The sequence below is a fragment of the Hemiscyllium ocellatum genome, chromosome 3 (assembly GCF_020745735.1).
Source record: "Hemiscyllium ocellatum isolate sHemOce1 chromosome 3, sHemOce1.pat.X.cur, whole genome shotgun sequence".
Taxonomy (NCBI): domain Eukaryota; kingdom Metazoa; phylum Chordata; class Chondrichthyes; order Orectolobiformes; family Hemiscylliidae; genus Hemiscyllium; species Hemiscyllium ocellatum.
Genome location: NC_083403.1, coordinates 71,506,084 through 71,578,172, shown reverse-complemented (window position 1 = coordinate 71,578,172; position 72,089 = coordinate 71,506,084). Strand labels below are relative to the sequence as shown.

The following is a 72,089-nucleotide window of genomic DNA, read 5'->3' as shown; positions in this document are numbered from 1 at the left end:
TTCTCCATATCTACTCTGCTCAGTCTACTCATGAGTTTGAAAACCTCTATCAAATCTCTTCTTAACCTCTTCTCTCAAAGGAGAGCATTCCCACATTCCCTGATCTATCCCAGCATCTGAACCATCCTTTTCTGTAATCTCTCCAATTCATTCACATACTTTCTGTAATGAGGCACCAACAACTGTACACAATATTCCAGCCAGAGTCTAACAGGAACCCTATACAAATTCAACAAAACAGATTTTATTTCTGTCTTGGTCTGCCAACCATAATGTCCTACTTTACCTACCCTTCCACATCTTACACACCCCCCCCCCCCCCCCCACCCCCCACCTTTCTGTCTGGGCTCTGTCTCCAACTACTCACTCACCTCTCCCCTTACCCTCTACATCCCCACTTCAGCTTTGGCATAAATACCACTTCTTCCTTGCTACCAACAGCTGTGATGAAGAGTCACCAGGCACAAAACATTAACTCTGTTTTCTTTCAACAGATGCTGCCAGATCTGCAAAGTTTCTCCAGTAATTTTTGTATTTTTTTTCAACAACACAGCCTTGCTCTCGTACTCTATGCATCTATTAATAAAAGCAAGGGCAATATTTGCTTAATTAATGAGTATCTCCATCTGTCCTGCCAATGATCTGTGCACATATGCACCTAGGTTGTTGCTCCTGCACCCCTTTTAGAATCATACCTGCAGTCTTTCAATGTTCTTCCAATGAAAGTGCATCAACTCAAAATTCTCTGCATGGAACCTGATCTGCCACATATCTGTCTATTCCACAAACTTGTCAATGAACTCTTGGAACTCTTCACATTGTCCTCCTCAAAGTTTACAATTCTTCCAAGTTTAATGCTATCTGCAAATTTTAAAATTTTCCCCTATACACCAAGATCCAGATCATTAATATATTTAAGGGAAAGCAAGAGTTTCAATACTGTCCTTGGGAAAGTCCACATCAAACCTTTTTCCAGCCCTGACAATATCCATTGACCACTACTCTCTATTTTCCATCATTCAGTCAATTGTGTATCCATGTTGTTATTGCCCTTTTTTATTGCAGAGGCTACAGATTTCTCCGTAAGTCTGTGGTATTGAATGATGTCATGAGAATGGGTGAAACGTTGGAGGTGATAGAACAATGGACCTGGATATCAAGGAGAGAATAGCTCCCATGGAATTCTGTTGGGGAAGGGGAGTGGAAATAAATTTGGTGGATTATCTCCCTTGGGTAAAAATCCCATGTAGACCACAATGGAATCTGTATGAAACCAGCTTGTGGTCTACTGGTGTATACTGGCATATGGTGGTTTTGAACTTGTCAGATCTGAATTCATACTGTAGTTAACCACAATACCGATCATTGTGTTTGTGAGAAATCTAGCACCATCAGGTTTCATAACATCTCAATGGAAAGCAGAGACCTTCCGCACTATATCCCAAACTGTCATTCCCCGTGATTGTGATTGCAGGATGATTTCAATGATCTCAGCTGCTATTATTTCATTCTGAAACTTTGATGCTCTTATTATGATGACCCCATGCTATGCAGTGATTTTCAGAATTCTCTACCTGCTGCCTGTTACATCGTTTCTGCCAAAACTCAATCCAAACTCAGGCGAGCATTTCCATCCTCACCGACTATCAAAGATCCTGAACCCGCTGACTCCTCAACCTGATCCTGCACCCCCAACCATTTCCCCACCTTCACAGATCCTGTCCCCTGCTATTTCCCCAGTCAAAAAGTGTGATGTTGGGAAAGCACAGCTGGTCAGGTAGCATCCAAGGAGAAGGCGAGTCGACGTTTCGAGCATAAACCCTTTACCTGGAAAGTGAAGGGGGGGGAGGGTGCGTGGGGGCCCAAGGGGGGGTGAGAGATGAATAGGAGGAGATCCATTTGGGGGGAAGGTAGTTAGGAAAGTGATAGGTAGATGATTGTGGTGGTTAATGGTGATAGATTGAAGTGGAACAGATAGATGGGAAGGAAGATGGACGGGTAGGACAGTTCAAAAGGGCAGTGCCAAGTTCGAAGGTAGGATCTGGTATAAGGTGGGGAGAGGGGAAAAGATGAAACTGGTGAAATCGACATTGATTCCATGTGTTTGGAAGACCTCAAGGCAGAAGATGATGTCTTCTTCCTCCAGTCATCGGGTGGTTAGGATTTGGTGGTGTAGGAGGCCCAGGACTTGTATGTCCGTGGTGGAGTGGGAGAGGGAGTTGAAGTAGTTGGTGCAGTGGGGTTGATTGATGCGTGTGTCCTGGAGGTGTTCTCTGAAATGTTCCACAAGCTGGCATTCTATTTCCCCAGTGTAGAGGAGACCACATCGAGACCAACAGACACAGTAGATGAGGTGTTTGGATGTGCTGGAAAATCTCTGCTGGATGTGAAAGAATCCTTTGGGGTCTTGGATGGACGTGAGGGGGAAGGTGTGGGCGCAGGTTTACACCTCCTGCAGTGGCAGGAAAAGTATCAGGAGTGGAGGGTGGGTGGGAGGGAGTCACAGAGGGAATGGTCACTGCAGAATGCAAATAGAGGTGGGGTGGCAAATATACCCCTGGTGGCGGGGCTGTTTGTAGGTGACGGAAATGGCGGAGGATGATGCATTGTATGCAGAGGTTGGTGGGGTGGAAGCTGAGGACCATGAGGTTCTGTCCTCATTGCAGTTGGAGGGATGGGCTTCAAGGGCAGAGGTTCTGCAAGTGGAGGAGATGAGCTATTTCCCAACCATCTTACATCCTGCCCCTCATTTCCCTACCCTTACACATCCTGCCCCCCACTCCCTACCCTCACATCCTGCACCCCACTCCCTACCCTCACACATCCTGCCCCCATTCCCCTACCCTCACATATCCTGCCCCCCCCCCCCCCCATTTCCCTACCCTCACACATTCCGGCCCCCCACTCCCTACCCTCACACATCCCGCCCCCATTTCCCTACCCTCACACATCCTGCCCCCCACTCCCTACCCTCACATATCTTGCCCCCCATTTCCCCACTATCACATATCCTGCACCCCATTTCCCTACCCTCACACATCCTGCCCCCCCACTCCCTACTGTCACACATCCTGCCCCCCCACTCCCTACTGTCACACATCCTGCCTCCCCCATTTCCCGACCCTCACACATTGTGCTCCCAACTCCTTACCCTCGCATTTTCTGCCCCCCATTTCCCCACCCTCACACATTCTGGCCCCCCCCAGTCCCTACCCTCATACATCCTGCCCCCTATTTCCCTACCATCACACAACCTGCACCCATTTACCCACTCTCACACAACCTGCACCCAATTTCCCCACCGTCACACATCCTGCACCCCCACTCCCTACCCTCACACATCCTGCCCCCCCACTCCTTACCCTCACACATCCTGCCCCCCATTTCCCTACCCTCACATATCCTGCCCCCCCATTTCCCAACCCTCACATCCTGCTCCCCACTCCTTACCCTCACATTTTCTATCCCCCATTTCCCCACCCTCACACATCCTGTCCCCCCACTCCCTACTGTCACACAACCTGCCCCCCCATTTCCCGACCTTCACACATTCTGCCCCCACTCCCTACCCTCACACATCCTGTCCCCCCACTCCCTACCCTCACACATCCTGCATCCCACTCCCTACCCTCACATCCTGCCCCCATTTCCCACCCTCACACATCCTTCTCCCCCACTCCCTACCCTCACACATCCTGCCCCCCACTCCCTACCCTCACAGGTCCTGTCCCCTTTGAATCCCCACCCTCACAGATCATATCCCATCATGTGCCCACCCTCACAAACCCTGCCTCCCCCCCCCGCCCGATTTCCCCATTCTCACACATCCTGCATGCACACCCTTTACAGTGACAGCCCTTTACTGTAAGTAAGAGAGTGGCGAGGTGCTTTCATGCTGTGCTTATGTATCTGCAGGATTATGCACATGAGCAAGCAATTGGTATTCATGTATGATGGACTGATAGTCCCTTGGCCAAGCTCAATGATAGAACAATAAAATCTCTTCTATTCATGACTTTGATCTCACCTGACCTCCCTATCTTGGGAGCTTGCATTTGCCCTGATTCCCACAATAGGATGAGACGGCTCTGAGTGGTGTGGAGGATCTGAATTATACACACTGGCAAATCATTCTAAACAATTCATTTTCACATTTACAAATGTAGATTGATGGCACTTGCAGCAGTATTTACTGTGGAAAAGGATATGGAAGATATAGACTGTAAGGAAATAGATGGTGACATCTTGCAAAATGTCCAGATTACAGAGGAGGAAGTGCTGAATGTATTGAAACAGGTAACGGTGGATAAATCCCCAGGACCAGATCAGGTGTACCCGAGAACTCTGTGGGAAGCTAGAGAAGTGGTTGTTGGGCCTCTTGCTGAGAAATTTGTGTCATCGATAATCACAGGTGAGTTGCCGGAAGACTGGAGGTTGGCAAATGTGGTGCCACTGTTTAAGAAGTGCGGTAAAGACAAGCCAGGGAACTATAGAATGGTGAGCCTGACCTCGGTGGTGGGTAAGTTGTTGGAGGAAATCCTGAGGGACAGAATGTACATGTTTTTGGAAAGGCAAGGATTGATTCAGGATAGTCAACATGGCTTTGTGCATAGGAAATCATGTCTCACAAACTTGATTGAGTTTTTTGAAGAAGTAACAAAGAAGATTGATGAGGGCAGAGCAGTAGATGTGATCTATATGGACTTCAGTAAGGCATTCGACAAGGTTCCCCATGGGAGACTGATTAGCAAGGTTAGATCTCATGGAATACAGGGAGAACTAGCCATTTGGATACAGAACTGGCTCAAAGGTAGAAGACAGAGGATGGTGGTGGAGGTTGTTTTTCACATTGGAGGCCTGTGACCAGTGGAGTGCTACAAGGATCGGTGCTGGGCCCTCCACTTTTTGTCATTTACGTAAATGATTTGGATGCGAGCATAAGAGGTACAGTTAGTAAGTTTGCAGATGAGATCAAAATTGGAGTTGTAGTGGATAGTGAAGAAGGTTACCTTAGATTACAACAGCATCTGGACCAGATGGGCCAATGGGCTGAGAAGTGGCAGATGGAGTTGAATTCAGATAAATGTGAGGTGCTGCATTTTGGGAAAGCAAATCTTAGCAGGACTTATACACTTAATGGTAAGGTCCTAGGGAGTGTTTCTGAACAAAAAGACCTCAGAGTGCAGGTTCATAGCTCCTTGAAAGTGGAGTCGCAGGTAGATAGGAGAGTGAAGAAGGCATTTGGTATGCTTTCCTTTATTGGTCAGAGTATTGAGTACAGGAGTTGGGAGGTCATGTTGCGGCTGTACAGGATAGTGGTTAGGCCACTGTTGGAATATTGCGTGCAATTCTGGTCTCCTTCTGATCAGAAAGATGTTGTGAAACTTGAAAGGGTTCAGAAAAGATTTACAAGGATGTTGCCAGGGTTGGAGGATCTGAGCTACAGGGAGAGCTGAACAGGCTGGGGCTGTTTTCCCTGGAGCATCGGAGGGTGAGAGGTGACCTTATAGAGGTTTACAAAATTATGAGGGGCATGGATAGGATAAATAGACAAAGTCTTTTCCCTGGGGTCAGGGAGTCCAGAACTAGAGGGCATAGGTTTAGGGTGAGAGGGGAAAGATAGAAAAGAGACCTAAAGGGCAACTTTTTCACTCAGAGGGTGGTACATGTATGGAATGAGCTGCCAGAGGATATGGTGGAAGCTGGTACAATTGCAACATTTAAGAGGCATTTAGATGGGTATATGAATAGGAAGGGTTTGGAGGGATATGGGCCGGGTGCTGGCAGGTGGGACTAAATTGGGTTGGGATATCTGGTCGGCGTGGAGCAAAGGGACTGTTTCCATGCTGTACGTCTTTATGACTCGATGACTCTATGACATGCAATGTACAGAAATTGGGTCTGAAGGAAAGAAAATCTCCAAGCTCCACGTATTTTGGAGTCACTTAAGTAGGGAAATGCACAATGTAGTGTACACTGTGAAGTCCATCTTTATGTTACTGGCTACTGTTCTTCAGGAGGCACTTCCTGTATATCAGAAGATGGTCCCATACAGACTCTTAAGGTGCCACAATACTTCCCAATTCTAGATCTTTAAATGGGTAAGTCTCCTCCCTCAGTATTTCCCTGACAATGAGCTTACAGTTACTCGGAAAAGACACGATGCTGTTTCGTGGGGAAATTATATTCCTGTCAAATAGAAATAAAGAATTTTCTCTTAGCATTGCCCTGGTCCTGTCCCATAGTGGACAGAAGAGCACCCTTGTACATTCTTTGATATTCATGAGCCAAACCCCCATCAATGTGGATGTAGCCCCAACAATATATAACTTTCATTTCCTGAGGATTTAGCACATGCCTGCCATCTCCACCCAAAACATTATCCTCCCCAGGAATCTCATGGGATTTCTCCTTTTCCTTCTCTGGGCTTAACATTATGCAGCAGAAATGTCTAACTGCCTCTGAGCTGACAAACCTACCCATCAAAGATGGCAGATCCTTCACCAAGAGGAACTTATGCACCACTTGAGGAACTACCTCAATCCCATACGCTTTCAGATGCTGCTTCAAATACCAATTGCTTGCCTCAGAAGGGTTATATGAATATGCCCACAAGTGGAAAGATGTGTTAGCAAATGCATATATACGTTACAGTGGCATTAAGAATGGTGTCCTTCCAACAAAGGAACACATCAATCTGTAGTATTCATGCACTTTAAAAGGGGTTATTGATATCTGCAATGAACAAAAGCCTGGAAAAGAGTACCTAATCTTTCAAATATCCCTGTGGGATATCCCACTTAGATTTGGTAGATAATAAAACATCAATCACATGTTTCACTCTGAGGCCTTCCAGTATCCATGTCAGGCAATGACCTTGGAATTTCACTACAAAACATGTTGGTTTTATGAAAGGCCGCCAGTCATCTGGCACAGCTACATTTCAGGGGAACTGAATCTAAACTTTTTCAGTGGCTGACAAGGAGTGCTACAGTTTAGTTAATGCCTGACCACACTCCAGAGAAGGCAGAGCATGAAGCCTGCAGGGAAACCTCAATCGAGAGGAAAATTGGCAACTTAATAAAGGTACTGGGTCCCTCGACACTTCCAACTGGCCTGACCTCGTCCAGTGCCCTTGCAACGTCATGAAGTTTCACGTTATCCTTCCTGTCCATGGACCTAATGACACTAATTAAGTAAATCACAACCCAGTCTACTATCATTCCTGGAGGGTGACAAAGACCACATGTATTTGACCTTATGTCTGACTGCATTCTGCATTGGGATATGCACTGCAGCAATATGGAAAAAGTTGGATGAAAACCAATAATTCACATGCTTTCTTCAAACACATTGCACCCCCTCATCACACAGTTTTCTCACTTCTTCCCCAATCTTATTCAGGGATATTTCTAATTTTGGCTCCCATTTCCCAAACTATGAGACTTGTATTTCTCATTTTTAGGGGGAGATCTTTGGTCCTTGGGTAAACTGCTTCTCTCTTCCCACAAAGGGTCCAGATTAAAGAACGATTTACTTAGACTTCTCCCAATGTATTATACATTGACTTGCTGCCCATGACGATGTTTTTCTCTAGCTATTGATATTCTTTAATGGATGTTACTGGTGAGGCCAGCATTTGTTTCCCATCTCTCATTGCCCTTGAGGAGTTGATGGTCAAGGTGAGGACTTCCCAAAATGGGATCACAATTAGTGGTTCCCATGAAGCTTCAATTCGGAGAATGCAAGGAGGCACCTTTAAGTGTGGGTATACCGAAACTTCTCAATCTCAAGGCCTTGCTGTTAGATTTACTTAAAAAAGCCATAAAATCTTTCCTCATTATTCCCACTATTCAAGCCCTACTGCTCTTACAGTTCCCACCAACCTACAAGACCCACCAACCTGCTCTCACAGGTCCCATCAATTTGCTTTTACAGAACCTCCCAGCCTGCTCTTACAGGACCCACCAAACTGCTCTTACAGATCCAAACATACCCAACACAGGCAGTTCTCACTGATGGGACGTGTGGTTTTTCAGCCATGAGGCAGGTTCCTGTTAGGTAAAAGGTGAGGCAACCTTGGAGCAAGTGCATCCACAATGCTGGTGGAAGGGACTTCCTAACTCTCTTGACCTAATGATAGTGAGGAATGGCAGTAAAGTTCCAGATCAGGATGGCGTGCAGCTTGGAGGTGATGGTGTTCCCATACAGCAGCTGCTGTTGTCTCAGATCATAGAGGTCGCAGGTCAATGGCTAGTTGGAGGAAGTTTGATGAGTAGCTGCAATGCATCTTGTAAATGGTCCACACTCAATTATAGAATCAAACGGCCCAGAAACAGACATTTTTTTTTCACTTGCTCATGTTGAATAAGTATCCTAAACTAAGCTATTCTCATGTGCCTGTGTTTGGCCCATATCCTTTTAATCCTTTCCAATTCGTGTATCTGTCCAAATATCTTTTAAATGCTGTAATTGTATCTGCATCTACCGTTTCCTCTGATTGTTCACTCCTATGTGTGTGAAAGTTGCCCCTCAGATCCTTTTAAGTCTTTCTCCTTTCACCTTAAAACTATGCCTCCTAATTTTAAACTCCACTACCCTAGGAAAAGCCCTTTGCTATGCACCATATCTATGTCCCCCATGATTTTAAAAACTTCTATAAGATCACCTGAGCCTTTTATCCTCCAGTCAAAAAGGCCACAGCATATCCATCCTCTCCTTATGACTCAAAACCTTCAGACCCAGTTGCATAAATCTTTTCTGAACCTTGTCCAATTTAATAATATCATTCCTATATCAGGGTGACCAGAACTGTACACAGTACTCCAACAGTGGCCTCACCACCCTCCTGTACAACCTCAACATAACATCTCGATTCCTGTACTCAATGGTCTGAACAATGAAGAAAAGTATGCTAAACACCTTCTTAACCACCCTGTCTACCTAAGATGCAACTTTAAAAGAACTATGTATCTGCGCCCCTCAGTCACTGTGCACCCAGTAAAGAGAGTGAATGTTTAAGGTTAAAGTTTGGATATCACTGAAGCAGACTGCTTTGTTCCACATGGCATTGAACTTTTCAAGTGTTGTTTGGAGCTGTGCACATCGAAATAAGTGGAGATCTTTGCATCACATTTCTGATCCATTGTAGATGATGGAAAGGTTTCAGTGGCTCAGGAGGTGAGTTCCCAACCTTTGATCGCCTGTGTCAGCTGTGGAATTTGTGGGGCTGGTCAAGTTAATATTTTTGTCAATGGTAGCTCCAAGGAAGTTGCTAGTGAAATAAATGCATACTGATGATCGCTTTGGTGAAAACCTTCACTCAGACCAAAGGCATAATTCTGAGCGGCTGAATACCTCACCCTCCATCCACACTGACCTTCACTTCCGACTCTGTTCAAACGAAACAGAAGGATCAGCAGCAAAAACCATAAATTATTGGTAAAAAAACTCAGCAACATCTATGGGAAGAAAATAGAGTTCGCGTTTCAAGTCCGGTAACTCTTCATCAGAACATAGAACATAGAACAATGCAGAATTGGGCCCAATGGCCTACCATTGTTGTTGCCAAATGTGAAGCCAAATTAAAATAATTATTTCTGTCTGCTCTTGGTCCACGTCCCTCCATTCCTTGTATATTCATGTATTTATCCAAACATCCCTTAAACGTTCCTATCATATCTGCCTCCAGCTCCATCCCTGGCAGTGCATTCCAGACTCCTACCACTCTCTTATGTAAAAGCTTGTCTCTCACATCTCTTTTGAACTTGTTCCCTCTCACTGTAAATGCATGACCCGAGTATTAGACGCTTCAACTCTGGGAAATAGATTCTGACCGTCAACACTATCTAAACATCACATAATTTTATATAATCTGTTAAGCCTTACGGAAAATAAAGAGTATGAAAGCATGGGAAGGGTTAAAGCATGAAGACTACTGGCAATCTGGGGTCTGTGGAAGGCAGAATGGGATTAGAATAGTGGAATGCTCTTACACCAATTAGCAGAGTAAGGTTAAGGCTGAAAGGTCACTATGGCGAGATGAGATAACACAAGTAATAAAGCAAGTTTCTCTGTTAAGTGTCATTACAACAAGATTGGGACCATAAATATTTGGGACATGACATTAAATATCTAATTAATAGTTAGTAGAGTCAGCTTGAGACAGGAGACTATTGTAATAGATGGAATAGCTAAATATCTATCATGACAGGTTAGTCTAGAATGGAAGATCACCGTTGCAAAAAGTTGACACTAAATGGGCAGCACGGTGGCACAGTGGTTAGCACGGCTGCCTCACAGCACCAGAGACCCGGGTTCAATTCTCACCTCAGGTGACTGACTGTGTGGAGTTTGCACATTCTCCCCGTGTCTGCGTGGTTTTCCTCCGGGTGCTCTGGTTTCCTCCCACAAGTCCAAAAATGTGCACGGTTAGGTGAATTGGCCATGCTAAATTGCCCGTAATGTTAGGTGAAGGGGTAAGTGTAGGAGAATGGGTCTGGGGGGAGGGTTGTGCTTTTGTGGACTTGTTGGGCCGAAGGGCCTGTTTCCACACTGTAAATAATCTAAATATCTAACCATGACATTAGAATAACATTAAGTAGAATGTACAACAGAAGAGATAATGGGAACTAACATCACTGGTTTCTTGTATAGCTAGACTGAGGTACTTTGATTAATATAGTTGGACATGCTGATAAACCAACAGAAACATGATAAAAAAAATATAAAATGCCATGGACCCTGAGGTCCATGGGCATTCGAGAATCTGCTTTTTCGGTGTCATGGTTTTTTGTTTGCAAATAAAAGATTACTTCTTGAATTATCCTACTTCTTGAAGCACTCTCTGTGACTCCTGGTGATTCTCTAAATTTTCACCAAAACAGCCTCCACTCAACCTCCGCTGTTCCAAAGAAAACAACCTGCATTTTTCTAGCCTCTCCTTATAGCTCATTGCCTCTGATCCAGGCAGCATCCTGGTAAACCTCTTCTGCACCTTCTCCACATCCTTCCTGTAATGTGGCAACCAGAATTGAATGCAATACTCCAAGTGTGGCCTAAACCCAGTCTTATAAAGCTGCAACATGACATCCTGAATCTTGTACTCAATTCCCTGACCAATAAAGGCACTTAAAGGCACAATAAAGGCAATGAAAAACTTCAACAATCTCCCATTCTTAGCTGTTATCATCATGCATTCTTCTGATGCTCTCCATAATCTCCTTATTTACCTGCCCCTTTCATATCTCTGTCTCACTCTTGGTTCCATCTCTACCCATCTGCTTACTCTCACTTTTCCCCTCCCGAGTCCCCCAGGTTCTTCTTAAGCATAAATATCACTTTTTCCTAGCTCCTAACAGTTCTGATGAAGAGTCACTGGACTCAATAGGTTAACTCTGCTTTCTTCCCACAGATGCTATCGGACCTGCGGAGTTTCATGAACAATTTCTGTTTTCTTACTATTTACTTATGAGAAGAGATTAGAAAAGCTCAGTTTGTACTCACTGGAATGCATGTAAAAGCCATATCTTTTTATTTTTCTGTAGTTTTGATTGTGGACTATGTTGGAAAAAAGACTATATGAAAAGCCAAGGATGTTTGAAGGAATGCTGGACTTTTTAAAAGCAAGTTACTTGACACTCATTGCAAGCATTATTTACACAGTTATTTGTTGAAGCAGTGGGAAAAGCTGAGTTCCAGGTGAGAGAAACTGGAGGCCTGTGGAAATGACAATTTGGCCAGCAACAAGTACCGATTGGTTTGTGCTTTGGTGACCAGTTATTGATAAAAAAAGGTCTCCTATCTGCCAATATCTACTTGATTAGTTCCTAGATAGCTATCCTAGAAACCATCTGACCACTGAGAAGATTTTCTGCCGGTGGCAAGCGTTGGCTCTGGCTGTCTTTTGGCAACTTTCAAATAACAGCCTCATTGAAATTGGTGGGTTAATATTGGGCCGCATTGCCTGAGACAGAGTGGGAAGGAAAGAATAACTGAGATTTGAAGAAGGGTTGTTAGACTCAAACTGTTCACTGTATTTTCTCTCCATAGATGCTGCCAGACCTGTTAAGTTTCACCAGCATCTGTGTTCCTTTGTTTTATTTCGAGGATCAGTGTCCCAACTTTTTATTAATCACTTTGCAACATTCTGGCCTTAACATTGCTGTCTCTAAGAACCCACAGACTCTTCAGCCAGTGTACACAATATTAATTTACCCAGGGACCTTAGAACGTAAGATGGAAAGGACTGCACAGCATAAGTCTGCAGAAAGTGAACCAGCTCACAACTTTAGTTAAAGACAACAAAGGTTAAGACTTTACACCCTATTACAACTCTATTTCTAACTCTCTGATTCTTTAGAAACTTAAAATACTTCCTAGGTACTCTTACTGGTCTGTTGAATTGTTTGGTCTGTTCCTCTCTTCATGGGTTGATTGTCTCTCTGGTCAGAGGGCGACCTGCTCTGGTCACTGCTGTATCCCGGTGTACCTCTAGGTCAGCTGGAGAGTGGGATTCCTCTGAGTCCTGCTGGGCTGGGTTCTTATACCTTCCTGGGTACCTTCTGGAACTTTCCAAGAAATTGGCCAATCAGAGGTATCAAATTAATTGGAGTTATCACCTTCAAATGCTGCTAATAGCCCTCAATGGCTTTCTTAACAGACTTGGAACTTAACATCTGGTTTCATTGCAGAAAATATACCTGGTCTTACTGAGGCATGTCTGCCCAAAGCATCTTGTATTGCTTGTTTGTCAGGAAGAGTTGAATTGCCCTTTCACACTTCCTAATGTTACTGGTGCCTGTCTGGATTCAATTGTCTGGACTTAGGTCTAGCAAGGACTTGTCCCTAGATAGAATTGACTTTTGTATCTGTCTTGGTTCAGGCACTCCCATCATACTTTGCTTTTTGGTCAATTTTGATGCAGTTTATTTCAGTTACTGTGCATGCATTTCTGGCATCCCTTCTTAATGTTTTTTATTTCACTTGGGCAGTCACAGGTTCCTATAACATCTATTTCAACAATTTCAGAACATTTCATTGGTCACACTTTTTGGATATTTGTTAATGATTCAACTATTTATTTAAAGCACCTCCAGATCTATCTCAGTTTCCTTATTTGTTCTGTACCACAAAAGTCTGCCACCAATCTTCATCAGTTCAATTATGTAATAACTCATGCTTTCCATCCAATCAAAACGTTGTCTTGCATTCTTTTCTCATTTACTCTTCCTTCTTCTCTGCTTCTGTACTTGATTCAAATATGCCACAATTGAAATATTTTACAATTCTGCCAAAAAAAATCACAGACCTTGTTTATTAACATGGTGTCTTTCTCCATAGCTGTTGCCTTGAGTGCTGAGAATTTCCAGCATTTTATGATATTTCAGATTCCAGACATTCACAGTATTTTGTATTTTAGAGAAAAGACTTGTCAGGCCTATCACTATAACTACCTTGGTCAGTTCATTTTTGACTTCTTAGGGCCATGGCTGAGTGACTAGGCAGTAGGTGCCGATGCTTATTCCGTTCATGGAGCACAGTTGACAATTTTAGCAAGTGTCATACCACAGATTCCCATCAGCCTGCATCTAATTTACTGACGAGCACTTACAAGTCAGTGTAAATGGAACGATAACTTCTTTTCCACAGTCTACGTGCCATGCTTTGATTTCTTGTTTGGCTGCCATTGCCAGCTGCTCCAATTGTAAACAATCTATTGCTGAAATCCTTAGTTAATATTGGCTTTACAAAGGCTGTGCTCTCTACCTGCTTTGCTGAGTCTTTATGAGATACCTCTTCAAAAGAAATCATTAAGTATACTTGCATTTTACAGCATGTTTTCCACTAGTGTTACATACCTTTAGCATGGTTATGAAAGTGATGCAAGCCACCAATTAAAATTTTAATATTTTAATGTTAAAGTGACATCACAGTTCTCTCAAATTGATACTGTCAATGGGAACATTGTGTGAATATCCTATAGTATTAGTAGATAGTAAATAATTGGTTTGTTCAGAGGCCTTTGTGTTATTTAATATTTCTTTTGGTTTGCAATCACTGTGAAGCAGGTGGTGATATACCAACTGAGAGACGTTATGATTCGTTACATTTCTTGTCGTTTGAAACTGGGTGACTTGTTCTATCTTCCTTTTGATGAAAACTATGAGATCTATGAAGCTCTCCTGTTAAGTCATTTACAGCTGGAGCTTGAAAACGTGGAAATGCTTTCAAGGCCAAAGTGAAGACTTATCTTCCACTGGACTACAGAAATACAGCTATGCGCATGCTAGGTATTTGTTGGTTTTGGATTTCTTCACACATAATAGACATAACAGTCCTTGAGACAAGTACTGAATGTTCTTAGTACTTCGTACTAAGATGAATATAAAACAGAGACATTGTTCTATCTGAACTTCATCAGTTACAGCAAAATATAAGCTAGCACAGGATGGCATGATAACTTATTACAAAATCCTTGTTATTTGGATGTTATAATATTTGCTATGAGATTTTAAGATGGAAGCACATACATTGCACACAGGACACAAACTGGATGAAACAATCAGTCAGTGGAATTCCAATCTTAATGAGTAGAGCCCTTTTAAATAAGGTACCTAGAGTGCCACCCAAATTCAGCCAACACTTGGGATGAAGAGTGTGGAGGCAGCCATCATTTCCAGGAACAGATTCATCTTACATGATGGAGAGATTGTTCAATTGTAGCCTAACTCTTTAATCATCAAGCATCCCATTTGTTGAATTAAAGAAGTTTAATCTGAACTTTGGATTATTAAGGAGAAAAATAAGAGGAGGGCCTCTTTAAGCAGAGATAAAGAGGAAACGGTCACCAGCATCGAAAAGAGCAAAAGTGAAAGGTCTGTGCTTCAGAAATAGTGCGAGACAAAGCAAGGAAGCAACTTTATAAAGAGTGGGAGAGAGAGTGTGGCCAGCATGTTCTGAAACAGCAAGAGAGAGCATGGAATAACAGCTTCATAAAGAAAATCACAGGCCTATATGAGAAAGGCAGCACAGCAGGAGGTATAAGACACCAGCAGAAAGCCCCCCTTAACCTGGCAGAGCCAAAGGATGATGTCACAGGAAAATGGGTAGATGATTGATGGCATTTCCTCTGTGTTTCTACAGAAACATAGAAAATGGGTGCAAGAGTAGGCTATTTAGCTCATCGAGTCTGTACCACCATTCAATATGAACATGATTGATCATGCAATCTCAGTATCCCATTCCCATTTTCTCTCCATACCCCTCGATCCCCTTAGTCAGAAGGGCCACATCCAGATTCCTCTTGAATATATCTATTGAACTGGCCTCAACAGCTCTCTCTGATAGCCCACTCTTGCACCTATTCTCTATGTTTTTTATACTTGAACGCCTTTTTATGAGGCAGTATCTGTGAGCTATATTCAAACTGGCCCTAAAACCCTTCAAACCTAGAAACCCCAGAACCTGTGTCTTTACGACTGCTCTGAAAAACAAGGCAAGGACAACATAACCTTGGTAATGGAGCAGCATTGTCACACCTTGTTCCTAGGTACTTGTACCTAAGATAGCATCATTAGAGACAGCCATTCTAAAAGCTTTTCACTGTACTCCTATACTTCTGCATTGGAGTACATGTCACAATACATGATATTCTATAAGGGATGTTCTGTTTGTTGACATAGGAATTACAATTTAGAAAAACATGCAGAATAGTAGTTTCTAATATTATTGGAAGCACAGAGAAAAAGCAGATTGATCCTTTATGAATTGAATTGAATTTAATGTCACGTGTACCGAGGCACAGTGAAAAGCTTTGTCTTGTGAGCAATACAGGCAAAATCACAGAGTTAAGTAGCATAGATAAGTAAATAATAGGTAAATAATTAAAGTTTTTAAAATGTTCACAGCATTGTGAGTTCAGAACAAGGTAACTAATAAGCATTTTTGAATTAAAAAAACAGTTTTCATAGCAAAGCTCAGGCACAAGGAAGGAATTCTATTACTGGAAATATAGTATACAGAAATAGACCGATACATCTAGCAATTTTAGAAAAGAAAAGTACATTTAGAAGACCCAAGAGGATTTAAACATTACAATGGACCAATTGTGACACAAGATTGGGCATTAAGGAGGAAGATTCTTGAGACATTGAATTCCTTCAAGATTTAACAATAACATCTAACAAATAACAAGTTAACGTACTTGCTGGGGATATAGCGTACGATGCGATTGCAACGCAAGGAATTAAAAAAGAATAAGACAAATTTGAAGACGTTTTAAATACCCCTGATTTCAATCTTGGAAAAAAATAAGATTTTGAAAAGAGTCAAGTTTAATAGGAGAACTATTCAGTTTCCAGACAAATCAATAAAATAGTTTATTAATGACTTATGAAGATTAGTTGAGGGATGGGGCTACAACAGAATTTATTAGAGAACACATTGTTGTTGTACTAGCTGATAAATCGCTATCAGATTTATTACAGTCAAAATAAGACATCATCTTGGAAACAAATACAACAGTCAGAGATTTGAAAGCAAAACAAAGCAATTCTCAGAGAAAATGAAGACAATCTCCAGTATTAATTCAATTCCTAAAACGTAAAAGGTGAAAGAAACCATAATAGGAAGATATCACCAGAAGGGGATAAGGAAAGTGCCATAAAACCCTGCCACAACTGCGAGGCAAAAAAAAATCCACAGGAAAGATGTGTTTTATAAATAAAAAGGAATGCTTCTGATGGAAGGAATTTGGTCAGTTTCAAAAAAAAATGCTAAAGTAAATGCCCAAACTGCAAAATACCTCAAAGTGTTTTTGTAAAGTACAAAATATCCAAGAAATGCAGCAACTTTCCATGGAAGACAAATCAAAAGGTTTTCTAAAGGAGATCAAAGAATGTAACAACACATTCTAGACAACAAACAATTACGTCAATGCAGAGATAACTAATTTCAAGATAAACATAGAAGCATGTCTAAATCTAATATCAGACAAGAAATAATGGTTAGAAGCAAGACCTTGCTTAAAACCAACAGAAATTGAATTAAATGGACCAGGTATCCATTTAAGAATTTTAAAAAACTTTACCAGTTAAAGGAGTGCTACAAGCATGCTTTTATATAAAAGAAGATAACACCTGGAAACATTGCGTGTTTTGCCTAATTAGAAATTGTTGCTATTTGGCAGAAATGCATGTATTGACCACGATCTCATCAGGAAAGTGCAAGAAGTCAAACATGAAGTGTCAAGATGTCACTTTTAAAAACACTTACTGAAACTGTTCACAGGTTTAGGAACACTGGTGACAAAATGCAACATCATATTGAGGAATGAGATCAAATTTAAAAGCCAAGAACAATACTGCACCACCTCATGCAGAATGTGGAAATTCAACTTGAGGAGATGACCAGGATGGGCGTTATTCCTCCAGTCACAAAGCCAAAGGTGTGGTTTTATAGAACTTGCTCAGTCCCTAAACCAAAAGATACAATGCACATTTGCGTAAGTTTTACTCAATTCAATAAAATTGTAACGAGAAATCCAATGTGTAGATGGACATTTGGCAAAGGTGTCCAAAAATATTCATGAAACTGCATGTGAACTGTGGCTTTTGGCACGTCCCATTGTATGAGAAGTGAAAGTTTTTGACAACGTTATCACCCTTTATGGAAGATTTTGTTTGAATCATTTGCCATCAGCTCCAAAACAATTATGAAAAATAATACCTAATATTCCATAAAGTCTTAGTGGTGTGGTCTAACATGTAGCTGACATCATAATAGGCAGTGAAACAGTTGCACCATACTTATTAAATCATTCATGAGATGTGTGGGTGATGAGCTGGGCCATTAATGTTTGGTTGCCCATGAATATTTGCTTTTGAGAAGAGTGTGGAAAGCTGCCTTCTTCAGCTGCTACAATCTATAACCAGTGGGTTTGAGAAGCACTGAATAGTTTACAGCAAGCGGCTGACACTTCATGTAAAATGTGGAATTTAAAAATGTATCATTGTTTCTAAGGACACATTGTGAATAACATGGCAGATTCACAAACAAAAAAGAGCCATTTGTGAATTCCCAACTCTGAATTATGTCCAAGGTGCTTTCTTAAAATGGTCAATCAACCAGCAAAACACTTATCAAATTTAGTGCAAATTTCTGAACCTTTAAGGCAATGTTTGAAGGAAGCACATTGGAATACACAGCAGACCAGGCACTTTAAAGAAGGTAAAATGTTAACATTGGCAGATACTCCAGCACAACATAACAGCTCGCTGCCAACCATAATGCAAGTAGATTCCTCAGTCAAATGCATGAAATCCGTCCTTTCTCAATTACAGAGACATGGATGCTGAATAACAGCCGACTACATATCTTTAGCAGCATCAGGCACTAATGGGATATGCAGTCATAGAAAAGGAATCTTTCACTGCCACGTGACAGAGATTCTGCCTACTTTCAACGAGATTTGATTTTGAAACAGTGTATATACAGGGTAAAATATAATTAACAGCAGATAATTTGTCTGTGAGTAGTCTCATAGAGCAGTATGTGAACTTTAGTGATCAATTCAATTCAAACTTTCAGAATACAGCAACACAATGGCCAGCAAGTACTAAGAACTCAGGGAAATTTGACTTGTGCAGACTACCAATATTGCATGGAGAGTTGGCCAGAACAATATCCTATTGAACAACATCCTTCAAACACTGGAGGACGGTTTTACTATCATGGAGGACATGCTAGTGTACAGTAAGAGGCTAACAATTCAAGTCTCATTCTGAGTCTGTCTCTAAACTAAGTGTGTTTTGCAGCCAGCACAACACTGCAGGATCTGACATTGCTGCAACACCCATATATTCAGGGAGTAACTCTAGGTCTGCCTGAAGTACTGTATGGCACCTCCCTGCTGGGAGACTACAATTAGCTCGAGAATAAGCCCCTCCTCACCACCTTCAGGAACTGACCTCAGTCAATCTGCATTCACTTAATTTTACAGATACTCCATGAACCAAGGCTGGCCACTCCAATTTTACGGGAACAACCCTGCTCCCCCTCCATCACATCTCATCAAGAATGGCCTGAGTGGCAGGATGGAAACAGGGAATCAGCATTTTTATTGGCCCACCAATTCCACTGCTGACCTCAGAGCAACCTAAAAGCCAATCACTTGGTTTTACTCAGGTTCAATGCAACTCAGTTTATTAAAAATTGTGTGTAGTAACACATTGAATAGTTAAAAAGAAATTGGGAATTTAACTTTATTTGGCTCAGTGTCAGTTCTGTGGGTTATTGGAAGGTATTTCACCGATAGGCCGATAGTGTTTTCTTGCTACATTTTACCAAACTGCCCCAATGGCTACCCACCCTGAACCTTGTTGCTTACCTCATCTGATCCTAATCTCATTTTACCACATGCTGTGCCCAGAACTGTGCACCACTGATGAGATACCCTGGAATTGACTAGTATTGCTGGGATCAGAGTTATCTTTAAAAGGCCATTGTGTACCCAGACAAGTCTGATCAGTCTAAGCTGCTCTGCACAGCTCTTGACATTTGCCCCAGACATATAAGACAAGGGAAATGTCTACACCCCACTTTGCAGACAGGATCCTGGAGCTCTGCTGGGTTGGGTAGTGTGCAGACAGAACTTACTTTCCTCTAGGATCAGCAATGGAGGCCATGAAATCAAACCTTGCCAAGCTGATCTGAGGTACCATCCCAGGTATTTGCGATCTCACCCATTCGAAGGAATATCCAACCTTATACAAAGAAGGTCAATGCCCTTCTCCACTCTGCCATCATCTTGACTCTAATACCCTATCCCTACTATCTCTGCTACTGTATCCACTCTCGCCAAAGCTCAAGCTCGACCACACTCAATATTGCCTGATAGACTTTCCCCCACTTGCCCTCATCAACCTCAATCTTTAACACCACTAACCCAGCCTGCCCTTTGTGCTGCATACTCACTCACGTGGGCCACCTCCTCATCTGCACCAAAAATGCCAATCATGCTACCCATTTCCATTTTATTTAATACATTTCTCTTATCATTCCAGAAGGAGAACAGGGCAATAAGAGTCAAGGTGGGTGATAGGTTGCCAAACATTCAGCTCCTGCAGCTGACTGTGTCCAAGTCCTAAACTACTATCAAATCTGCCCTTGACTAACTGTATCAAGACCCCTGATTTGTCTGAGAACAGCTAATAATCTGAACAAGCTTCCTGGCTTTGTGTCTGTGCTCAATGGCACAGCAATACAGCAGAACAGCTATCTCTGGCTGAGGGGACAAAGTTAAAAAAGGCAAGGCAGTGAAAGGCACGGATGCTCTGAGCATTAATACAAGCTCAGAGTGAGTGAGTGAGCACTAAGGGAACAAGCAATCAGTTTGCAGATGCAGTCTGGGCCTGTTTATGAGTTGGGTGTGTACCCTGGAGTACGAAGTGTTCTTGCAGCAGCATTGAATCCAGAAAGCTGCTGTAAGTGGAGTCGAAATGTGCCATGAGAGTTCTTAACAGCTGCTACCCATTGGATGCCATTATCTATGGATGTGGGGTCCATGTGGTTGATGCCCTTGGAGTGTGTCCTGAGAGGTTGCTCCAATATTGAGATCTTATGGAGCAAGTGGTGGACATTCTGGTTTCAAATAAGAGTTTTTGGTATCCACATTGTTTGTGTGTGTTTGGTAAGATTGGAAGTCAAATATTCATGTGGAAAAATTGTTACATTTATAAGCTATTTAACAAACAATAATCCTCCTAAACTGGAAACTCACTACTACACAGGACAAAACTCTCTTCACCATCCAGCGGATGCTTAAAATAAGTAACAAGTTGCTCGTGAAGTCAAAATAGGCCTCACTGAACCTCTTGTATAATTTTGCCACAAATCTCACCATTGCTGACAGCATGGAGACTCCTATAAGATTCATCAATTGTTTTTAGATTAGATTACTATTTTAGATTAGATTACTTACTTACAGTGTGGAAACAGGCCCTTTGGCCCAACAAGTCCACACTGACCCGCCAACACGCAACCCACCCAGACCCATTCCCCTACATTTACCCCTTCACCTAACACTATGGGCAATTTAGCATGGCCAATTCACCTAACCTGCACATGTTTTGGATTGTGGGAGGAAACCGGAGCACCCGGAGGAAACCCACGCAGGCACGGGGAGAATGGAGTTTTTCATTGCAGGTTCCAATTGATTAGCACTACATCAAAGATAGCAGATTAATTCAAAGTTAAAAATCACACAACACCAGGTTATAGTCCAACAGGTTTAATTGGATGCACACTAGCTTTCGGAGCGACGCTCCTTCATCAGGTGATAATACTATCACTACCACCTGATGAAGGAGCGGTGCTCTGAAAGCTAGTGTGCATCCAATTAAACCTGTTGGACTATAACCTGGTGTTGTGTGATTTTTAACTTTTTACAGCCCAGTCCAACACCGGCATCTCCAAATCAAGATTAATTCAAAGTGAACATGCAGCCACAAAAATGTTTTCAAAAGTCCAAGTCATAATTTTTTTTTGTCAACATGTGATACTGAAATAATCAAGTGGATTGATAGATTTCAATATTCCAATATTGCATGCAGAAAGAGTGGCTGAGGACAAGCTATTGTCAATCCAATGTATACACTTCCATTAGTTGTGATTACCTGCCAAACAAAATCGCACTTGTTTTGAAGTAAATGTGTCATTTCAATACGGCTTACTGGTTCGACAAATACAAACTGAGAGGTCTGTTTTGTAAAGCTTAAATATTGAATTTTATAGTTGTTATGAAACATTCCCTTCTGCTTTTCTCCTGATGATCACTGAATGTAACGTATTTGAGGTTGTGTTTATACTGTAGCTATAGGTCTGCAGCTAATAGCTAAAGAATCAATTCTAATTTGGCAGAACCTTATTTATGGTGCTGAATTCAAAACCAAATTCCCAGAGCCTGGAGAAAGTTCAGCCCTAGCAAGTATAAAGTTCCACTCTGAGCTGCGAAATTTTAAATGATTTGGAAGCAGAAGCAGGAACTTTGACATTTGTGAAACAATGCTGTGTAAGTTTATAACATACATGGAAGCTCAAAGTCATCCCACTTTTTAAAATGAAGTATGTCCTTTCTCTTGGAACTTGAATTAATTAATGGCAAACATAAGCAATGCAAAACTTGTCATCTGAACATAATCTCTCTATTTTCTCCCCCGTTTCTGGACAGGATTTAAACCCACATTTATTCCTGTTTTATATGGTTTAAAAGTAGAGATTGTTTTGCAGAAATTGACAGTTTCACAGCATTCTTAAAGGTGTTGCTCTTTTTATTGTAATGTTAGTCTATTAATATAAATATTCCGTATTAAATTCACTCTCCAGCACAATGATAAAATGTATGGCATAATTCCAATAAATGTATTAAACTAAATATTTAATGACATTTCAACTTCTAAAAGACTAAAAAGGACTTTTGTTTAAAATGTACTTGCGTGGTGTTAACATTTTCTCTAATGGGGTGTCAAAAACAAAGCAAGCTGGAGTGTCAATTTAAAAAGACACTTTTGTCTTTGAAACCTATATTTGCCTCTTAAGAATAGATTAGATTAGATTACTTACAGTGTGGAAACAGGCCCTTCGGCCCAACAAGTCCACACCGACCCGCCGAAGCACAACCCACCCGTACCCCTACATTTACCCCTTACCTAATACTACGGGCAATTTAGCATGGCCAATTCACCTGACCCGCACATCTTTGGACTGTGGGAGGAAACCGGAGCACCCAGAGGAAACCCACGCAGACACGGGGAGAACGTGCAAACTCCACACAGTCGGTCGCCTGAGTCAGGAATTGAACCCGGGTCTCAGGCGCTGTGAGGCAGCAGTGGTAACCACTGTGCCACCGTGCTGCCCACTCTGCCACCATGCCGCCCACTATTTGAGTATAAACAGCAGGTTTTTCCTCTATGCTTTCCATGGATGATGGTCTTTTAGTGGTAATCCTCACAATTAAAAACCTGGTGGTTACCATTGACCAGAAACTGAACTAGATTTGCCTTGGGCAACTCTTGGTGTAGACTCAATGGACCAAATGGCCTGCTTCCATACTAAATATTTAATGACATTTAAACATCTAAAAGACTAAAAAGGACTTTTGTTTAAAATGTACTTGCATGGTGTTAACATTTTCTCTAATGGGGTGTCAAAAACAAAGCAAGCTGGAGTGTCAATTTAAAAATGCACTTTTGTCTTTGAAACCTATATTTGCCTCTTAAGAATAGATTAGATTAGAATACTTACAGTGTGGAAACAGGCCCTTCGGCATGGAGGGATTCTATGATTCAATCCTATGTCCCAGAGTATGTTATCTAAAGTACAAATGTTGTCAAATCATCAAGTCAATTAATTGTTTAGTGGTAAAATGTGTGCCTGTGTGTTATATTTTTGAAACATATGACAGAGGAAAAACTATTGTCAGTACAGCACCTTTTAATCTTAATAGCACATTGATTCAAACTTTAATGCTGTGATATTGACAATCTTTGACATCGTAGAACATGTCTGAGATCCATTGTGCTGCAAGTCCATTCTCAAGAAAATTCAATGCGTCCGCAACAATATATAAACCAATACAAATTCTTGCAATCATTTTGAAGGAAATTTTACATTTTAGTTGTTAACTGATAATGTTTAATACTTTCATCTTTGGTTTGGAATGTGTTTTTTTTATTCCATAAAAGAATAAACTATAAAATTTCAACAAAATTTTAAGATGAGGGAATGAAAGGGATTGACAATCTTTAAGTTCATTTTCCAATTTTGACATTTTCTGTCATTTGCTTTCCATTTTTTCTAGAACCTTTGAGGATTTCTGTGAATAATGCTTCACAAATGCTTCTTCATGCATACAAAAATATTTTTTTTTCACATGGCATTTGAAAAATGTGTTTGCAATATGTTTTGCTGGCTAAAAACCAGAAATCATCTATACAAAAGTAAAATAAATCAGGAACATGGACCATATGAATGGGAATGCAGAAAAGCATGATGTCAACCTTACAGTAAAACACCTGAAGGTTTTAATTTCCTTATAATTGATACTATGAAACAAGATCAACAAAGAGCCATCTATTAAAAAGTCACTTTATTGTTTTAAGTTATCAAGTTTTAATGAACAGCAAATTTCTCACATGCATGGTAACAACAATTGTATAAGTTTCAGTACAAGAGGGGCTGCTTATCAGTGATTTAACATGGAATGTTAACAAGAAATTAGAAAACACTGACTAGCACATCACAAAAAATTGTTATTATGAATGAGAACATCACTGTTTCATGTGCCTTTCTTTATAGATAAACATCAAGTTTTTTTATAACCACCGCAAAATGCTTACCAGTAGCACAAGTGACTCTTTACAGATTGTGCTGGAGAGATGCACTTGACAGCTGAAACAGGTATCAGAAAACAACTTCACGCTCTGGTACACTGAACACAAATTAGTGAGTTTTCTCACTTCTTTATTCAAAACTTGAAGGCTTTCTATCCACTGCCTTTACAAAATAAATGTGACTGAAAATGATAAACTTTTCAAAAGTAATTCGGTTCAGTTATTGCAAAGACAGAAATCTTCTGCATCAAAATAAATAGTTACATGCACACTATTTGACAGCTTGTAACCCTCTTCAGCGTCATTGTGCATTCTAAGCAAATATAAAGTTTCAGTGCAAACGCCATTATAGCTAAAGTAATAAACAAAACTTGAATTCATGATGACCAAGTCAAACCCTAGAACTGTAGTTGTAGAATTGCTTATGTGATGTGGTGGATAAGCTATTTACAAGATCAGAATAATATGGTTTGGTGAATGCGGATATTTGTGATGCTATATTGGCGAATACCTTTATTACTTGTTGACTAAATATTAGTCCAGCACAAAGCACATTGACTATAGGTTTCACACTACTGATAACTTCACCTCAAAAAGTATTAAACAGTACTACCATCTCTATCACAGCATTTTTTATTAAAATCTCATTCATACCAAGAATAAAGTTACTACGGCTTAGCACAAATTAGCAATCACTCTTACCTTTCTCAAAAAACAAACACAGTATCCCACTTGGATACAATATTATTCATATTATATGATTGAACAGTGGAATTTGACTTCCCATATTTACATAGGTATTTAAACAAACACATACACATCAGATAGGCTGTATTCTCAGACAAATGCATCAAAACATGTCAATATTTAAGAATCATCACCTTGTAACATTATTCCAGAATGCTCTACTACTGTTCATTGGGGTCTCCTTTAAATAAAAAATGTTTAAAGAAAATAACTGATTTTTTTGTTAAAATACTACAAAATATTGATTTGATCTAATTGTACAAAGATTTTACATTACTTAAAATCCCCCAAAAAAGATTCATGATTTTGATTTTTTTTTACTAGATGAAGTTGCACGTTATTCAGCTGAAAACACTTTTATTTACAAAAGAAGTCAAAAATGGGAAGACGTGGAAAAAAATTGTTCAGTCAAACTTGTAATTAGACACAAAGTTAGGTGAAATATGAAATGCTCACACAGAGAAGAAATATATGCAAATACATTGAAAATTGTTTTGCTGGACAAATAATTACAAATATAGAGTGAGAAATTTGATACATGTGAATCGGAAAAGTATTGCTGTATTTTCAAATTCTTGTGACTGTGCAACATTATCTCGAATTATGTCCAGAATTAAATGAGTTTGTGTCAGACCATGACAATGAAAGACATATTTTGTTCTGAATGGAGAAAAACTTAAGATGGTATCTTGCAATGTTATTTCTGGGCTTAGAGAATACTTAAAAATATCAAATTAGAAAGGAGGTTAAAAAGAATACTTTGGTATAATGCAAGAATGTGGTTAAATATGTATAAGATCAGCAAGACTTTATTGTAGTAAGGGTTCTTAAATTTTTCAGCTGGGTTTTTCCATGAATTATTTTACTGGAGTGCATATCCTCAAAAATAAGGGTATTTCTGAGCATTAGCATGGTTTTCTGTAAAAGGTGAGCCATTGAATTATTAGTTGATATTGAGCAAAATGTATAACTACTTGGTACCAACATCTGGAGTGCACTTCCAGAAAAATAATGTATCTATTCATAACTGTAGATATGAGGCAATGTCTTAAATTTTAGATCAGGCTAGACCTCAAGGTCATCTGGTCGTGGCCTGCTACTCCCACGGCTGCTGGTTCTACTAGGTGGTCTCTGTTCCTTTAGACCAATAGGCTGTAACTCTGTTATTGATGGTGACTTTTGGATGGTTGGATGTTCACCATGAAAATCAAATGCCTGTGCATGGGAGTTGGAAATGGTGCTACCAGCCTGACCAATCCTGTTTTGTTCGGTGCTGTAATTTGCCCAGTTCTGTTCATTAGCTTGCTTATTGTAGCTTCTGCAGGAGGACATATTCCTGTCCCCAGTAGCAAGCTTGTATCCAGGAGGGGACATGGGAGCAGTTGGTGGGGAGCACCCATTATAGTAGGCATACTTTGATGAGGATGAGTCTTTGAGAGGGTTCACACCCATACTTTGAGAGCCCTGAAATAAGTGGCTATTTTGCTTAACACGATCTGCTAATGTTTTGAAGATAATGTAGAAAAGCTCTGTCAGGTTCAGCACAGCTGAACCAACGGATACCACCAACATAAATATGATAAAGACAGTCTTCTCAGTGGGTCGCGAGAGGAAACAGTCTACTGTGTGTGGGCATGGGTACCTCTCACAAGCATAAATTGTGTCCAGCATGAATTTGAAACCATAAATGCACCACTGAATTAAAATGAAAGTCACTTCAAAAATTATTTTAAAGACAATACTGACTGCGTAAGTATGCATAAGAGATCCTTTAATTTTAATTTTGCCGTGCTCCTCCACACCATATTTGACTTTCTTTAGTTCTAATTGTTTCAAGGCAAGGCTGACATCTTCACCTTCTTCTTGGAGTATCTTTAAATATTTTTCTTTCTTAGATAATCTTTTTTCTTTATGAGAGACGATAAAGACATGGATGAGGTACACCAGAGTGGGTGTCGAGACGAAAATAATCTGAAGAACCCAGAGTCGAATGTGGGAGATGGGGAAGGATTTGTCATAGCAGACGTTGGCACAGCCTGGTTGCTGAGTGTTGCAGCTGAATGCAGATTGTTCATCTCCCCAGGCGGATTCCACGGCAGTCCCCAGCACTAGAACACGAAAGATGAAAAGCACGGAAAGCCATAGTTTACCTCCTGGCATCAAGTAGGACTGTGCCTTCGTTAGTACTTTTGCTAGGAGACTCCAGTCACCCATCCTGATTCAAACTTAGCTGTAAAGAAATGACAACAATGTATCAGAAGAATTCAAACTTGTTTCCGACTTTGGTTCATTTTAGAGCAAAGTTTACTTTGTGCGCTTCCTTTAATAAAGCTCTGAGTGGAGAGTTCTGTTGCATAACTGTTCTTTTCGCCAGTGCTATGTCCGGAAACTCTATTTGACACCAGAGCTATTTTATGTACAAAGTAGTTGTAATACACCAGGTAGAAACGTTATGGTTACCATTAACTTTGAAATCAGGTAAACCAAAATTTTAAATATAATAGTTATAGGTCATCTTGTAAGATCAATCCCTTGCGTAGTACAATAATTTAGAAATCACATCACAATCCAAGTAGTCGAAACACTTCGATATGCCAAAACAATTAAGAATGAAATAAAATAATGGGATAATATTTGGAGTGTTTTGATAAATGTAGGTAAATGAAGTTAATGTCTAGTTAACCGACAAATTTAAAATTATGCGATACTCCAGCAGCTTTTCACATCTGTGCCATTTCATACTCAGGAAGTAAAATGCCTCATGTTGAAGTGATAAATGTTGGTGTGTACTCCCTTGTAAGCAAAAACTTGAATTCAGACAGTTTTTTTTTATTCTATACAACTACTTCATTACCTCTTCAAAATTACCTCTTAGAGGTGGGGTGGATGGTGATGAAATGGTAGTATCACTGGACTAGAAATCACTTGTTCAAATCCTTAAATGGCAGTTAGCGAAATTTAAATTCAGTTAATTGATAAACTTGGAATTGAAACCCAGCAATAGTGATCAAGAAACTATCACTAATTGCCATTAACATGCATTTTTTTCACTTGTGTCTTTTAAGGAAAAACAAAAATCTGCCATCCTTTCCTGGTGTAGCCTTTGTGACTTCAAATCCATAACAATGTAGCTAATTCTAAAATGCACTCTGAAATGCTCTAAAGAAGCACTCAGTTCAAGGGCAGCTAGAGATGTGAACCGAAAGCAGGCCTTGTCAGCAATACTCACTAAACAAATTTGGACATAATTTGAAGACAGGTTTTCTAATACAGACAGCCATTTTGGAAAGTATAGAAAATAAGCTAAGCAAAATGAATTGAAGTTTAAGAAAAGAAAAGCGATGAAGAATAATTTGAATATTATTGAAGAATTGTGATTAAGAAGATAGTAGTATAATAGTAATGTTATTAGATTGGTTATCGAGTGAGACTGGGATCAAAGGTCAGTCAAAAAAAATTAGCTAAACAACGAACTAATATGAAAGATAAGATGGTTTGGGCACAGAATATATGTAGCCCCTTAAAGAGAAAAGGTGAGACAAACAAATCCAGAGCTCACAGGATGACAAAGATGATAGATGTAAAGAATAAGTCTGTTTAAGACACAAAGGAATACAGAACCAAGCTGATTACAGAAGGTTCAGAAATGTGAAAACAAATACTAGTAGCAAAAGGAAAGCCCAAGTCTTCTGTAAGTACTTCCACAGTAAAAGCTTGGTAAAAAGGAGGATAAAATATAGGGTATGATTTTAAAAGAGCAGAAAGACCTGGGTACAGGTCTACTTAAGTCATTAAAAGTGAGGATAAATGCAGAGAGATGGTGACAAAGAATACTATGCTTTATTAATAGGGGTATATAGAGTACAAGAGCAATGGGTTATGATTGTCAGCTGGAATATTGCTGTGCATAGTAGGGTTGCTACACTTTAGTAAAGATGTGAATCCAATGGGTTCAGTGGAAAAAAAAAGGATGGAGCACCAAAGCAATGAGGAAAGATTGAAGAATTTGGGAATGTTTTATTTGGAGAGGAAAAGGTGAAGAGGAGACTTAGTAAAAGTTTACAAAATCATGAAGAGTCTGGACAAAGTGGGCAGGGAAAAACCATCCTAATTATCAAAAGACTGAGAACCAGGGTTACAATTTTAAAGCTTTTCCCAAAGAAAAGCATAATTGTGAGGTGAGAAAAAATATATTTACCAGTGAGTAGTTAGAATTAATTGTCTAAAAAGTGTGGTAGAGACAGGTTCAATTGAGGCATTAAGGAGGGAATTGGATGATTATTTAAACAGAAACAAAGTGAAAATCTTCAGCCTTTTCCCTGTAACCTTGCATAGAGATCAAATGTTCAAAGGGTCGGAGCAGACATGATGCACTGCAACAAAACTGTGATTCTGAGATTGAACAGATCATGGTTTCCTTCAGGAAAGGAAACCTAAATACTTGCACAGCCTGAACAACAAACCCATAACAACTGACGTTTAATTGCTCTCTGAAGAGGTCTCATGAAGCCACTCAGTTGCATTGAACTGCTATAGGGAGAAGCTGAATAGGCTGAGGCTGTTTTCTCTGGAGCATCGGAGGCTGAGGGTAACATTATAGAGGTTTATAAAATCAAGAGGGGCATAGATAGGGTAAAGAGACAAGGTCTTGACCCTGGGTTAAGGGAGTCCTGAACTAGAGGACATAGGTTTAAGATGAGAAGGGAAAGATTTAAAAAGGGACTTAAGGGGCAACATTTTCACGCAGAGGGTAATGAGCTGCCAGAGGAAGTGGTGGAGTTTGGTACAATCACAACATTTCAAAGGCATTTGGATGGATATATGAATAGGAGAGATTTAGACAGATATGGGCTAAGTGCTGGCAAAGGGGACTAGATTAGTTTAGGATATCTGGTCAGAATGGATTAGTTGGACCATGCTGTACATCTCTATGACCCTACGTTACAGAAAATCTGAATAGAACAACATCCAACAATCAAACTGGATACCAAAAAACAGAAGAAACACTTTGCCAGTCAACCTTGCAAAGTCTTCCTCGCCAACATCTGGGAACTTGAGCCATAACTGGGAGATTTGTCTCAGAATCCTGTCATACTCATACTCGTTAATTTATACCTCATATATAAATGGTCTTCAGCCCCATCCCTGGGTATATGCTGCCTCAGCATAGACTGACCAGTGCTGACAGCACTATGCTACAGATTTTGGAATGACTACAACAATTTTCATTCATATAACATGAGGACTGTTGGAATGTCTCCCTTCTTTTTCCACTTCATTTTTGACCATAATATTTGTTTTTTTTCTCTCTAAAGCACATTATGGCAAATTATTGAGTACTTAACTATTTATGTGCTGTGATTATAAAAGGAACAATAACATATAGGTTTTCTCGAGATTCATAAACAGAGGTTAGGACTATCAGACTTAAACTAATCTAAATAAAGTAATAAAAAATGGACCAACCACTGTGTATGGTGCACACACACACACACAAAATTAGAGGTTACAAGAAATAAGAAGAATGTAGAATCTGTTGTTTGATGATTAATCTGGTCTGAGGCTACATTTTGTGGTCTTTTAACTTTTCAGCAGTCCCAGTATTCCTGATCTAAATATGTAGCTGATTCATTCAGGTATCCTTGTAGAGATGGTAGTCAGTCAACACAACCTCAAAGCAAAGTCAATGTTTCAGGTCAACTGATACTGCTTTAGAACTAATTCTGAAGAAAGAAAATCTGAAACATTAACTGTTTCTCTCCACAAATATCACCAAAGCTGTAGAGTTGTTCCTGCAATTTATGCTTTTGAGAAAGAAAATTTCAAGTTGACCTCATTTATACAATCTATCTGTTGGAAATACATGACTGTATTGGATAAAATGACCGCCGGTCTTTTAGAGATGAAGACCCATCTTCATTCTGGATTGGATGACATCTTCAACAGTGGCATCAAGTTGTGCTTACCAGGAAGAATATCCTCACTGCTGCTCAATTGCATTCCAACAGGGTTTTGCAGTTCTGGACATCATTAAGCCTCAGGCCGAACATGGGAGAAAAAGGGCTGAATTCAAGCCATAATACAAGAGTGAATTGTCTTGATATCAAAGCAACATTTGACAAAGTATGACATCAATGAACTCTATCAAAATGCAAGTCAATGGGAATCAGAGAAAATGTCATCTTCTAGTGGGATCTATATTTAACACAAAAGATGTTGGAAGACCATATTCTAAACCTGAGATACCATCGCTGATGTATCTTCAGGCTGTGTACCAGAACCAGCATCTCTAGCTGCTTCAGAGGTCAGAAGTGGGGATGTTCACTGATGATTGTACAATATTCAGAACCTTTCCAAAGTTCTCAGATACTGAAGCAGTCCCTATTTATGTGAAGCAAGGCCTGAATAATAATCAGGTCGATAAGTGGCCAAGTAACATGCATACCAGACAAATGTCAGGCAACAACCATCACTAAGAGAAAATGTAAAGGGTAAGTGAAACTGTATCAAATGCTTCAAATCCAAATTTTTCTGGTCTTTTCCAAAGAAAGGTTGAATGGAAAAGAAACGGGTTTCATGTTGTAGGGGAAGAAAAGTGGGAAGGAGCAAGTTGAAAAGAACGGAAGATCAGGGTAAAGTTAGAGAGGATGAGGGTGGTTAGAGATTTCAAGTGTAACAGAACAAAAAGGCAAAGTGAGGTTGGTGATTACATGGAAAAAGGATAGGTCCAGATTTGTGGTATCAGTAGATGATAATATAATACAAGTCAGCTCTGATAAAAGCAAAACCCAGAAAACTGGAGAATGAGGAGGTAAGAAAAGATGACAGGGTTCATGGCCTGAATTTGTTGAATACCACATTGAGTCCTGGGGGCTGCAAAGTGCAATGGAAAACTAGGTGCTGTTCCTTCTGCTTTCATTGGGCTTTCCTGGAACACTGCAACAAAAATGGAAACTTGAGAGCAAGTTGATGTATTAAAATGAAAAATTATCAGAAGGTCCTCTTCATGCTTCCAGAAGATCTCCCAAAGAGGTCTCTCAGTCTGCATTTCATCTCCCTAATACAGATAAGTCTGCATTGTGAGCAACAAATACACAGTAGACTTAATTGAAAGAAGTACAAGTAAATTGCTGCTAACTTGAAAAGGAGTGTGTAGGGGTGTGGACTGTGATAAGGGAAAAGATAAAGGGAAAATGTTACATCTCCTGTAATTGCATTGGGGGTTGTGGGGCAGAAATACTGGTGGTGATAGAGGAATGAATTTCAGGGAATGAATATCCCTTAGAAATTCTGACAGGGGACAAAGAGAAAAATATGTCTGGTGGTAGAGTTATACTGGAAATGGCAGAAATAATGAAGAATGATCCTTTGAACAGGCTTGTGAATTGGAAAGCAAGGACAAGCAAAAGTCTACTGTAGTTCTGGAAAGGAGGGGCAGAGGCAAAGGTAGAAGTTCAGGAAACAAGTTGAACACAGCTGAGGCCCCTGTCCACCACAGATGGGGACAGTTCACAGGGGAGGAAAATGGAAAACACATCAGAAGCACTTATGGAAGGCAGCATAAATGGAACAAATGTAAAGAGGCAAAGAAAATGATAAAATAGAATGGAGTCCTTATAGGAAGCAAGGTACCAGGAAATTTTTTTTTCCCTCTTGAAAGGTAAGGAATCTGTGGAATTTTACTGCAGGTGGCTGTCAAGGCTAGGACATAATGTATATTCAAAATTAAAATAGACAGATTTTCAATCAATAAGGGAATCAACCATTATGGGCATAAAGCAGGAATGTGAAGTGGAAGAGTATCAATTCAGTCATGATCTAATTAAATGGCACAGCGTTTTTGATGGTCAAGTGGCCTACTTCTGCTCCTACATCTTATGGTCTGAAGTGTATTCAAGGTAGCTGCGGGAGTCGGTAGGTTTGTAATAAATATTAGTTGATAGTGTAAGCCCAAGAATGGAGCCAGGGAAGTCAAAGAAGTGGGGGACCAGTCAAAGGCAAGAAGATGGTTCAAATCAGAAGCAAAATTGATTAATTTTACCAATTTGAGACAGATCCCATAAAAAAAGGTAGATACAATGAAGGACTTTGCAGGTACCCATGGCCATATTTTATATTTGGAGGAAGTGAAACAAGTTAAAGAAAAAAAATTCCCTGACAGAATAAGTTCATCCACACAGTGTTTTAATCACCACACTTTGATATTCAATGGTATTACCATAATTGAATCTGACAACCCTGTGGTTAACATTCAAGAGAACTGAATCCATATAAATATTACATTCATAAGAGTAGGTCTGAGGCTGGAAAATATCTTCCCTCCTTGTCCACCACCTACAAGGCACAAATCAAGAATGTAATGGAATGTTTTCTACTTATCTGATAGATAGTGAGAATAACACAAGAGTCTCAAAATGATCCAAGACAGAGGAGGCTACTTGAGGGACACCCAACCCACTTCCAACATTCATTTGCTCCACCACTGACTCACAGTAGTGGAAGGTGAATCATCCACAAGATGCACTGCAGCAATTCAAAGGTTCCTTATCAATAACTTACTGAACCCAAAAGCCTTTAACTTCCAAAAGAACAAAGTCAGCAAATGCTTTAGAATGTCAATAAACTATTCTTCCCCATGTCACTCTGGGTATTCTTACACTACACCAATTGCAGTATTTCAAGGAAGTGACCAACCATCACCTTCTTAAAATGTAATACAGGGTCAGTTGGCTGTATAGCCCATTTGTGATACAGGTAGCATGGATTCACTTCCCCATACCAGATGGGCCGACCATGAAAAGGCCCACCATCTCAATTTTGCCCCTCATCTGAAGTGTGGTGATTCTCAGGTTAAACTCACCACCGGTTCTTTCCCTCTCTCTCATGGAAGAGAAGGACTGTGGTGACTTTACTGAATATAATTAGAAATGTACAATAATTGCAGCCCTTGTCAGCAGTTCTCATATCTCAAGAATAAAAAAAGTAAAAAGCAATTCAGAAAACTTAACCAAATAAATGCAGGAAGAAAAACAAAAGGATGCTATACTGCTAAGAAACAGTACGTTGAAATTTTTCACAAGCAATAATATTGTCATGCAATAATAGATTACTAATAATATTATCATACTACTTTACTTGACATTTGTTTTGAAAAAATAGTCTAAGTATTAAGGACTCTAAGGATTAAATAGCATCTTTGCATATGAAGCAAAATGAACTAATTAACTGGTTTTCTGGTCCATCACCTCACTAAACTCAAGTAGAGTTGGTCCACATAAACAGGGAAGGTCTTAGGTTCTAATGGACCTGCAGATTGAGTTAGCTGATATCTGTTCAACTGTCAGTTGGGTCCCTGCTCTGGACCAGGGAGGCTCAGGTTCAAGTCCATTCTGCTCCAGAACTATGTAATAACATCACAAGGAGACCTGGTTTCGAATCCCACCTGCTCCAGATGTGTGAAATAATAATCCTTGAAAGTAGTGTCACAGGTAGACAGGACAGTGAAGAAGGTATGTGGTATGCTTGCCTTTATTGGTCAGTGCATTGACTCTTGGAGTTGGGGGGACATGTTGTGGTTGTACAGGATATTGGCCAGTTCCAGAATACTGCATGCAATTCTGGTCTCCCTGCTGTAGCAAGCATGTTATGAAACTTGAAAGGGTTCAGAAAAGATTTATAAGGATGCTGCCAGGGTTGGAGGTTTGAGCTAGAGGGAGAGGCTGAATAGGCTGGGGCTATTTACCCTAGAGTTTAAGAGGCTGAGGCATGACCTTATAAAGGTTTATAAAATCATAATGGGCATAGTTTGGGTGAATAGCCAAGGTCTTTTCACCAGTGTAGCAGTGTCCAAAACTAGAGCACATAGGTTTAAAGTGAGAGGGGAAAGATTTAAACAACTTTTTGATGCAGAGGTTGGTGAGTGTACAGAATGAGCTGCCAGAGGAAGTGGAGGAGGCGGGTACAATTACAACATTTAAAAGGCATCTGGCTGGGTACATGAATAGGAAGAGATATGGGCCAAATGTTGGCAAATGGAACTAGATTAATTTAGAATATCTGGTCAGCATGAACAAGTTGGACCGAAGCGTCTGTTTCCATGCTGTATAACTCTAATACCCTCTGACTGGAACAGGTTGATTAGAAAAATAGGTCAACTGCCTGTTGGAAGGCAGTAGGGTAGCCATACTTAATGTCAACACTTCAAGAGGAAATTAATCTAATCATCTGGTAAAGTTTTTAATTTTGAGTGATCTAAGCTAGAACAGCATTTACTCATAAGTTGGGGAGGAGGGTATGACATGTTTCCCCTCCTCCTAGAAACTAACAGCCTGCTGCCAAACTCCAGCTGGACCAATATTATTAGAAGTCAGATGTGCTACAGAAGACAAAAGAAAGCTCAAGATGTGAAGAGAGGAGCAATGAAAACAGAAGGGATGAAATAAACTTTGAAGAAATGTTTATGCTATGCCTTTCAAATATATCAGTAGGAAAACGGAATGAGCAGATATTTTAAAAGTGTGACAGGTTTCTTTTCTATCAAGACTGGAGAAAAGTAGCAATTTTGAGATAGTCACAAGAATTTAATAATGCATGTTATGTTAATCAGCTCTTGTAGGATATAATGTATTGGTAATGGTTACAAAAACAAACCATAAAAAGGAACAAGTAACAAAATTAAGTGTGTTTTTTTGAATACATGTGCACACCAGTTAAATTTTAATATTGCCTCTTACCTACAATGTTCTGAAATTTTCATATTAAATAAGTAATGCTGCTTATTTAGTTGTAGTGTTCAATCCACATTTGTCCAATTAAGGTCATCAATGTTCAAATCAATGTATAAATTGAATTGATTGTCAAATTTTGGCTGCTCTAGTAACACATCGAGCTACAATATGTCACAGGAGAATGTAGAAAATGAAGTATTTGCTATTTTATAAAATAATTCAAATAACCTGGATTTATAAAAACAAATATGAGACTTTGCTCAGTGCTAGTACTCTTGGTATTTCTGAAAGGTTATGGGTGCAAGCTCTATTCCTTAACTGAGTATGGAAATTAGACTGACACTTCAGTACAACATGGTCATCTGAAAGAGGTGAAAATGTGTTGCTAGAAAAGCGCAGCAGGTCAGGCAGCATCCAAGGAACAGGAGATTCGACATTTCGGGAATAAGCCCTTCTTCAGGAATGAGGAAAGTGTGTCCAGCAAGCTAAGATAAAAGATAGGGAGGAGGGACTTGGGGGAGGGGCGATGGAGATGCGATAGGTGGAAGGAGGTCAAGGTGAGGGTGATAGGCTAAAGTGGGGTGGGGGCGGAGAGGTCAGGAAGAAGATTGCAGGTTAGGAAGGTGGTGCTGAGTTCGAGGGATTTGACTGAGGCAAGGTGGGGGGAGGGGAAATGAGGAAACTGGAGAAATCTGAGTTCATCCCTTGTGGTTGGAGGGTTCCTAGGCGGAAGATGAGGCGCTCTTCCTCCAGCCATCGTGTTGTTATGGTCTGGCGATGGAGGAGTCCAAGTACCTGCATGTCCTTGGTGGAGTGGGAGGGGGAGTTGAAGTGTTGAGCCACGGGGTGGTTGGGTTGGTTGGTCCGGGTGTCCCAGAGATAACCTAATAAACCAGAATTAGCTTACCTCTTAGGTGAATGCAAAGGTAATGCCATGACAAAAGAGTAGTGGAGCTTTGGTGAATTTATCAACACTTTTTCAGACACCATCCTTAAAAATGGATTTCAGATAATTGAAAGAGCAGAAAAATCAGTGATCGTAGATCAGCTGCCCATTATACACTCTGCCCCAAATTATTAACGGCTAAAACAAAGTGACTAATCCATGCCCAGTTTTTTTCTCCTCCCAAAGTTTGAAATATTCTCATTGGTGCATGCAAAATCTTTGTAATGCAAAATGGCTGCCCTCCTGGCCATAAATGTGACAGCACTTCAAAAGAATTCAATGACCTGAAATGGTTGAATATTGTTTAAAAGCAAATTAAACATACATCTGTTAACTGTCCTCTGAAATAGCTTTTCAAATCACTCAGTTTCAGGGCAATTAGGGATGCCCAATAAATATTAGCCAAGCCAGCGAAGGTGATGTTGAATGAGTAAATTTAAAGCAAAGACATGCCAAGCACTGAGAAATTAACCACAGACTCTCTATGTTTCACCTTTTTAACTACCTTGAATTCAATAAAATGTATTTTTTATTTGCTCATAGATACTGTGCATAAATTATATTTAACACGTGATCCCTGCAGTAAAGAACATGAAGCAGCTGTTCTTCCTTACAATAATTGTTTTGCATCTGAACATTATATTTACATCACATAAACTTCCATTAAGCTCAGATTTATCACATGAACCTATTCAGGTTAGGAATTCAAGTGGCTATTATAATTTCTTAAACTTAAAGATTTTTTGACTGGGGACAAAAGTGGCATATTGTCAAAGTTTTCATCTTAACCTCATCTGGACAGATAGAAGCATGCCAAATTCCAAAGGAAACATCAATTTGAACTGCATGAGAAATAGGGTGAGAATTTGTGGACGTGTGGGTTCAGATTGGCTGCGGCATTGGCAGGAAAATGCACTTTGGGACAATTATCCTAAAACATTTTTATTTAAATTAAAAAAAAGTGTGTCAACTCTGATTAGGTGCAGATCACTTTCAGAAATGCACCAGGAAACATTATCCTTAAAGCTTTTATTTCATTGAGAAAGTAATAACAGTGGCAATTTTTTTTTGCCTGGCAAGGAACAGACTTTATTGATGAATATATATAGCTTGTATCAAACATAAATGAGCTACTATGCAAAGTTAACTGATAATCTTGGTTATCAGTGTAACTCTTGTTATAATTGCACAAATATGACCAAATTGCAGAATCAAATGTAATACTGGATACTGTGTTCCTAGTTTTCAAGCACAGATTGGTTGTGTACAGTCAGTAATCTGTGAATAGCCAGAGAGATGCCTTGTTTGATATGATCCACAAATTCATACTTCTAGTCTATATTCATGACATCACACTGACACTGATTCATACACTTGGTACAGTAGGTAGAATGGTTTTTGGTTTAATGACATCATCCTATTGGTGGAGAATATTGTGCATGTGGCTACAACTTAATTGCACCATGAAATAGCTAGCTTCTCATGTTGCTCATGTTTTTGAGACATCTTATCCCTCCATGGTTGCATGATGTAAAATGGTCATGTTTCAGGACGGTAAGTGGTGACCTTAGGCACAATCCCGAGTTTGTGTGATTTACAGTGAGCGATAATCTTATCAGGGTAGCCATTACCCTGCAAAATAGAGTTGATCTAACCTATTTCAACATCAAGCCTGCACAGCGAACAAATGGCTTAGGCTATATTTATGTGCTTGCCTATATGGTCAAACCTGTGTGGAGCTTAAGAATCCCAAAATGTAAACTGACCGGTGAAGGCTCACGGTTGACACCCATTAGCAGATTTCTCAACTGCCACATTGAAGAAAACGAGTTTGTTAGACTGCTTCAAAGGTGAATTTACACATTGGATTGGTCCAATTAATGCATGTAAGAATTTTCTTACATACAATTACGTATTTCAATATATCAGTAATATACAAAGTGTAAGAGGAAAGGCATCATTCCATTGAAACACATATCCCATGGTAGTTGATGAAAATGTTTGCGAGACCTGGGCCTAGTGGGGATTCCATGTATGTAGGTGAGTGTGATGTAGGTAAAGTTGAACTCAACTGTGTAAGTGGCCAAGTTTATAAGTGCCGTTGTCTGAATCTACATGTGCTGAAGTGTATCTAAAGAGGCTGGCAATGGGCACGTGGTCACAGAATTACTATTAAAATGCAGGTCCTGTATCTTCTTTGGGAAGTTAAAGGAATCCTTCACCAGGTATGTGGTAAAATTGCTCAGAACTGGTTGTAGCAAATTACACGACTTTTCATTTTGTTCAGAACCAATCATAGATACAGTAGGACAAAAATAAACATTACTTTGTGTCCTGCACAGCCCATGTATATAACACAGTGATACCAGGCAGTTTGTACTTTTGCACAGGGTTAACAGATGTAACATCAAAATAAAAGTTCATGTTGTATAGGGTAACATATAGGCTTAGATAAGGGATTGGTTGGCAGAAAACAAAATATGTGTCAATGAGTTTTTGCTTAATTGGCAGGATATAATGAGTGGGTGTGTTCTGGGGAATCCACCTTTTACAGTTTTCATCAATGGATTAGAGGAGGGGAACATAGTCATGGAAACTAAATTCACAGACAATACCAAGGCAGGGAAGATGGTATGTTGTGGAGAAGACATGAGGATGTTGTAGGCAGATATAGATAGGTTGAATGAGTGGGTAAAAAATAAAGCAAATTAAGTATTATATGGGACAATGTGAATTTGTTCACTTTAATGGGAAGAATAAGAAAGCAGAATTTCAAGGTGCAGAGGGATTTAGGTGTTCAGATGTTTGTACAGCATATATGAAGAAGAGTAATGGGATGCTATCTTTTGTTATGAGATGAATTGTATAAAAGAGTAAAAATCTCAAGCTTCAGCTATACACGACATTAATGAGAACATGCCTGTAATGCTGTGTGTAATTTGGTCTCCTTATTTAGTGAAGGATATAAATACATTGGAGTCATTTCGAAGAAGGTTTGCTACTTTGATGTAAAACAAAGAACTGTGGTTGTTAGATATCTGAAATGAAAACAGAAAGTTCTGGAGAGACTTGGCAAATCTGGAAGCATCTATGGAGGGAAAAACAAAGTAAATATTTCGAGTCCAGTGACTATTCATCAGAACTTCTGGACTTCAAATGTGTTTTTTTCCCCCATTGATGTTACCTGACCTGCTGAGTACTCCAGCAGTTTCTGATTTTGTTGTGAAATTGATACCTGGAATTGCTGGCTTGTCTTATGAGGATACTTGGACAGGTTGGGCTTGTTTTTTACTGGAGTTTAGTGGGTGAGGGTGAATCGATTGAAGCGTGTAAGATGGTTTTGACAACGTTGAACTTGTAAAAAATTGTTTCCTCTTGTGCATCAATCCGTAATAAGGGGACAAGGTCTTAAAATTTGCGAACATCTTTTTAAGAGGTGAAGAGGAGCTTTTTATAAAAGTCTCACACAACCTTGGAATTTTCTGCATCAGAAGGCAGTACAGGGGAGAGTGAATATTTATAAGACAGAAGTAGATGAAACCATTTGAGGCAGGGTTTCAAAGGTTATAAGGGGTAGTTGAGCATGGGAAATTTGTATCAGTCATGGTCTTATTTTACAAAATGTTGGGCCAGGTTTAAGGGGCTGAATGATTTGCCATTCCTGTTCTGTATTTCCACCTGCCCACCATTAAAGCTCTGGTTTGGGACGTTAAAGCCTTAAAGTGGCACTGGGTATATGACAAGCTTTCTGATTTGCCAAACAAAGAGAGATGAATATTAAGTTTTACATATCTTTTCCATAAAGGTTCTTGTTACAGGATGCTCAAAATATTTTTGTTACCAGAATGTGAACATGCAATAAAATATGTTACCAATCATATTTCAATTCACATCCAAATATTAAATATATTTAAGAAAATATATTCAATTAAAATATGGTGAGATGGTTATGTGGTGGTAATGTCACAGAACTACCAATACAGAGCGTAAGGCTTAATATTGGGATATATGTTCAAATCCCAACATGAAATTTGGCATGGTGAAATTTGAATTCAAAAAGGTATTCAAGGCTAGATTAATGGTAGGCATGCAACTACTGTCTCTTGTTGTAAAAACCCACCTGGTTCATTAATGTTCTAACTTGCTCTGGCCTACTTATAACTCTGGATTCCCCAGAACACACCCACTCATTATGTCCTGCCAATTAAGCAAAAACTCATTGACACATATTTTGTTTTCTGCCAACCAATCCCTTATCTAAGCCTATATGTTACCCTATACAACATGAACTTTTATTTTGATGTAATATTATTATTTCTGGAAATTCACTTATAGGCTCCCTTTTATTATTCACAGTGCATGTTACTATTTCAAATAACTCCAATAAATTGGTTAAACATGATTTCCCTTTGACAAGTGTTCAGTCATAACATTTCTACTGTTCAATTCTCACACCTTCCCTATGACAGATGCTAAGCTACCTTGCCGATAATTTCCTGTTTTCTGCCTTCTTCCCTCCTTGAATAGGGGAATTATATTTAGTACTTTCAAGTCCGATTGAATATTTCCAGGATCTAGCAAAGTTTGGAAAACTAACACCAATGCATCTACTTGCTTATGAGCCACCTCTTTTGAGACCCTAGGATATAATCCATCTGGACCCCAGTCTTGTCTTGTCAGTATATAACGCCATCGGTTTGCTTGGCACCACTTGCCTTGTATTCATAATTTCACCGAATTCCTCAGTCTCTTCCCATCGCCTGATTCACATGTATAACAGCAATGTTTAACATATCCTCCAATGTGAAGATAGAAACAAAATTTGTTCATTTCATCCACCATGTCTTTATTATTTACTATTAGTTTCTTATTTTCACCATGCTTTAGAGGATCAGAGCTCAATTTATTTACTTTTTTTCCCCTTTTCAAGTAACTGTAGAAACTCTTGCTGTCTGTTATTACATTCCAGCTTGCTTCATCTCATTTCAGATTTCCTCTTCCAGATTAACCTTTCAGCCATTCCCTGCTGTTTTAATATTCTGACCAATAAATTGACTTTTCACTCATACTTTTGCATTTATATGCATTTTCCTCAAGTTTTATGTTAACTTAACTGATGTAATTAGTGGCTCCTCCCTTTAGACTGTTAGTTGGAATATATTTATTCTGAGTATTTTGTAATATCCTCTTAAATATCTGCCACCTTGTCTCTATTGATTCCTGAAGAAGGGCTTATGCCCGAAACGTCGATTCTCCTGCTCCTTGGATGTTGCCTGACCTGCTGCGCTTTTCCAGCAACACATTTTCAGCTCTATTGATCTATCCCCTAGCCTAGACTACTAGTCAACTTCAACTCGTTCAGCTTTCATGCCTGTACTGTTGTTTTTATTTAGGTTTAAAATATGAGTCTTCCATTCTAACTGAATATAAAATTTGATCTTATTGTGCTTGCTGCTTCCCAGGGGTTCCTTTACTCTGCGGTTCTTAATTAATCCCATCACACGACATAGTGTTATGCATCACAATAACTTGTTCTCTGATCAATTCCAGAATGTCAATTGCTTTTAGTGTCCCCCAGGAGTCTATTCTTATCTATCTTTTAATTCTCATTTAATTGCTTTCCCAAAGCAACTTCATCCAAAGGTACAGAGTTAATTTTCACAGGTATGCTGCTGAAATCCAATTCTGTCACCTCTCTCTGGCTCCTGTATTGTTACTCTAAGACTGCTTACCTATTAGCTATAATGAGCTATAATTTTAAAAAAAGTGTGAAGACTAAAGTTGTTTTTAATGCCCTCTCTAAACTTAATTCTCTTAACTTCTGGCTCCATCTCTTTCCCTGGTAATGATGGTAACAGTCAGAGATTAAGCCAATTTGTTCACAACATTAGCACCAAATTTGATCCTGAGATGAGATTCTAACCTCATTATGCACATTTGAAGATGATCTTTTCCCACCCCTGTTAAATCGCCCAACCACCCATCTCAGCTCATCTACTGCTGGAGCCCTCAGTTGTGTTATCTCTGGACTTGATAATAATGTACTCCCGGCCGTTTTATTTTGATGTCTACATTCTTTGGTAACTTGTCGTTTAAGCTTAGCTTCTACTCCGGAGTTGCAGTCTGTGATGTCTTAACTAAATATTGCTTCCGATTTGTTCAACACCAACTTTCGCGTACACCACCTCACCAATGTACGATGTAGAGTGTGTCATTTCCAGAGCACTGCGGTGAACACGATCCTCCTGAAAGCTACTTTTTGTTTCTTTCATGAACTGCTTTCCGAAAGAGGTATTTTTCTTAAGAGAAGGCATTTTTGCTTTCATATCAAAGTACTTTTTGTCCAACTTCATTGCGAAGTTTTACAACCTGTTTCTACTGCCGCGTAAAACCCCTCTCAGTCCCCACATCTCAGCTGGTTTACTCTGTGGTGGATCCGATATAACATTTGCGCTGGCTCGCTTTTAACATGAGCTTATCCGTGTCTTCTAATGGTACTTAATACAACAGATTGTTAATGGCAGGTAACTAGAAAAATAGTCTGCTTTTGTGAACATAAATCATACAACTAGGATACCACAAAGTCACAATTAAAACACATTTTCCTGACTGGAATATTGGGTATTTTCCCAAACGACCTATTCAGAGATAGTATTTTATGCTTCCCTGGAGAGTGATGGACTTGAACCCGGGTCTCCTCCCTTTATATAGCTCCTGTGAAATGCACTGGGTTTTCCCATTGTTTTAAAAGCTGCATAAGTTGTTGTTGAAACGCTGGGTTTCTGAGGGAAATGTAGTCGTTGGGCTGGACTACGAAATACTCCAATTTTGCTAATCAGCCTGGCTATGTCTGTTCCGATGCATGCCTGGGTCAGGAAGGGACTTGAACCCGAACATTGAATCCGGGGGTAGGGAGACTCCCACTGTCCCCACAGGCTCTGTCCTGCCTTCACTGGGACGGCTGCACTGGACAAGAGCACCTGTTCCCGGGCACCCAGAGGGCTTTGGCTTCACTTCGGCCGAACAGCTCAGTGGCAACAGTTCACCTCAGCGAGCTCTGCTTTGGTTTCCCCCAGAGGTAGGAAACACCGGGAGGTGGGGCTGGCCGGATGGATAAGACCGTTAGCTAACATTTCCAAACTAAAACAAAACTACGAGAGTTAGTTCGTTTAGAAGGAAGGAGTGACGTTTAAAGACCAAAACGCCGCGTTTTCAAACATTTGTGTTTTCAAGTCGCGGGGAACTGAATCCAATTCACAGCGACTTCAAGAAATCAGGTCAGGTAAAAGATGCTGTTCGATCAACTTAACTGTTTGAAGATAAGAGGGGTTAGTTAATATCCGTCCCCTTTACCTTCTCTCAAAGGCTGGAATAAGTTAGATACTGAGCGAGTTTTGTACATTCAAGGCTGGGGAAAGATTATATTGCTTTGCATGTGGGGTCGAGCACGGTTGGGGTGGATTCCATTCATCCCTTTAATATTCCCCAACAACCTTTCAATATCAGCAGTGCAGAGCAGTTTTGAAACGATCAACCTCTCGAGAGGACACCATCACTTTACAAGAGTTACTCTCACCAGCTGGAAAGTGAATATGAACTCCTGCAAACTTTAGTGTGAAGCAAGTTATGCACCTTACCGACAAAGTCTCGGGAGAGAACCTGGGCGCGGATTCGGATGTTCAGCTCGGGGGCAGTCGAACCCAATCAGCTGGATGTTGCTCTCCTTCCAGCTGCAGGGAGAACCTGTTTCTAGCCTGTGCAAACTCCGCTGCTCGATTTAAAGCTCTTTTAACTCAAAAAAAAGTTTTGAGGGTCATCTGACGCGTGACGTCACGGCCTCTGCTGAACTCCCAAAGTTTCCCAGGGAGCTGGCAGCTGCCTGTCCCTTTAGCCCACAGCTCCTCTCAGTGTGAGCTCTGGTCGCCCCCCGGGCTGTTCCGCCCTATATCTATACTGTAACCACGGAGCTTCTACAACTGGTAACTGTTACCAGTACATCTCGCAGCTCTAGCACGCAATCTGCTAAGCATCTTTCTGAAATATTAATACTGTGATTCAACTGGTCTACATTGCATTAAAGCTAACCCCATATTTCAAACACATTTCAGACAATGTGCTTTTACATCCATGTGGAGTATTTGCTCCTCAGCAGTGTTAGGAAACAACAATGTGTGGCCTGATAATAAAGAATACTGTCTCCCTCCTTTTACAGGTCGAATTTTCACATCTCCAGCCAGAGGAAGTGGTGGAGGCTGGTACAATTGATACATTTAAGAGACATTTGGATGGGTATATTAATCGGAAGGGTTTGGAGGGATATGGGCCAGATGCTGGCAGGTGGGACTAGTTTGCGTTGGGATATCTGGTTGGCATGGACAGGTTGGTCTGAAGGGTCTATTTCCATGCTGTACATCTCTATGATTCTATTCGTCTAAATAATTAGGATTTTCACTGCAAAATCAAGTGACTCCGAGGGTGACACCCCGATTGCCTTTTACCAACGTAATCTATTGAGAATACAAAACTATTTCACAAAAGAATTTCATCGTTGACGAGTAATGTCAACATGTTAATGTTTGGAGATATTATGAAGACTGAGTGACAAGCTGATTTAATACAGTAGCAATCCCCTTGTGTTGTGTGTTAGGATGTTGTTCAATATGTGAAATGAATCCAATAGAAACATAGAAATGAAGCAAAACCGTAACTTTTGATTTCACCAATGTATGATCAAATAGGTTTGTTTTTAACCGGCTCATTTTCCATTAGAAATACAGAGTTGTCAAGGATTACTACAAAATAACTTAAAACATTTGAATTCCACTCTGGGACATCGCAAGCTGAATTGAAATAATCTTATCTGGTAAAATGTTGTTAACATTAAAGACCTAGAAATCTCAGCCATTCCCTGTTTTGAAGAAACATCACTGGAGCGAAACTCTGCTGTATCTGCACAGGTGCTGCCAGACCTGTTGAGTTTCTCCAGCACTGGTTTCGTTAGTGGAGGCCCTTCCCAAGATACAGATTGAAATGCAAATGTGCCCGCGCGTTGTGTTTTTGGATTTGCCTTTGCTCAACAAATAAACTGGGATGACACGCAGAAAAATTTAAAAATAGCAGTCGTTTCCCAGGAATTTTTCAAGTTTGGGTCTGCAAAGACTGTGAAGAGTTCAAAGTTTGAGAGAAGATTTGTAGCTCGGGCGCTCCCTGTTGTGGTTGTGTTGGCCGAGCTGGGAATTTGTGTGGCAGACGTTTCGTCCCCTGTCTCAGTGACTGAGGATGTCACCTAGACAGGGCACGAAACGTCTACAACGCCAATTCCCGGCTCGGCCAACACAACCACAACAACGAGCACCCGAGCTACGAATCTTCTCCCAAACTTTGAACATCTATGGGCGAGAGACACTAAGACAAGCCAGGAATTGGGAATCCTGTGCCAACCACCTAAGTGCCACATACGAAGAGGAAAGATCATGGAAGCGCTTCACAGGAGGCTCCCAAGCACTGAGGATGTCACCTAGACAGGAGACGAAACGTCTGCAACACCAATTCCCAGCTCAGCCAACACAACCACAACAACTGGGAAGAGTTATTTAAAGCAAACCAGTGATAACACTCAGTTGCACCTTGTGCTGACAATCAGACCCAATTGCCCTGCACTCTAGCAGCGATACTGCTGGAAAGTGTAAACTGGAAGATCATTTTTGCAAAGCCGCCAGGGTCACCAGGCGGATGCTGTCTCCGTCCACGCTGCCTGGAGTGGGTAGATTGCATCAAACTTGTGGAAGGAAATATATGTTTATAAAATCTCCCCGGAGGAAAAAAAAACTTGTAATTGCTTTAGTTTACGTTAAGTAGCTATTTCTTTGATCAGAACATGTTCTGATTGGTCTGGATTATCGAAAAGCAGAGCTGGATTATGATTTGAGGGAAGGGAGTGATAGTCATCACTTCGCTCGAAGTGACCCATCTCACGGTTCGAGCGCATCCGCTGACTGTGGTGCCCGGTATATACGGTATTGCGGAGTTACTGGTTCTGGTGCACAGTATGTACTTAAGGAAACAGCTTTGCATCTTCCAGAAGTACAGTTGGCCTGTAAATTGGAGTTTGTTTTCGAAGGTTGCCTCGGGTAAAGATGAAGCGCTGTTAGCAGGGATATTCGGGTTTGCGAGTGGAAGCCGAGTACGGTGTTGTTGCGCCCCCTCGTTTCTCACCTTCTGGTCTCAATTTCTAGTCCACTGGTGCAAGATTATTTTAGCTGTAGACCTCGAAGATCTTAGCCACCTATTGATGATTTTCTTTTCCTACATTGTTTCTGTGTTGAAAAAGTTATTAAAACTGGCGAAGTAAAACTGTAAACATTCTGAAGGAATGATTCCTGAACTTTAACCACGCGGCAGATATGTTCGTGTCCTGAAAAGGAAGGTGGTGTAGAGAGAATAGATTGAGTGGGGTTGAAGTAAACTTTTAAAATTGTTCTGAATACTCCAGGGTCAAGCTGTGTACATTATTTCAGATTTACACAGACGGCCAGCATAAGGACTTATAGTTTGGTCCATATTAGAACAGTCATCGCTATATTCCGCATTGATCCCTTCTTTGTAGAACCAAGTTAAAAATCACACATCAGGTTATAGTCCAACAGGTTTAATTGGAAGCACTAGCTTTCTGAGCGCTGCTCCTTCAGTGGTTGTGGAGGACAACATTGTAATACACAGAATTTATAGCAAAAGTTTACAGTGTGATGTAATAAATTATACATTGAAAAATACCTTGATTGTTTAAGTCTCTCATCTGTTAGAAAGACCATGTTAGTTTCACTTCTTTCATAAGTAAATCATAAAAATTTTTTTTAAAAGTCACATTCTCAGGTTAACTTTAACAATTGGTGTCAGCCCAGATTATGTGTTGAAGGTGTTAGCCTGCTGTGTGCTGTTGTCTGTGCCATGATGTTTAGACTGATTCTAATCTAAAAATGAATTAACAGAGTCTTACATGGATTTATTAGAATCGTATGTCAATATTATATCTGCAGGGGAACTAGAGCCCAATCACACTGACCTCATAAGGACCTCAGTTGGCTCAAGAGCAAGGATGCCATCAAATACCTACCTCTCCCACCACTGGGCAAAGTCCAGCACAACAGGTAACCATTGAGCATAGCATCTTCCTCATTGCATGCCAGCTGATTTTGTACTCCCAACCAACCAGCCCACTCCCAAAGAGAGCAAACATTCAGCTAGAGAAACAAAGACAGCCCATTATGCTGCGACAGCTTAAAAAAACATTCCAGCCTCATCCCACATCACATTTGTACACAGGTAAAGGGACGGCAGGAAAATGGGAAGCCTTCAGAAATTAGATAACAAGAATCCAGAGAAAGTATATTCCTAACAGGGTGAAGGGAAGGCTGGTAGGTACAGGGAATGCTGGATGACTAAAGAAATTGAGGGTTTGGTTAAGAAAAAGAAGGAAGCATATGTCAGGTACAGACAGGATAGATCGAGTGAATCCTCAGAGGAGTATAAAGAAAGTAGGAGTATACATAAGAGGGAAATCAGGAGGGCAAAATGGGGACATGAGATAGCTTTGGCAAATAGAATTAAGGATAATCCAAAGAGGATTTACAAATATATTAAGTACAAAAGGGTATCTAGGGAGAGAATAGAGCCCCTCAAAGATCGGCAAGGTGGCCTTTGTGTGGAGCCACAGAAAATGGGAGAGATACTAAATGAATATTTTGCATCAGTATTTACTGTGGAAAAGGATATGGAAGATATAGACTGTAGGGAAATAGATGGTGGCATCTTGCAAAATGTCCATATTACAGAGGAGGAAGTGCTGGATGTCTTGAAACGGTTAAAGGTGGATAAATCCCAAGGACCTGATCAGGTGTACCCGGGAACTCTATGGGAGGCTAGAGAAGTGATTCCTGGGCCTCTTGCTGAGATACTTATACCATCGTTAGCCACAGGTGAGGTCCTGGAAGACTGGAGGTGGGCAAACGTGGTGCCACTGTTTAAGAAGGGCGGTAAGGACAAACCAGGGAACTAAAGACCAGTGAGCCTGACGTCAGTGGTGGGCAAGTTGTTGGAGGGAATCCTGAGGTGCGAGGTGCTGCATTTTGGGAAAGCAAATCTTAGCAGGACTTATACACTTAATGGTAAGGTCCTAGGGAGTGTTGCTGAATAAAGAGACCTTGGAGTCCAGGTTCATAGCTCCTTGAAAGTGGAGTCGCAGGTAGATAGGATAGTGAAGATGGCGTTTGGTATGCTTTCCTTTATTGGTCAGAGTGTTGAGTACAGGGGTTGGGAGGTCATGTTGCGGCTGTATAGGACATTGGTTAGGCCACTGTTGGAATATTGCATGCAATTCTGGTCTCCTTCCTATCGGAAAGATGTTGTGAAACTTGAAAGGGTTCAGAAAAGATTTACAAGGATGTTGCCAGGGTTGGAGGATCAGAGCTACAGGGAGAGACCTAAGGGGCAACTTTCTCACGCAGAGGGTGGTGCGTGTATGGAATGAGCTGCCAGAGGATGTGGTGGAGGCTGGTACAATTGCAACATTTAAGAGGCATTTGGATGGGTATATGAATAGGAAGAGTTTGGAGAAATATGGGCTGGGTACTGGCAGGTAGGACTAGATTGGATTGGGATATCTAGTCAGCATAGATGGATTGGACCGAAGGGTCTGTTTCCGTGCTGTACATCTCTATGACTCTATGACATTCCTCATCCAGCTTTTTGAAGGTTAACTAAAGTGCATACTCAAGTACTTTTATTAAATGCAATAAAGGTTTCTACAACCCCATACTCTTGGTGAGAATGTAACTCCTCTCTAATCCTTCCAAAATTACTTTAAACCGTATCCTGTGATGTAAACATTGCTGCTAATGGATTGGCTTCCTCCTGTCACTCTATCTAGACACCTCGGTTATATACACCTCAATTAAACATCCTGTCAACCTTCTCTGTTTCAATGAAAACAACCCCAGTATACCCAACCTTTCTGATCACTGATCTGCTAGTCTGAGCAAAATTTTCTTTCAGATACATCTAACTGTTAGAAAGCTGACATTCAATAACAGCTTCAAGAGAATCAAATGGGGGAAGGAGATTTCATGTCTGTCATGTGTACATAAACACAAGTAGAAGTTACTTGAATATTTTCACATTGAAAGCAATAACATTAAGGAAGACAAACAGACAGGTAGACTATGCAAAGTTTTATTCTAAAAAGACTAGTTGTTGTTTTAAAAGAGTTTAACATCTAATCTGCTTTTGCAATGTTTAAATAGGATCATTGGACGAACCAATGCATCTCAAGCAACATACTCCACCCATCCTTTCAAGGGATGACTGACACAGATTAAAGAGGTACAGTACAGTTTAACCAGATGCAAGAGTTAAGTTCTTAGAAAACCTCACAGATGATCAATTTGCAAGCAATGTGCCTATTTTATAATGTGTGTCAATTGGATATGAACAGTGCACTGTAGCGTTGGGTGCCTGGACCTTAGAGTCTCTGTGAAAATGAACATAATCCATTGCACCAGATAAACAAAGGATGCAAATAAAAAAAAGGAGATGCCAATTCTTCGATTAGCAAGCTGAACTATTAAAGTCATGTACATGGGATTGACAGACATTGTATGGCTGTACAATAACTTATGCAAGATATTGGTAGTAAATGTGAAACCTGACTGTCTGACCATTGTCATGTCTTCCTTACAAGAGATTGGGTTCGCTGAGCATGGTTCACTGAAATAAAACTATTATATATTCATCAGTGGAGGGAACGTTCAGAGGAAACATGTAACAAGCTGTATACCAGTTTAAGAAATTCCCTTCTTCAATGATGGAACCCCTCATATACGTAGAAGGGGTTGATTTCCAAAAATGACCTTTCTCTATCCACTTCTTAACTCCAATAAGGTGAGTATCTAAGTCCTGATGCTATGCTCTATTACAGAGGCAAAAAAAAACTATTCTCCCAGAAGCTCAACACTGCTATTAACAGAATTGTTAAGTCATAACATTTTTACTATTCGGGGATTTCACTGTAACAGTGAGCATAGGCCATGAGACTTGGCCCTTTTGCCACACACATCATAGTTTTGTTAAAATAACTACAAAGAACTACAGCAAGCATTATTTAACTTTAACATTCTTTTAGAATCAAGGCATGTCAGACGGTATTTTGGAGACATTGAAACATCAGAATTCATTAAGAGCTTCTTGAACTAAAGTCCAACAGGCTGGTAGGTGATACACACTGTCTGCTAGGTATAACTCCACCAGATTGGCTAAATGCTCTTTGACACAAACAATGTTGGAGGCAAAAATGCAGGAAACAAAAAGGCACGAAGTTCATCACCAGAGAAAATATCTCCATTGAAAACAAAGGTACTGCAGATATTCACAGGCTACATGCAATATCTAGAGGTACAGTGAAACATTACTTTGAGTTGTATTCTAAAGCGAATGCTGCTATTGAAAAAGCTGTAGATACAATAGAGAGGCAGCCTGTCGTGGCAGAGTTTGATATTGAATCCACAGTGTAGGGTTGTAGCAAAATTACTTGCTTGTTTAACATGGTGTAAAGCTCCAGGTGTTGATGCTATACCATTTAAACTCAACAAATCCATGAAATGGACACACTTGCAGCATGTGCATAAACCTGTCTGCAGTGGAGGGAATGGGTCAGTAGTCCTGGATGTGCATGATGTAAAAATTATGGATTTATACAAGGATATGAGTGACCGCAGTGATTGCAATAGTTATCAAAGCATCTCCCCACTAAGCACAATATTCAATACCATTCATGACTCCTCAGATACTAAAGCAATCAATGTCCAAATGTAACATGATCTGATCAATATTCAGGTTTGGGTTGAAAAGTGACAAGTAACATTTAGGCCACACAAATGCCAGACAATGACTATCTCAAAAAGAGAGATTCTAACAATCACTGTTTGATGTTCATTGTTGCTGAACTTGAGATTACTGAATCCCCCACTATCCATACCCTGAAGATTTACCATTGACCAGAAACTGAACTGAACTAGCCGTAAATGTACTGAAGCTAAAGAAGAGGGTCAGAGGCTAGGAATTCTGAAGTGAGTAACTCACCTCCTGCCACCCAAAGAATGCCGACCATCTGCAAGTATATATGGTGGAATACTCTCCATTTATGTGGATGAGTGCAGCTCCAACAACACCCAAGGAGCCTGACACTATCTAGGACAAAGCAGCTCGCTTGTTTGATACCTCATCGACTATCTTGAACATTTACTGCCTTTATCATTGATGCATAGTTATAGCTATGAATGCCATCCATAAGATACTTCAGAACAACTCATTAAACCCCCTTCCAATTCTCATAGCTTCTAAAACCCCACTTTCCAAACCAGCAACCATCAAAAGACACAGACAGCACAATTGGAATTAGAATTAGCATTAGATTTATTGTCATCTATATTCAAGTACAGAAGTAGAGGAGTACAGTGAAAATTTTACAATGTTACTCCACACAGCACCATCATACCTAGGTACAAATCTTAGACACAAAATAGCGAAATAATGTAAAAAAATGTTACAGTCATTCATAGTGTAGGTTAAAAAGTTAAGAGGTAAAGTTAAAAAGACAAACATTACTGTCTTCATATAAAGGGCCTACAGTAGATTGATGTAGGGGGCTTCCACATTTGGTCTGACCAGGCTCACAAGCCACTGTTCACTCACACCGGTCTCCAGTCCAATAACCAGCCCCATTCCACTCTGGGCATGCTGTTGACTGTCCTGCTCCACTCAGGCCTCCAGTCTGCTCTGCTGTGTCCCTCAGCCACTCCGATGAAGTCACTGCCATTCCAAGGTAAGTTCATTTTTTAAAAACACTTTTAAAAAGAGAGAAGAATGAGAAAAGGAGAAAAGAAATGGCTGAAGAGTCCAGACGCTGCCTATTCGCCATCACCATCTTGAAAGATGCATGGATCTGCAGGTTTCGCTCTAACTCACACATTATCATGACATGGAACTGTATCACTGCTTCTTCATAGACACTGAATCAAATTCCCTAGGACTCCACTTCCAGCAGCACTGTGGGTGCCCTATACCCCAAGGACTAAAGCAGTTCAAAAATGCAGTTTACCACTAGGGCACTTAGCGTTTGACAATAAATGTTGGACTAGCTAGAGACACCCACCCATTCATTAAAAAAATGCAAAAAAAAATGTCAAGTTGGAAATTTTGACTAAAACTAAAATATTGAAAAATGTCAAGCACATGAAGACAAAAGTATGTTGCCTTCAGGAAAACTTTACCTTCATTTCTGGAGTGACCTATTGACAAGATAACAGATATGCAATGTAATTATGCAAAGAATATTGAAAATACACTTTAAAAATAGCTAATAAACTGCAGTATCAATTACAGTCAGATAATGCTGTGTTTCTGCTGCCTGAGCCTTTTGCAATTTTTCAGCTCTGAAATAATCCCATTTGTGATTGTATACATTTGAAAGAAAGATCATACCGATATTATACACCCCAGGAAAGTTGAAATCAATAGATCTCATGTTCGTTTTTCAAACTAGGTTTGACAGTCTATTAGTTTCTATTCATGTAATGTATACTATCTATTCCCAAGTCTATCAGTTCTTCCATCTGATCGAAGGCAAGACCTGCCTCTAATTGTGTTAGAACTTAATATTGATACAAAAAGGAAACCCTTGCGATCATAACATTGAAATATAAACACACTTTGGTGTCAATGTAAATATTCATAGTAACAATATAGCTCTCAGCTTCTTTCTTGTCCAGGTCTATATCTCTCTGTTTAAAAAAAAATACAGAATGTTTAATGGTAGAATATAATCTTTCTCAAATTACAATATTGGCAGCATTTCTGAAAACAAGAGAATTGGCTGGGAAGTGTTTTGGGAAGTCGTGAGAGATAACAATTTTTCAATGATTTTGATGAATTGATTTACCTACATCAAGTCTTGTCATTCCAAGTATTTTTATTAGCCTACTGTAAATTAGGGAGGAGAGATTTTCTTATGTGTTAAATTTTAAAGTGCTCATTAAAAAGATGTTCATGATTTTATTGCTCGTAACAGATGGGGAAATATGCATCGCTTACACGCTTGCTAAATCTGCTGCTCCGTTTGTAACCAATGAAGAGCAGAAAGCAAGGGGTCATTGAGTGAGCTTTCCAAAGTGTAAATTAAAACATTATTGGCATATTGATGTTTGCATTTCTCAGTTCTAACAATGGTAAGTCTCTGTAAAATCATTAACACTATGTCAGAAATTGCCATTACCATAATTATCAAATTTACAGATCTTTCATGACAGGCATGTTTCAATGACAACATTTGTTTTTCTCCTGAGTATGATCAGAGATTTTGTATTGAGTTCTGTTTTCTTATCCTCAGTGTGGCTGTCCTCAAATGCACTATATTTAATCAGCAAACTTTTAAAGAGATCAAAAATAAGGAAGATTACTTATCATCCCACATTTCAGACGTTTAAAAATGTGACATTCCTGTCACCTAACTCACTCATACTTGCATTCACATGAATACAGATGAAGAAAAATACAATCACAATGTGTAATTGTGTCAATCTTACATTAATAACAGCCCTGTAATTTCTTAGATGAGTTAATGCTTTAGCTGAGATGAAACTTTCAAAGCAGAAGATTCTTGATAAACTGAGCTTTTGTATCTGAATAACCAGGAAGGCAGTTCTTAGGTGACCTAGAACTTGGAACAGACTGGAGAGAGTCCTTCTTCCCATTTCAAGTAATTGTTATTTAGTAACTTAGCTGCTTACTTGACTACTGCTGGTTCGATGGCTTTCTCATGGTCCTTGTACTGCTGCTGAGCTGATACCTATGTTGTTGGAAGCAGGCAACATACATGATTGTTTCTCCTATATGACCTTTTACAAATCAAACTTCCTTTTCTGAATAAGGTGGTTGGTCAGGTTGATGACAATAGACAATAGACAATAGGTGCAGGAGTAGGCCATTCAGCCCTTCGAGCCTACACCGCCATTCAATATGATCATGGCTGATCATTCCTAATTAGTATCTACTTCTTGCTTTATCTCCATAACCCTTGATTCCACTATCTTTGAGCGCTCTATCCAACTCTTTTTTAAATGAATCCAGAGACTGGGCCTACACTGCCCCCTGGGGCAGAGCATTCCACACAGCCACCACTCTCTGGGTGAAGAAGTTTCTCCTCATCTCTGTCCTAAATGGTCTACCCCGTATTTTTAAGCTGTGTCCTCTGGTTCGGCACTCACCCATCAGCGGAAACATGTTTCCTGCTGCCAGAGTGTCCAATCCTTTCATAATCTTATATGTATCAATCAGATCCCCTCTCAGTCTTCTAAACTCAAGGGTATACAAGCCCAGTCGCTTCAGTCTTTCAGTGTAAGGTAATCCCGCCATTCTAGGAATTGACCTTGTGAACCTACGCTGCACTCCTTCAATAGCCAGAATGTCTTTCCTCAAATTTAGAGACCAGAACTGCACACAGTACTCCAGGTGTGGTCTCATCCTGTGAACATCCTGTGACGTTCATTCTGAAAGAGCGAAAGTTTCTGTTTTTTCCTGAAATGTGTTCAGAGGAAGGGTCACTCAATTACAATCAATCAACATTTGCCTGGATAGTTGCTTTTCTATCTTTGCAGACAAGAGTGATTTAAACCATAAAAGGAGCTCAGTTTAACTCAGATGGCTAAAACATTTTTTTTGCAGCTTTCTTGTAGTTCATTTTTAAAATTGACATTAGCTTGAAATTTGAATACTGATACAAAACATTAAACTGACCCCTGTGTTTTCATTCTATAGGAGTATGTTAACTTGGTAACAGAATAAAAATGGGTTTGGCTGGTGGTGTGGGGTGGGAGTAATTCAGGACCACCTGCAGAACCCAAATGTATCTGTCACTGGAGGATCACTGGACCAAAACATCAACTTTGATTTCTCTCGACGGATGCTGCCAGACCTGTTGAGATTTTCCAGCAATTTCTGTTTTTGTTACTGATTTCTAGAATTCACAGTTCTTTCTGTTTCTTTCCCCAAAAGCACTTGTAGTATTTCTATCGGAGACTTCCCGCCCAGCCAATGTATTTATATCTGAATTCATTTCCTGCCCATTTACGCTGAGTGGCCATAATGATGGTCTACATGAATTGATCTTCACTTGAATAGCTGCAGTAGTGAAAGTGGATGGATTCTGGATGCAGAAAAGAAGGGCATATCAGACTGGAGTCTCAATGTTCCAGGAAACATGCCAATGAAAAATGGAAGATGTAGCTGGCGGGATCAGAGAAGGAAGTAAAATGAATTGCATCAGTATTCTAAGTAGCCGATGGTCAGTTAGTGATATAGAGTAATGCCAATAATGTGGGTTCAATTCCCATCCTGGCTGAGGTTACCAGGAAAGTCTGTCATTCTCAATCTCTCCCTTGAGATATTCTCAATTCTCAATCACCTCCCTTGAGGTGTGGTGACCCTCAGTTTTTTCCATCACCAGTCATCTCTCTCAATGTAGTGGGGGAGCAGTGCTATGGTTCGGCAGGACAAAGACAATTTTATCTTTACGTGAGGTTTTCCACTGAGCATGTCCAAAAGGATCTACGTTACAGAAACCAAGAAACCAGATAGAACTGGAGCCTGGGGTAAAAAATGAGGTCTGCAGAACTGGAGCCTGGGCCTGTAAATTTCCAGATAAGCTGTTCTCTTACTTTCTGTTTTTAGTTATGTACAATAAAGGCTATTAGTAGTCACTGAGTATGAAACTCAGCTCACTGCAGTTAGAAGCAGGAGAGTAATCCCTTGCTTTTGGATTCAGTGTTGAAACAATTTTGTGAGTTAAACAGAACAGGACGGGTGAGTACACTAGTGGCACATTTGTGTATGTACCGTGTGTGTCATCTTAAATTCTTCATTTTGCCTTCTCAAGTCTACTCTAGCAGATCACTCCTCACCAACAAACCTGGCAGGTATACACATCCCTGTCTCAATATGCACTTTCAAATATCGCCGTTTATCCACCCACTGATGGTCAGCCTCATCGTTATGCTGTATCATCTCTATCCATCATTGCCCCTTCAACAAATGTTGTTCACCTCATTAAATTACACACCTAGTCTGGCCTACATGTGATTCCAGACCCACAGCAATGCAGTTGACTCTTAATTGCCCTTTGGGCAATTTGAGATGGGCAATAAAAGCTGGTTTAGCCAGCGATGCCCTCAACCCATGGATGAATTTTTAAAAATCTCTTGTTTGCCCTCTTTGCAAGAGAAGAAATGACAGAACGCCAGAGAGAGGTTGAAAGATAGAATGACCATTCATCAGATTCACAATTAATAACTGCAGAGAAGATGGTTTTGAAGATCAGTGATGTCTTCATATGATTTGCTATTAGAGGGGCTCCTCCCGACAACCTGTCAACAGAATTAATATCAGAAGTCTGGAGTCAAAGGCTAGTGAAATATTATGTGCATCCTGATTGAAAAATGTTCTACTTTGGCAGTTCTAATTCCTGTATTTAATAGTCAAGAGGCCTTTTTAGTCAGCTGCTAGCGGTGGTTTAGATTGGAGTGGTGCTGGAAAAGCACAGCAGGTCAGGCAGCATCCGAGGTGCAGAAAAATCAACGTTTCTGGAAAAAGCCCTTCATCAGGAATAGAGCTAGAGGTGGTTATTTAAGAGATTGGCAATGGTTTCTCTGAGAAGGTTAATCATTCTAAGGTATACAGTCAGCGGTATAATGCAGATTATGCTTAGATATTCCCACAAGTGTGATTATGTTCATGCTTTCCCACTCAGGAGGGGATTTTCAGGCATTCATTCATCTTCCTGATGACATTAGTTGGCAAGTTCTCATGGAATCGCACACGGCCAAACTATGTGGTAGGTTGACAGCAATTCCCCAAGACTAGTTGAACATAAAATTTCAACATGGTCTGCCGTAGGAACTGGTGTTTTTGCCAGACTTCCGCTGTATCTAAGCAGTCAACATGTCCTGCACTAATTCCTGGAAGTTTGCCCATGCCAAGCACAAGTTCAAAATACGTCAAGCCATAATAGTTTTGGGGCAGATACGACAGAGGGAGAAGTGGTAGATGGGGTTGTATCTGTCAGCAACTGGAGACTCAGAAATGCTAGAAAAGCAAATGTCTTGATGGGTTTAACTGCAAGTGTTTGCACATTTTAGAATTGAATTTTACAGTTTAGCAAGAAGCCACTCGACCCCATCATTCTGTACTGACTCCCAAAAGAGCAGCCAGCTAGTCCCACTCTCCAACCCTATCTCCGTAGCTCTTTAACTTTTATTTTAAATTGAGTTTTCTGCCTGATAGTTGATCAGATTGAAAGGTTGGCCACATGCCTCAGCAGTGATAGACCATTGGGAGACTATTGGTGTTCACGGAGGATTTTCAAATTTTTTACCAATTTTCCCCAATAGTATGTACTGATCTCTCTTAAATGTTTTGAAAGATTTCATACATTACAATTACAAATGAAGCAAATATTATACATATTGTAAGAAAATCAAGCAGAGAAATATTGGGAGTATTTATAAAAAAAGGATTATTTTAAATTTGCTTGACACTTCGATTAAAATCTGTAATGTTGTCATGCAATGTCCACTGAATCTCTTGACCTATTTGTATGTGTGGAGATGTAAACAATTCCTGACTCATTCATTCTCTATTTAACAAGTACATGCATTGATATTCAGTTGCTCCCTCTATGTGCTGCACTTTTAACAATTTGACAGTTGGAGAGTTTGCCAACAAAATCAAATGTCAATTGATTTGAACTAGGTGCTGTGTGGAAAATCTCAGCTTAAAATCCAGTTCTCACCACTGGAGGGCACCATTGCTTTTCATTCAACTTGTGAACTGTTATACAGTAACTGGATTAGTGGTGCTGGAAGAGCACCATTTTATTCCTGATGAAGGGCTTTTGCCCGAAACATCGATTTTACTGCTCCTCGGATTCTGCCTGAATTGCTGTGCTCTTTCAGCACCATTAATCCAGAATCTGGTTTCCAGCATCTGCAGTCATTGTTTTTACCCTGTTATACAGCAACGTTCTGTTGATTTTTTTCTTCAACATAGAGTCATAGAGATGTACAGCACAGAACAGACCCTTTGGTCGAACTTGTCCATGCTGACCAGATAGCCCAACCCAATCTAGCCCCACCTGCCAGTACCAGGCCCATATCCCTCCAAATCCTTCCTATTCATTTACCCATCCAAATACATTTTAAATGTTGCAATTGTACCAGCCTCCACCATTTCCTCTGGCAGCTCATTCCATACACGTACCACCCTCTGCGTGGAAACATTGCTCCTTAGGTCTCTTTGATATCTTCCCCCCTCACCTTAAACATGCCCCCTAGTTCTGAACTCCCCCACCCCGGGGAAGAAGGTTTAACTATTTATCCGATCCATGCCCCTCATGATTTTGTAAACCTCTATAAGGTCACCCATTAGCCTCTGATGCTCCACGGAAAACAGCCTATTCAACCTCTCGCTATAGCTCAAATTCTCCAATCCTAGCAACATCCTTATAAATCTTTTCTGAACCCTTTCAAGTTTCACTGATGGGAAGGAGACCAGAATTGTATGCAGTATTCCAAAAGTGGCCAAACCAATGTCCTGTACAGCCGCAACATGACCTCCCAACTGCTGTACTCAATACTCTGACCAATAAAAAAAGCATACCAAACACCTTCTTCACTATCCTATTTACCTGTGACTCCACTTTCAAGGAGCTATAAACCTGCACTCCAAGGTCTCTTTGTTCAGCAACACTCCCTAGGACGTTATCATTAAGTGTAAAGTCCTGCTAAGATTTGCTTTCCCAAAATGCAGCACCTCATATTTATCTAAATTAAACTCCATCTGCCACTTCTCAGCCCATTGGCCCATCTGGTCAAGATTCTGTTATAATCTGAGGTAACCTTCTTCACTGTCCAGTACACCTCCAATTTTGGTGTCATCTGCAAACTTACTAACTGTACCTCTTATGCTCACATCCAAATCATTCATATAAATGATGAAAAGTAGTGGACCCAGCAGCAATCCTTGTGGCACTCCACTGGTCACAGACCTCCAGTCTGAAAATCAACCCTCACACACATCCCATTGTTAGCCGCTAACAGTCTCCAGTTATAGCTATTCCCAGCCAGATTGTTATCCACAACTTTGACTTTCCAATTGTCCTTCTCTCTCTTTGGGCTCTATCCCCACCTTATCCATCCTCCCACCCTACCTTCTGCACATAAACTAGCTACCATCTGAAGAAGAGTCTCTTGACCCAAAACATTAATTCAGATTTCTCTTCACAGATGCTGCCAGACCTGAGTATTTCCAGCAATTTCCATTTTGTTGGAGGGATATGGGCCAGGAGTAGGCAGGTGCAACTGGTTTAGTTTGAGATTGCATTCAGTGTGGACTGGTTGGTCCAAAATGCCTGTTTCCATGCTGTATGACTTTATCACCCTACTCATGTCATTCAACATATGTGGCAGACAATGGGCTCAATCTTAATGAGCAGCATAGATTTACTTAAAAAAATGCTTAGAAGCTAATTACATTATATCTAAGTAACATGATTGTTTCTTGTAGGATATCAGATTCAACTTAGGAAAGAGTTGGTATTAATATTTTAGCTACATGTGTTAACATTAGGACCAATCACTGAAGCACTCTACACACTCTGGTGAATGCATAGAAAATTGATTAGTTCCTCCAAGATACAGTCTTTCATATCTAATCAGTGGAGCTTATCTTGTAACATCAGTTATGTTTTTCTCTGGTTACTAAATTCTTTACATAATTGTTTCAAATGACAAAAGTGGGTTTACCGCTACCCTATCCCTCTCCATGTCTCTGTCTTTATAAATGACTGATGATTTGGCTGGATTAAAAGCTTGTTGCTTGAGGATGAAGCATTCAGACAGAGTTTGTTGCTGCACCTGAAGCCTGGTAGATCATTCTTATATTTAATTTTTGCTGTTGGTTACTGTTGTGTTTCATGATGAGTAGAAACTAATGCTTCCAAACAGCTGAATTGACTGTATCAGTAGTGCAATGCTCATTCCTGATGGTTGTGGTGTCAACCATATTGATCAAATTGTGTAAATGTTACACCACAAAAAGGAATCATTCAGTCCATCATGTCTATACTCACTGAAAAGCAAAGAAATGAGCTAACCAGTTTAATCCGACTTTCCATTACCTGGTCTGTAGCCATGCTGGTGCAGATCTACGTACTTTTTAAATGGATTGAAAGTTTCTGTCTCAACCAATGATCCAGACAACATATTTCAAACACCCACCAGCCTTCAGATGCAAAAAGGCTTTCCTCAAGTCATGTTTAATCCTTCCATCAATTACTGTTAATCTATACCTTCTGGTAAGTGACCTCTCAGCTAGAGCGAGCAATTCTTACCAACTTACTTGATTTAGTCCCATCATAATTTTGTAAACCTCAATTGAGTCATCCCGTAGCCTCTAGAGTTCTAATGATTTTTAGCATTTGAGAAGAATAGGGAAAAAAGAAGAGGAGTTTGTACTGATAATAAGGGATGGGATCAGTGTATCACTGATAGAGGATCTCCAGCCATAGAGTCATGGAGTCATAGAGGTGTACAGCACAAAAACAGACCCTTAAGTCCAACTCATCCATACCAACTAGATATCCTAAATAAATCTAGTTCCATTTGCCAGCATTTGACCCATATTGTCACGGGATCCATTACTTCTTCATGAAAAGACTCGATTCCTCTGTGGAATTTTACCTGATTATATTATATTGTATAAGATTAAGCTTAACAGCAATGATGCTATTAACTCGTTAAGTGTCATGGGATCTGTCTACTTCTTCATGAAAAGACTCAATTCTTCTGTGGAATTTTACCTGATTATATTAGATTGTAGCAACAATGATACTATTAACTCTTTATTGTATTTTAGCCTAGCAACAATTAAGTATAACTATGACTATGTGGCAACTGCTCTCTACCAGCTACTTATCAGCTACTTATTGTTTTCTCAGCTAATTAAGTGTTTAACGCGACCTTTAAACAATGCTGACCGAGGCACAGTTTGAGATTCCAGTTCTTTAAACAAATGATGTAATTGCTTAACTTAGACTGTAAGGGATATAAAAGCAGAGCTAAAACAGACAGAACTCACTCTTGTCTTGAAACACAGACAATGAGTCACCCAACCATCCTCTGAACCACCAGGCTTGCAGAAAAGACACATTTGTGCAAAATACGGACCGATCGGATGAAACATACCGACGGCTAAGAGCTTGCTGAAATACGCCTGCCTAAAAGATTCTCGGTTGAGGCACTGCATTCTAGCCTGAAGAAGATACAATCTGAACCAACTAGCTGATACACGCTAGTCTATGAAGATCCCATTTGGGACACTCAGGTATTAAGCTCTGCTTTTATCCTAGGTATCTTTTAAGAACATTCAAAAAGGCTGTAACGATTGTGATTAACTGAAAACATCTGATTGTGAGTATTCAACTTATTATATTGATAAATTTCTATTATATTTTACACCACACACTTCGTATTCGCCGAACCTTTATTTGATAAGATATGTTTACCATTGTGTTGGTATGTTAAGTCTAGAACTTAGCTGAGAAGGCATTAGGATTGACTTAAAGTGAATCCCTCTCACTCCTAGGTGAAAGGATAAACTGAAGGGACCTAGAGACCTGCGATAAACCCAGCCGAGTTTGTAGCTATCAGGACCATACAGTCAATAGGGACCACTGGTAAACTTGACAGGTAACGGCCTCAGGTATATGCCCGAGGTACTGTAGTTTAATCCGGTAGTAACCCATACCTATTGAGGATATCCACCTGAATAACATAACAATTGGCGCCCAACGTGGGGCTCGAGAGATGGCACTATCTTGAACCTCACGGCGTAAATATTATCTTTGTCACCAAATAAACTCCTTCTGTAGGGATATAGCGAATAGTACAAAAAATAAAAGCCCCTCAAAAAGAAAAATAAAATGGCCAATATACCTGCCTGTTATTTTAGAAATGATTGGGCAGAAATAGTCGCAGCAGGAAACGACAATATAGTCTCCCCACCTAACCTAAGAGGTCAGGAGGTAAGACTGAGGGCAGATGAGTCAGTCCTAGAAGGACTAAACAGACTCAATGGAGAACCTATAGCAGCAAGACTCCGATACAGGTTCAGAATAGAATATGTAGATGGAACTCACCATCACTATGATGGATGCATACCAGCAGATGGAACTGGAAACCCCCTAGAACCAGCCCACCAGCATACCGCTGGCGTTCTACCAGCTCAACATACGGTAACAGTAATTAGAAGAGAAACAGACCTAAGGGGAAGAGAAGTACCGCTAGTACCAGGCATGTCAGAACATGCCTGGGCAGAAGATATAGCTCAGCAAATTATAGTGGCAGCAGACAGAGTGCTCCAAATACCCCAACTAAATAGAGTAGCAGCACAAGTCCTAGTGGCGCAACATGCTGTAGAAAAAGCCCGATGGCTAATTAATAATCCCAGGCCCGGACAAGCACCACAACCGGTAGCAGCCCGCCGTGTGTACGGTGATCCCTCACTGAAGAATTTTAAAATCTGCTTCCTAGACTTTCCCTCAGATGACAGAGCAGCAATAAAATATATAATTCAACATTTCGAAAAACTAAAAGCCTTCTTGGAAGGACTAACCCCCCAAGAAAATTCAGATTTATTTAAAGCCCTGGATTGTCCTGCTTTAGATCAGGAACCGCACACCACCATAAATCTAGTTACCATACTCCATGAAGCCCACAACCGGGTATATGGAACCCAAAGAGCAGAAGCAGCCAACAAGATATTCAAAACACTCCTGGAATCAGGGAGAACAATGCTCCAGGTAGCACAATCCGCTGAAGATCTAGAAATAAACTATGTCCAAGTCAGGTCGCAATTATTCAGACAATTCCAGAATGAAGGCCATGCAAACAGGCTCAGGGAAGCCACAAACAGAGCACTAGGACAGGGACAAAACCCATGGCAAGTATTCAGACAAGAATTAATCAACTTAGGAGAAGTCCTCAATCTATCCCTAGATAGAATAGGAAAACAAAATCCCCACGGACCTCAACCAGAAGCCAAGGAAAGGAAATCAGAAAAACCTAAATCAGAAACCCAGAAATCCAAGGCGCAAGGACGCCAACAAAACCAAAGAAAACCATGGACATACCGACCCCAATATGAACCATTGGTTCAGGTAGTGGAAAAAGTCCAACCCAGAAACCAGGGACCTCCCCGACAGCAGCTACCTCCTAGACCAATTCCAGGAGTAAGCCCAAACTATTTAGGGAGAAACCCCATTCCGAATTATCAAGACCCAAGAGCTAGAGGGGGATACCAACCTCCACTACAGCCAGCCCAGCAACCACAACAACCTCGGGAATATAGGCCACCCCAACAAAATTTTAGACCTAGGCCTCCAAATGGACAAGTTCAATAAGAACGATACAACCTGAGACCCAGAAACAGTCAGGGACAAGCAATAACCTCTGGATCAGCCAGAGTGCAAACACAAGGGGACGAAAGGAATACAGAAGGGCAAAGAATCCACCAGACAGGGATGGTGAGAAAACCCAGACAGACAGCAGCAGAACCATGCTACCCTCAAGAACAAGGAAAAATAGAGGGGTATAAACCCCACAGACAGCAATGGCTCACAATAATGCTAGACACAGGGGCAGAAATGTCATTAATGGACAAAAGTTTGGCAGAAAAACTAAACATACCAAAAGTAGGAACAGAACCTTATCAGGGCATAGGAGCACCTGTAAAATGGGCAGATGTAGGAAAAATCAAATTAATCCTAAAAAATGGAAAACAAATAGAGACTAAAGCTCTAATTATAGAAGGTCTAAAAGACCAGGGAGAACCAGTAATATTAGGATGGGAAGACATTAAAGGACACAAACTACTAGAACAAACAGAAGACAAAAGAACAGAAGACTTAAAAGAAATTTTAGATAAAGAAAGCAACCCCAAAATCAGAGCAAAAATAAAACACCTAGTGCAAACTCACTGGGAAATCTGGCAAAAAGACTCATACCATTGCGGTAATCTAAACATTGATCCCACTCCCACAGGAATGGGACACTTCAAAATCAAAAAGAAGTATGGCATCAACAAACCAGAGATAGCTAGGGAAATCCAAAAAGTCATAGAAAGACTTGAGGAACAGGGAGTCCTAATAGAAAAAGGATCCCCATACAATACACCCATAATTGGAATACCAAAGCCTGATAAGCCAGGAAAGTACAGACTTGTCTGTGACTACCGAGACTTGAATTCAGGATCAGTGCCCTTCTCGTCATACTTTAAAGGAGCTCAGACTACATTGAATACCTTAAGAAGGGAGAAATATAAAACTACCCTAGACTTATCAAATGGATTTTGGAGTCATCCAATCCCAAAAGAAGAGTGGCCATATACAGCCATAACAGACACCCTAGGGAGACAATTAGTTTGGACCAGACTCCCTCAGGGATACCTAAACAGCCCAGTAATATTTTCTGCAGAAGTCAGAAAAACAGTACAAAACTTAGCTCCGCCAGGACAAATAGAATGCTATGTAGATGATATTTATATCACTCATGGTGACCTAGAAGAACATTTTGCCTGCCTACATAGAATAATGGAACACCTGTACCATAAGGGATATATAATTGGACTAGCAAAATCCCAGATCGCCAGAGAAAAGGTAAAATACTTAGGAGTGGAACTAACCAATGAAGGGAAAGGACTAACTGAAGAATACAGTGAAAAAATAGCTGATATTCAACCTCCTACCAAAATTAAAGAATTACAAGCAATATTAGGCCTATGTAACTATGCCAGAGACTTTGTCCCAGGATATGCAGAAATATCTAAACCCCTGTACAAAAAACTAACCGAGAAAGTATTCTCATGGACTGAAGAAGATCAAAATAACCTAAATGAACTAATCAACCAATTAAATAAAGCAGAAAACATGGGAAAGCATGAACCAGGGAAAGACATTACACTAGAAGTAATTATAGGGCAAGAAAGTGCCACCGTAAGAGTAACCAGTCAAGGACAGAACAAACCCTTCCAATATATCTCTTTAAACTTTACAGAAACAGAGAGGAAATACCCAAAAATAGAAAAAACATGGGTAGCCATAACTAGAGCAGTGGAACCCATCAGAAAAATCCAAGGGGAAGGAAAGATAATTATCCTCACGGAATTGGCAGAATTACAATCCAAACAACAAAAAATAGAAAGGAGCCAAAGGGTCCACTCGGCCAGGTATGAAAAATGGGATATCCTACTAGCTGACCCCACTATAGAAATACAGCCCCTTACAGGAAAAACAGATACTTGGTGGACACCGAAATATAAACGAGCTGCTACTGAAGAAAAAACTGAATTCAATCCAGATATGTACATCTATACAGATGGTAGTGCCCAAAGAGGCCTGGATAAACAAGGTAAAGAAGAAAAATTAACAGGAATAGGAATAGTAATTGGTACAAAACTAAACAATGAGTTCCAAGAAGAAAAGGTCTTAGAAATAAAAGGACCACTGGGAGGTTCAGCCCAGAAAACAGAAGTAAAGGCGTTAGAATTAGCCTTAAAAGAAGCAAGCCAATTTCCTGCAGAACTCCAAATTCTCGTTTGTACAGATAGCTTTTATGCCAGTAGAGGCTATAACGAGGAACTAGATAAATGGAGTGAAAAAGGATTCCATGATTGTAGGAATCACCCCATACAATATAGACAAATATGGGAAGAAATAGCTAGATTAAAAGAAAACCTCCCAAATGTAAAAGTAATACATGTCAGAGGACACCAGAAAGAAGGTGAACACAGAAAAGGAAATGATCTAGCTGACCGAGCAGCCAAAGCCGCAAGTTTGGGAAAAGAATATAAAATAAGAGTAATAACTAGGCAAATGCAAAAAGAGAATCAGGACAAAGAATTGGAAGACTTACTTCAGGGCAAGGAAGTAAAAGGATACCCTAAAAATCAGGACTACTGGGAAGAATCTGATGGGGTAGTCAAAACCAAATTTAAAGATCAAACCACAGAACAGGCTAAGATAATACCCCCTAGAAAAGGGAGAAGAGAACTTATCAAGACGGCCCACGAAGGCTTAGGGGCCGTGCATCCAGGAATAAAAACCACTCAGTCACACCTAAAGCAGAAATACTGGTGGCCTGGGATGAATGCAGAAGTTAAAAGATATTGTAATGAATGCAAAACTTGCCTAAAATATAATATCAAGGGAGGAACTAAAAAAGAACCGAAAATTATTCAGTCACAAAATATGGAGCCCGGGGATAAATGGATAATGGATTTTATCGGCCCATTGCCGACCTCTCACGGGAAAAAGCCATTTAAAAGACCGAATAAATATTGCCTAGTATGTATTGATGAATGTACCGGATTCACCACCCTGATCCCAACAAAGAGTTGTAGGACACAAGATGCTATAGAAGCTAGTGAGTTGATTCTGGTCGCTAACGGGCCTCCCAGAGTAATTCATACAGACCAAGGACCTGGCTTTAAAAACCAGGACTTTAACATGTGGTGTACCGCTCATGGGATACAGCTTGAGTTTAGCACACCTTACCATCCTGAATCGGCAGGAAAGGTAGAACGGAGAAACCAAGATGTCAAACTAGCCTTGGCAAAATTATTGTGCACTCGCGGTGGTAGTTGGAGTCAATGGTTGAAGGAGGTGCAGCTGGCCATCAATAACACACCCATAGATCTCTTAGGAGCAGAGAACCATATAACTCTGCACTATTTGAGATATGGAGTACAAATGAATACAGAAAATAAGCCTGAAATAGAAACCCAAACTAAACTTAAAAAAGAATGGATAGATCTCCTAAAAACTAAAAAAGAAGAATTAAGACAACAAAGGGAACAGAAAATTCAAGAAGACAGAAAATTTTGGCAACCTAAAGTAGAAGATTGGGTACAAGAGAAAAAACAAAATAAATCAGGAAGAGCCTTTAAAGCCCGCTATCATTTGCCTCAACAGATAATCCAAGTAGGAAATAGAACAGTGACAGTCGGGAAGGAAGGCAAGGAAAGGACTTTATCTGTAGATAATATAAGACCAGTTAACAAAGACTAAGAACATGGCAGATTGGATGGCTGTATATTTAGGAGAAGAAGAGAAACACAGGGAACAAATGGAGGGATTTTTTAACCTCCAAGAGAGATGTAAACAGCAGAAATGAAAAAAAATTGGAAACAAATATTTAAAGAAAAAAAAACAAAAACAGAACAATATGGAGTTAGGACAATTAGGGAAAGGCAAAAGGATACCAAAAGTAAAAAACCCTCCTAAACTTAAATTTAAAAAAAACCAAGAAAGAAGGGACTAAGACGATTAAACAAAAGAAACTCACGGCAGAACGCTGCTCTAAGTGTAATATAGTTCAACACACCCTACTATTTATAGTATTAGCCTTTCTAACTATAGGATGGATACTTCAGGCAGTAATAAAGCGCAGCCTGGAATGTAACACAGGTAATAACCCCGACAGCAACAGTAACTCGACAAATTCAGCAGGAATGCCTCTAATAATAGGAGGATTAACCCTATCCAACATGACCCCAGTAATGTTAGGACTAATTACGATAAATGTTGTGCAAGCTCAAAAATATGAAACTTGGACAGATCCAAGACCCTCAGCAGAAATAATAGGAGAAGAAATTATAGGACACACATACACCTTAGACGTAATAGTCTTAAAACAGGAGCTTGTGAATGAAAACCAAGAACAAGATCAAAGAATAGATAATCTTATACAAAATTGGATAGACGAATTACTATCTTATAGTATACAAAATGTTACAACAAATGAAGAAACCTCAGAGAGAGATAGATGGCTCTACTGTTTATACAAAACGTATAACCGTTCAGACTATCAGATCCAGGATCAAAAAACCACTATAACTGCTCCTATCCTATTATTATAAAAATAACACCCATATAATTGGATGCACCGATAAAGCCACACAATGTTATAGCCCATCAGGATACAATACCGCTCTCCTCCAAAACTGCCCAAATGATAATAGAGCAAAAAGAAATGAAACCCATGGACCATGGTCCTGCAAAATTCCCAACTCAGGAAAAGTAGTATATATAGAACACGGTAGATTTAAATGTGGATACACTTATGAAGTTTCTTAGGATAATTACTATGAAAATAATACCAAAAAGTATAACACTGAGGCAGAAAACCCAGATGGAAATCAAACATCTAAATGGAAATCAGTATATCAAGACTGGAAAAAATTAAAATACTTCTTAAAAGACCCACAAAGACAGGGAACTGAAATAAAAGTAGAAAATACAACTCTGTACTGCTACCATTGGGGCAGGATGTACTGCTACAAAACAAAGCAGAATGCCACCTTTTGGGAACAATCTTCTCCTGATAGATGGCTGGTGATAACCACAAATCAAAAAAAGCAGTAACAGCAACGATAATGATAATAATAATAATAATAATAGACAACAACAGGCAGAAGCATATATTAAGGATTTATTCAAAAATCAGAAAATACAATGGGAAAACTCAAAAAACCTAATAATAGAAGTGATAACAATCAAAAAAGACCAAGCCTGGCAAATTGCCTTTAATGACCTTAGAAATCAATTAAATGTAATAACTAGACGATGGTTGCATAACACCGTAAGAACAGAAAACAGGACAATAGCTGATTTAACCTCAAGGGTATACAGATCCCACGTGGAAAACAAAGATCAACAACTAAAGATCTCACTAGTAGAGATCAAATCCATCCTCACAAACGAAAATTACGAAACTAAAATAAAACAACCAATTTGGCAAAGCCTAAAAAATGGGTGGCTGAAAAAGGAAAAATGTATTCAAATTAACAATCAGCCTCAACTGATCGAATTCTCTAATTTAATCCTATTAAAACCCTGTGATAATAACACGGTTCAATATGTTAAAAAAAAGATTGCCAGATAGAGTACTTCCCATCTGGAAATACCTGGCTAACAAACCAGTCAGGAGAATTTAATGTTACGACAGGACATGTCGGATGTAATGGCAAAATTATGAGACAAAACAGAGAAACTTATAAGAACCCGGCAGAAAAAAATTAATCTAAAAATAGAAAAACCCAAACCTGACCTAGAACATTTTGAAAGAATGCTAACCATCTATTCAGAAAAGCAATGGATGGAGATAACCTTCTCGGGCCCAACGGATGACGAGAAGCTAAAGACCCTCCAGAACCTAATATCAAAAGAAAGGAAGGCTGACCAAAAAACTCTACAGGAAGAGATAAAAATATGTGTAGAAGAATCAAGAAAAAAATGGTATGATAACTTGCATATTAATGCAGGGACTATGTCAGTATTACAAACTACTGCAAACATTTGGGTGCAAATCTATGATTGGATTTATTGGATTCTATCATGGCTTGGCCTAGAATAACATATACCGCTCTTAGTGGGACTTATCCTACTCTGGGTGTTTGTGGTCGTAATTTGGCCATTTCTCAAGCCATTAAATCAAGGGATTGATTTCAGAACGAAAATAAACCACATTCTGCTTCCTCGACCGGCAAGCATGGATGAAACCACAACCAAATACCAAGAAGTCCTAGACTTCCTGGGAAAACAAAACCAAGACTTACTTGGGACTCTGAACTATTGTGAAGGAACGGGAATTCCTCGAACCAATGTGGTATTTTCTCCCACATGAAAGAACAATTTAGCCCTGTAGTCATGCCCGTAAGTCTATGGGACGCCTACTGCCACCACCTACCCATTATAGGAGGAAACATTCTGAAAGGACTCCAGCTCCTTTGGGGCTTGGTAGAATATAAATGGGTCCATTTGACCCTAGGTATAGGACTAATTCTCACAATTATGATTGGCTTTGAATTTAAACGAAGAAAATTTGAAATTACTAAGGGAGAATGGGGATCGTTTTTAACACTGATCTCCTCAACCATAATCATATCTTTTAATTACGAACCAGAATGGGCCATTTCTTGTGCTACCATTCACTTGATTCTAAAGACATTAATTGTCTGTCATTCGGTCTTAACACAGACCTCAAACCAGGATAAACCTTCGTTTGTCCAAACCAAAAACCAAACCAAACCTTTGAAACACAGACGCGACCCGTCTTTGGGTGACGCTAAATCAGAAAAACAAAATAAGTCCAAGCAGCTACCACCTTGGAAGAAACCAAAACCACAGAGAACCTGCGTACCAAAATGGAACCAAAAACTTACATTACTGGAACTCAACAAACCCTCTGCATCTATGCGAAAAAAAAACAACCTCAATATTCCTTTATCAATATCCAAAAATTAAAGAATGGGTAACTAGAAAGAAGGAAACCAACACCACACGGAATACGGATGGTGGACTGAGCCAAGAACAGTTCTAAAAGAACACAACATTGGACAATGTTTAAATTGTAATGGACGTAAAAAGGCACAGAGACTAATATGCACATTTTGCTCAATGCTATTCGAAGAATTGAATATGAACATATTACTTTCTGTATGCAAACCAACAAAGATGTTGCCAGACCCAGATTTGATCAAAGGGGAACGCATTCGACAAACACCCCTTTCAAAAGAATATATGGTACAGTATGACCGTAGAAGAGGCCATAACCTGGCTGAACACTTAATGATACTCTCCAAAGGAAAATATACCTTCGTGGACTGTCTGAACTATGTTGCAAAACTACAAAAGCGGAATGAAGAAAACCTAACTGACCTAAACATGCTCCGATCCAACATAAAACAAGACGTGTTTAATTACGTAACCAGAGAAGCCAACAGACCGTTACCTCATCCACAAATCGATATGATAACCGAATGGTCAAAATGGACATGGTCACCTAAAGCCATAGAAACGGTGGTAACTTATACATCACCGACCCATGATTGGAAATGGACGGAAAGAGAATATAAGAACCCACCTGGATACAATGACTGCCTCCTGAGGGAACTCCGGAGAAAACACAAAATATCCCCTTACATGGCATGCGAAAGAGACCGCAAACAGGATCTCAAAGACTACCATGAGTACAAAATGAGGATTCTGAATGAAAGACCAAAACGGATGGTCCAACAAACTTCATGGTACAGTTGGAAACACGATGGCTGTCAAGGCCCCGAACC

At 40.0% G+C, this 72,089-nt stretch overlaps 1 protein-coding gene and 1 long non-coding RNA gene across 3 annotated transcripts; one reads left to right on the top strand and one right to left on the bottom strand.

The window, feature by feature from the left end:
• Nucleotides 1-24,128: 24,128 nt before the first annotated feature.
• gja1b (gap junction protein alpha 1b) lies at nucleotides 24,129-44,598 on the bottom strand. Its single transcript, XM_060850955.1, has 2 exons — nucleotides 44,447-44,598; nucleotides 24,129-27,366 (listed from the first exon to the last, which is right to left on the bottom strand). The coding sequence occupies exon 2, from the start codon at nucleotides 27,348-27,350 to the stop codon at nucleotides 26,202-26,204; it is 1,149 nt and encodes a 382-aa protein (XP_060706938.1). The 5' UTR covers nucleotides 27,351-27,366; nucleotides 44,447-44,598; the 3' UTR covers nucleotides 24,129-26,201.
• Nucleotides 44,009-50,457, top strand: LOC132832810 (uncharacterized). 2 transcript variants are annotated; one of them, XR_009646990.1, is made up of 3 exons: nucleotides 44,009-44,086; nucleotides 47,846-47,956; nucleotides 50,108-50,457. It is a non-coding gene; the product is annotated as an uncharacterized LOC132832810 (long non-coding RNA). The 2 variants fall into 2 exon arrangements; XR_009646989.1 differs by lacking the exon at nucleotides 44,009-44,086 and adding an exon at nucleotides 46,786-46,939.
• The last annotated feature ends 21,632 nt before the right edge of the window (nucleotides 50,458-72,089 follow it).

Bases quoted from the DNA above. Each gene is read 5' to 3' on its own strand.
- gja1b (XM_060850955.1), bottom strand. From the start codon at position 27,350: ATGGGTGACTGGAGTCTCCTAGCAAAAGTACTAACGAAGGCACAGTCC.